Source organism: Brachypodium distachyon, chromosome 2 (assembly GCF_000005505.3).
Source record: "Brachypodium distachyon strain Bd21 chromosome 2, Brachypodium_distachyon_v3.0, whole genome shotgun sequence".
Classification (NCBI taxonomy): domain Eukaryota; kingdom Viridiplantae; phylum Streptophyta; class Magnoliopsida; order Poales; family Poaceae; genus Brachypodium; species Brachypodium distachyon.
In genome coordinates, this window is record NC_016132.3 from 32,244,841 (window position 1) to 32,299,509 (window position 54,669).

Here is a 54,669-nt window from a genome sequence, read left to right on the forward strand (position 1 = left end):
TACTCTATTTTTTATCTCTATTTATTTTCTCTAAATATTTCTGACAAGTCAAACAGGATTTTAAAATCATTAAAATGGGCATAAGTCAATACTACTAGGTTGTAGTGTTATTGATAGTGAAATTCTCCCGATCACGAGAAATTTTCGAAATTCTTATTGTTTTGATTTCAATAATTACCATTGTGTGCCTCTGTGACAAGAGATCGAGTCAATGAAAATCTCAAAACTCCATCCCTAGCTAATCGAGCACCAAATGGTGGCGTATGCGAGTGTAAAATGCTTTTACAATTAATGTAATCCGTGTGTCCAAAAGATAATATGATACTCGCTCCGTCCAACAAAAGATGTCTCAAGTTTGTTAAAATTTGGATGTATCTAGACATAACTTAGCGTATATATGCATTCAAATTTAATCAAAATTTGAGACATCCTCCGCCAACTCGAAATGTGCATTTTCCAATCCCTTGTACTAATTTATTTTCATACACATTCCCTTCTAATTTATTTTCATATACAATGCTACAGCAGTTACAAGCATCCTCCTGCCAATAACTCTCACCAGTCACTAATAATTCCCAACCACACACGCCCTACATGTTAAAGCTACGAAGTACGAACACACACACGCAAAAGAAAATGAAAAAAAGAAAAGAAATTAACAACCATACTTCCTACGAGCCGAACCCAAATTAATACTGCTGCGCTTCCAGGTCCCTCTCGCCGTCGCCGCTCACCACCGGCGGTGGGGCGAGCGGCCGCGACGTGCTGCCCTCATGCTCCTTCTTGGCGCACTCCCCTCCGGCGGGCCTGACGACGAGCACCTCGGCGCGGCAGACCGGGCACGTGGAGTGCTCCCTGAGCCAGACGTCGACGCAGCCCCGGTGGAAGACGTGCATGCACCTGGGCAGCCGCCGCGCCGCCTCCCCTTCCGCCATCACGGCCAGGCACACCGCGCACTCCGCCTCTTCCTCCTCGCCGCTAACCCCGTCCTCCTTCAGATACACGAACTCGGGCAGCGCCGCGATGGCGTCCGCGTCGAGCCCCGCGGCCCGCTTCTTGGCGAGCCCTCCCGGCGCGGGAGCCGACGCCGCCTCGAGCTCCTCCTCCTGCTGGCGCGCGGAGCGGTGCACGAGGTACCAGCGGATGACGCAGAGGATGACGAGGATGGCGAGGAGGGAGCCGAAGCTGATGCCGAGGACGACGATGTAGGAGGTGGTGGTGCAGCACGCGCGGGCGGCGGCGCGGCGCGAGGCATACGCCGGCGCGCCCCCTGCTGCCGAGACCAGCGCGAAGCAGGACTGGTCGGCCGGGAGGCAGCCGGCCGTGGCCTCCTCGCGGCTGTCCGTGGTGGACATGGCGCCGGTGCCCGGAGGCGCGGCGCCCGAAGACGACAGCGGCGGCGACGGTCCTGACGGCATGTCTTGTCGGGGAGCCGAGGTGAGGTAGATTGGGCGGTGCGTGGATGGAAGGGGGAGAGAGCGTTTTGATTTTGAAGGGGCTGGTTGGTTGCATGGTGTGTTGGGGAGTGTGGAGCGAGCGAAGCGCGGGGGGGACGGACGGGGTTCTTGGGGTGGGGAGTTGACACTTGACCGCCACGACGAACCGCGTTTGACAAGAATAGGTTGGTGAATCACCATGCCACGTGTTGCCTACCAGAAATACAAGTGTCGTCGTATTCTCTTTGCATCAGTAGATTCAAATTACATAACCAAGAAAACTTTAGCAACTACTACATCCAATCCAAAATAAGTGTCGTAGTTTTGACCTGGGCTTAGTTCAAAACTAGTTCAAACTTGAAACACTTATTTTGGATCAGAGAGAGTAATAAGATTTCATATAAGAAACTGTCTACCTACTAATAACATCGAAATCCGATCATCCAATAACCCATCCATGGTACGTGGAGACTATCGATTAGAAAGAAGAGCTATCAAAGTAATGAAGGGATGGACGAAGCTGAACTCGGATACAAGTTTCGACCCTATCGATTAGAAATAAGTGCTAACAAAGTAGCTAAGGGCTGGAAGAAGAACTACGACCGTCTGGTGTGTGATCCGCAATTGCAAGGAAGAGGTCCTGTTGTCACTTGTTTGCGTGGCAGGAGCTTGATCGATGCCCGTCGGAAGCGGAGACTGGCATGAAGACTAGACTGCAGGTTGCTTTGGACATGGACGCATATATGTCATGGGTGGTTGAGTCCAGTTGTGTTGGACTTACTCGGGACTGAAGAATTCATATCGGGATAGATCAAGTATGGACATTTTCTGCAACATGTGTGATTATTATTTGTTGACGACATTTTGATTGACTTTCTTTAGGGAGTATGGGATGTTAGAGCATCTCCAATAGGAATACTTTAGCCGGTACTTCATGCTCCAGTTCACCCCTTTTGCTGAGATGGAGGAGAGAGGTAGAAAATGATGTGATATGCTGTATGCTGCAGAAGTAACGGTAGCAGCATTGGTACCAAGAAAAGAGCTAGAGCAAATAGAGTATGACAAGTAGGACCTCAACATACAAAAACTCTTCCAGAATATTATATTAGGAGAGAGAAAGAAGATATAGCAAAAATAGAGATGAGGTGGATAGCATAGTACAGGTACTAAAAATCAACCGTTGAGGATGCCCTTATAGTAACATAGTTCAAGACTTTGCACAAATTTCTAAGATAAGTGTTGAGGCAGCGGTGTTGCACCTTGTGTCACCCGGAGCATTGATGCTTATTGTTAACGATCATAGTTAACTACGATTCATTCTGTCAATAAAATCCCTAATTCAATAAAAAAACTTTACAAACAGACTTCATGTGTTGCACGTAAAAAAGTGTGTTACGAAGAGTGAGAATATTAAGAATTTACTCCATCTAGTCTTAAATATAAAATCGGTCAAAATTAAACTTTTTTGGACATTGGACAAAATTAGAACCTCTTATATATGAAAACAGGTAGTTGATAGAAATATGAATGTTTGCGAAAAAACAAAGATAGCAATATGAATGGAATTTTAATATTGGAACCAAAATTCGTCGCAAAACTTCATTTGTGCCGGACGAACTCTCTGCCCCGTCTGTCCCGCCTGCGGCCGCTTCCCCTCGCATCTCCCTCCCTCCCGGATCTCGCGCGCGGCCCTCAGCCCCATCCCTCCAGAAGCTTCTATAATCCTGTTTCAGCCCGGATGAGCGGCGGCTCCGGCCCCCTCCCCTACTCGATGCGCGATGTCGATGGCGGCGCCTACGACAACGCCAAGTCCCGCCACCGATCTCGCCTCAAGGTTCTCGCGATCCAGGCCCCCATCTCCTTTTGCCACAGGTCCGCATGGCATTTACTGCGGTCATCTCGGACCCGTGCGTTGCGGCGGCTAGATTCCATTAGGTGTTTCAATCGGTTTATGTTTGTTCGTGGAGCTGAGAGTGCGGAAATTTGGTTACTTTACTGGGTTCGTGACCTGGGATCTGTGGGCTTACCTAGTGCCGAGTTCGTTTTGGTTGGCATGGTGGTCTATCCCTTAGGTTTGGAATGGATTGAACGTACTGACGGGCTGTTTGGATCTCTGTAGCGTGGGGTCTTGAGCTGCTGCTCTTGGTTTCTAGATCTGTTTGAGGTTCCTAAGGTAATTATTTGGCGGTTTTGTGGTCATTAACAGTGAAGAATTCAAATTGTTCGTATAGTACTGGCAGAAATAATCGTGGTATGTTGTCCTAATAATCTCCATTGGTTGTCGCTCGAATCGCATGGTTCCCATGGATCAAAACTTCTGTGCCTTACCTTTACTGGAGTGAGATAATGTCAGTTAATTGAATGCTATAACCATGTCATACCAAAGCTTGCTGTTCTTATGAATCAGCCAATCTGGTCATTAAACTTTGAACTAGTTCTATAAAATCCGCAACGTCTGAAAACATGTGCTGATATACCGTAATAAATATTACTTTGAACGCTGGTTGAAATTTCTTAGATACACTGGACTGAAGCCTACACATTTTTGGTTTGGTTGTCTTAAATAAGACTTTCTATGGTGTGTTAACCTCGTTTTATACACTGCATCTTCCAGAAAATGTTGTAATTTAACAGCCAACAACTATATGTTCATTCTTTCTGATGATTGGATCATATATGTAGCTATTTTTAAGCTAATCCACAATACTTTCCATTTCTTGGAATATGAAATGTATATGCTTTGTTGTTATGGGCTTATTAGTTCTTTCCTCTAAGGTTTCTTATTTCTGTTCTCCTGTGCAGATGGTTACTCAGGCTCTTATTACTAAGAGTAGCAAGTACCAATGTGGAAAGTTCACCCTTGGGAAGTTCTTGAGCCTTTTAATGGTTTCTGGCTTAATATACTTGGTTGTGCACAAAAGTTCAGAGGGTTTTGTATCCGGTGAGCTCCATGACAAAGAAGTTGGGAGTAAACATGCCAGTAAAAGTTCTCCCAATATTCGTACATTTTGGAGAAAACCACCAAGGCTACCTCCGCGTCTTCCTCCTAATGAAATATATAAAAATAGTTCAGTACTTAACCAGTCTCCTTCGTCTGAATGGACATCCAGGCAGAAGAAAGTCAAAGAAGCATTCAAACATGCATGGTCCGGGTACCAAAATTATGCAATGGGTTATGATGAGCTTATGCCTTTGAGTCGCAGAGGTATAGATGGATTAGGAGGTCTAGGTGCTACTGTTGTGGATTCTTTAGACACTGCAATAATAATGGGCGCTGATGATGTTGTGTCTGAAGCATCAAAATGGATTGAAGATAATCTAATGAAAAAGATCAGCGAGAAGGGACAGGTCAATTTATTTGAAACTACTATCCGTGTCTTGGGGGGACTTCTTAGTGCGTATCATTTGAGTGGTGGAGACCAAGCAGGAGGAGGTGATTCCGGTATACCAGTAACACCTAACAAGACTAATACAGACCGTATTTTGGAAATCTCAAAGGACTTAGCAGACAGATTATTAGTAGCTTTTACATCAAGCCCAACAGCTATACCTTTTAGTGATGTTGTTCTTCGTGATCGCTCTGCACATGCGGCTCCTGATGGCTTAAGCAGTACCTCTGAGGCTACAACACTGCAAATGGAGTTCAGTTACCTTAGCAGAATATCCGGAGATTCAAAGTATGACATGGAGACAATGAAGGTGCTAGAGCATATGCGAAAACTGCCAACAGTGGAGGGTCTTGTGCCCATTTACATCAAGTATGCATTGCTTCAAGCCTATATTTGCAACTATGTTAATTTTTCTGTCATCATATTTGGTTGCATTTTTCTTGTAAATAAGAAAAATTAGATTGTGGAAGAAATTATTACGTTCTCATTATTCCCTTATTTTATGCAGTCCCCATTCTGGTCAATTTAGTGGAGAAAATATTCGACTAGGATCTCGTGGTGACAGTTACTATGAGTACCTATTAAAAGTTTGGGTTCAGCATGAACATTATCGTAACACTAGTTTGAAGTACCTATTTGAAATGTATACGGAAGCGATGAGAGGGGTCAAGCATCTTCTTGTTCAAAAAACTACTCCAAATGGATTGGTTTTTGTTGGGGAGCTTCCCCATGGGCGGAATGGTGCTTTTAGCCCTAAAATGGACCACCTGGTATGCGACTCTAAGCGTCTATCTTTTCTCCCACTGATGAGATCCTCATCTTCTTGCTTTCCTTTCTTTTCCTAGCAACCTCTTGGAACCCACTTGTAATGTGCACTATCCAGTCCTCCTAGAGAGGTTCATGATTTCATGTCTTTATTCTGTAGGTTTGTTTCCTTCCTGGTACCCTTGCTCTGGGTGCAACAAAGGGTATCACCAAGAAGAAGGCTGCCGAAAGTAATCTTCTAACTAACGAAGACATTGAAAATCTACAGCTTGCTGAAGATCTGGCTAAAACTTGTGTTCAAATGTACTTTGTGACATCTACTGGACTTGCTCCTGAAATTGCTTATTTTCACACCGAGGTAAGCAGTTCAGTGGGCTATGAATTATCCTGAAGTATCCAGTAACCTTTTATCTTTCGTATGTTTTAACATCTATTTTGAGTTTGGATGTTACAGGGGAATCCTGAAGGTGGGCCTGATGGTGGGAACAGAAGTTCTCAATATATTAGTGACATCACAATCAAGCCACTTGATCGTCACAATCTTTTACGCCCAGAGACTGTGGAATCGTTATTTGTTTTATATAGAATCACAGAGGATCCAAAGTAAGTTTTTTGTGGTCTTTTATAATCTTCAGGCTGACGTCTTTTAAGTTGCATCATTCCAGTTTTTTCTTATTATTTTTTCCTGTTTTCCTGCACAGGTATAGGGAGTGGGGTTGGCAAATTTTTCAGGCCTTTGAGAAGTATACAAAAGTTGATTCTGGTGGTTATACATCATTGGATGATGTCACAAGCTTACCTCCTCCTAGGAGAGACAAGATGGAAACTTTCTTCCTTGGTGAAACATTGAAGTACTTGTATTTGCTGTTTGGTGAAAGCAATATTCTTCCACTAGATAAGTATGTATTCAATACAGAGGCTCATCCACTTCCGGTCATTCGGTCTTCAATACAGGTCTCAAATACCGTATAGCTTCCAACACTGGTGTACTTAGTGTACTATTATTATAAAAGTCAACTAACAGAAATGTGAGAAATGCGAGAAATACGTTTGCGGCCAGCCAGGCTGGAACAGTGAGAGACAATTATATACCAGTAGCCTTCTGGATGCTTGTGCTGCACATGCTTGAAGCGGCGTCAAGATCATTCTTGGAAGCAAGCTCACAGATGTGTCATCTTAATAGTTGGATCTGGAGATATGTACTTGTATTTGTTGGAAGGTCGTGAATCTTCTCTAAACTGTGCAATCCAAAACTTACAATTTTGAAATTAATTAGTGGTAACAGCAAGGTTTTATCTCCGGCACCAAGCTTGTATCTTCATTATATATACAATCATGTGTCATCCATTCCACCCTCTTATTCAATACCTCCCCAAGTTGGTCTGCGCTTACCTGGTGAGTGCAACTATGATTTTTAAGTGTCTTATCATCTCCAGTTGTTGCTCATACACAGTTCTTTTTTCCATTAATTAGCATCTGCAGCTTGCTCTGTATTATGGAGGGTATGTTAAAAAAAATGCTTGGTTCTCTCCGAATACACTAATATCTTCAAATTGGATCAATTTGGTTAACCAACATCCTATTACATTAGCAGACACCATGGATTTTTGTATAACTTTATGATACCTTAGTTTATCTGCACTGCATCTTGATACCGCTGACCATTTCTAGTTTTGGAATAGCCAAGACCAGTATTTTCTGCTTACTGCACCAGCATTATTTAGGGAGTTAGAGTTAGCAGTATTTTTAGAACTATCTGAAATTCCCGTAGAACCTGCAGAGTTTCATTTAAATATGATTATCTGTTGAATGATAGTGCCGCTTCACTTCGCTTTTATAGGTTCAATTCTGAATTAACTGTGAGCCACTTAGTGAAGTGTGCATTAAGCTCAGTCACAAATATGCCTTTGGCTCAGTTCTAATGCCGCATTTGGCTTATTTCGTAAAAGTCTTCCGTATTTCCCCCGAGCTGTAGCTATCCTTTCACATAGTATTGCATCAGGTGATTTGTTATTTAACATACTGTCTGCATAAGGGCATTGGAGTGCCCCACAAATAGACCACAAATACCTGATACTGATTGGCCTATGCATTCTTTGTAGTCTGTAACTTGTAAATGTTGTATTTGCTGTCCAAGTTTCTGCTCCACATGGCCTAGATGTTTTTATATACTCCCCCCTAACTGAAATAAGTGACTTGGATTTGTATAAGAAATAAGAATATATACAAATCCACGTCAGTTATTTCAGGACGGAGGGAGTAGAAATGAACTTTCTTATGAGGTTGTGACAGATGAAATTAGAGTGTTCGGAACAATGCAGTTTGTTCATCGTGTGTACTTAAACATGACTTGGATTTGTATAAGAATTAAGAATATATACAAATCCACGTCAGTTATTTCAGGACGGAGGGAGTAGAAATGAACTTTCTTATGAGGTTGTGACAGATGAAATTAGAGTGTTCGGAACAATGCAGTTTGTTCATCGTGTGTACTAACAGAACAGTAACTACATCCTCTAGAAACTCTTTGATGTATACATAAGTAACTCTTTGATTCGGCATTCTTGCACTTTCAGTGCCTTTGTGAACACATGAATCACTGCTATTTTTCTTGCCTATGCATTCTGGAAGTTCTTCAGTTGTCAGATTGCAGAATATTTTTTATGCTCTCCCGAACTGCTTTATTTCTGTGTAAAATGTGTTGATGATTGCACCGGTGTACTGTACTTTTTCATTCTTGCACCTTCATTAAGATTTATGCAAATTGATGGGTTCATCAAACTGATTTTCTTGTCATTATATAATTTGATGTCTTTAATTTGTATAATTGAGTTTTCTGGTTCTGCAGTGTTCATATCTTGGACTATTGCCATTAATCCATTATTCTATAACCTCTTGTCCGTCACATGTGTCATTTTCCATCTCTTTTTCCCGAGAGAACTCCCTAGACACAGTGGTTGTGAAGTAGTCAAAATTTTATAACCACACGTAAAAGTAAAGGACGCGATGACTACGGTCTAGGGCGTGGCCTTCAACAAACTATGCAGCGGTGAGAACAGCTCGACTCCATATCAGTTGGGCTCGGTTTAGATCTTAATCCATAGTTCCTTACGTCGACTCAATTTCAGGGTCCAATTGGACCGGAAAATATTGTTTGAACTGCCTATCCTGTAGATGCATCGTATGGATGCGCTTTGCATGTAAGCGAGCACGAAGAAACATGACAATGTGTGGTTGCAACAAATCATGTCAAAAGTGTGCTACAATTGCTTCGTAACATTTGACTCGGTGTGCGTTTATAAATCAGTCCATATATTGTTTCTGCCAAGTATGCTAGCCTGGTGCATGTACTACAACATTTGCTCAAAATTTCAGTTTGAAGCATGAGAGCTTGCTTGTTCCGTTTTATGCTGTGCAAAATGTCACAAGAAGAAGAAAATGAACCCCTGCGGTAGATGAGCCCGGGAGAACCAACCCGGGAGAACGGACGCGCGGCAGGCGCCTCCTTCCCGGCTTGGGCAACGCGTCAGCGGCCACGCGTCCCAAGAACAGGAGGACCCCGCTCCAGCTCCTGACGTGGTACGGGACACGAATGCAAGGCGATGATGAGCCAAGGGACCACAGTGTGGCGCGATGCCGCAATCGCAGCCCACCGGCGAGGCTTCCCAGACACGATCGCGAAAGAGGCGCCCCGTCGGAGCCGCGCCACGCGGCGAGCTGAGCGGCGCGGCGCGACGTGGGCCGTGGGCCTCCCATCCTGCCGCCGCCGCGGCCGGCGGCCTCCTGTCGAGGGGCTATCGAGGATATCGTAAAAAACGGGACTGCAGCACGTACCGTTGCCCTTTGCCCCTTTCTAGAAAGGAAAAATGGAAGGAAAGGGACCCCGGGGTGACGAGCGAACGTGCTCGTAATAACGAGCGCATCTCCAGCGGCCAGCACCGGCATGGCCGGGCGGGTTCATCTCATTGCGATATTTATTAAGATGCCACGCATGCATGCCTGTACAGGATATTTTCGTTTTGTCAGTTGGGGGCATCGATGGAGCACTAGTAGGACTAGTACTGAGAATCTGCCGTGTAAGGCATCACCGGTTGTTGTCTCGATGATCCAGAGCCTCTCCTCAACGTGTTTCCCAGCTTCGAAAAATTGCCTCCGTTTCGTATCAATCTAATACCAATATAACAGTCCACACGAGTGAACCAAGGAGTTAAGTGTGTCTAGATTTATCTAGGACAGCCCTGCGAAGATCTTATTTTGACGCTGCTGTCATGATAGATAGAGCGCCTTCAATTCGCCTTTTGCAGGATACCGCTACAGTGCACTGTATCCTCGCAAAGACAGCTAACTGTCAGGCCTTCATTACAGCATGTCATGCACTGCTGATACACGCACCTCTGCACCTCTGCACTGACCTCTCTTCCCCCACCACGCCGCCACGCCTATATAAAGAGACGCCACGCCTTCCCTCTTCAACCCACCCGGCCTCTCAAACCAATTCCTCTGCTCCTCTCCTCTGTTTCTTTCTTCGATACACGCTAGAGCCTATAACACTCTGTTCTGTTCATCTGTTTTTATAAACCATGGTGGTTCTTGCCCAGGGCGAGCTGGAGCAGATCGCGCTCCCGGCGGTGCAGAAGGCGGCGCCGCCTCTGGCCGACGTCCCGGAGATCGACCTTGCCGCGGCGGGGGCCGGCGGCTCCGCGGCAGGACGGGCTGCCGCGGCGAAAGCCGTGGCGGCGGCGTGCGAGGAGCACGGGTTCTTCAAGGTGACGGGCCACGGCGTGGCATCCGGCCTCCTGGCGCGCGTCGAGGCCGCGGCCGCGGACTTCTTCGCGCTCCCGCAGCGGGAGAAGGAGGCGGCGATGGCGATGGCGATGGCGCCGGCGGCCGCGGCCGCGGGCAGCAGCCCGTTCGGGTACGCGAGCAAGCGGATCGGCAGCAACGGCGACCTCGGCTGGGTCGAGTACCTCCTGCTGGGCGTCACCGCCGCCGGCGCGCCATTGCCGGTGCCGTCTTCGGCGTCGCTCTGCGCTTTCCGGTCAGTGCACCCTCCTCTGCTCTGCTCTACGTTGTGAATCGCTATTACTACGCGTTTATGACGCGTAATGGTCATTAATATACGTGGAATCCCTTTCGAACACAAGAGGTGCTGCGATTACTACGCGTTTAGTTTCCTTGTTGCTGGTGATTTACATGTTTCGAAGGTCGGTGAAAGAGACATGTCCAGACCTTCCTCGTAAAAATGGAGACTTGGAAATGTGGCATCAGTCTCGGCCTCGGTCTACGCTCGAGCCTTAATCAGATCTTGACCAAACGGCTAAACTATTACTCAGGTCCGTCCCTGAGAATTTGAGGCCCCGTACAAAATACAAAACTAGGCCCTAAATAATCTAGTCTGATGGCCATAGATCACTGTTTTTGTCCGTGTCAAATTGACGATCCCAATAGACGAATCAATCGGACAGAAAACGGCGCGTCGCGCGGAGTAAGTAGCAGTAGCTAAATATGCGTTGATTCAACCTAATGGGCTATTGTGGATTTATGGGCCTAGGCTGTTATGTTCTTTATCCTAGCTGGCCTGACCGGAAATCAGATCACTATTGTGGTTTTCTTTCCTTTTATCTCCGTGCGCTCATATTAAGTACGTGACTAGTACTGAGTTAAGTAAAATTTGAGACCCTAATTTTTCCGGGGCCCTGTGCGGTCGTCCAGACTGCCCTTGCTAATATACGGGCCTGCTATTACTACAACTATTATTACCGCCAAAAAAACCGGCTTAACATAGGGCCTGCTATTACTACAACTATTATTACCGCCAAAAAAACAGGCTTAACATAGGGAGTTTTCATTCTTCCTTTCTGTTTCGTCTTTAAATAATAATAGAGGGAAAACGCATGATGGATTGGTCCCGGCCCTCTTTGCCTTAAGACAGGCTCAATAAAACAACTGTCTGACCAAACAAAGCATACAGGTCATAGCGCAAGACTGTCTGACCAAACAAAGACTACGAGTCATTGTGCGAGCTGGAATGTAGGCACTAAATCTCTCATCCGTCACCTTTTCGCCTTTTCGTCTGATGGATCTTTCTTAGATCTACAGCACATTCCCTCACATGAGTATAATCATAAGTACTCCTATATTTGACTATTCGGCGCATTTTTATCACACGGTGTATCTCTACGAGTAAACACGGCTGGTGAAAAGACGCGCCGCAAGTAGCACGTGCAATATCTGTAGCACCAGCAACAGTAGAGAGAATCTGAATCTCTCCCACACTCGCCCGTCTGGTCACCCTCATTCTGCTTTCAAACTATAGCCAGATCTACCTTTGTGTATCTTTCTAAAAGCCCTAAAAAATGCAATATTCAAGCCAGGCAATGAAAATGTTTGTATAAGTTCAAGCACCAATAGAAGGAAAAGAGTTTTGAAGAGATGTGCAGCAAAAACCGATCGATCCACATGGATCTTCGATTCTGATGCTCATCCATGCCTCTCATCATACTACTCACTGTTCTTATCCACGTTTCTCTTTTGGCAAAAGGTTTGGTTTTCGCCAAAGGTATTGAAAAAAGCGGAAATAATATAAAAACTTTGCCGTCCGTCACGTGTGGTTTCCGCGACGTTGGATCAAGTCTTTCTTTTTCTTCCAAGTTGGCGCACGTGTGCAGCCAGGAGCGCCCCCCCCATGCATGTTTGATGGCCTACAGGGAGCTGGCCTCGACGAATAATGACCACCTTTTCGCCCATGACCACCTGTGCTCGACTCGACATGGCAGAGAAACGTCGGGAACAAGTGCCAGCGACCTCAGTTAACTGTTGTTAGTCAGTCAGTGTTGACAAATTAAGAAGAAATTTTTGTGTGGCCGCCGCTGCCTGCAGGGAACTTCTGGACGAGTACACGGTGGCCGTGCGGAGGATGACCTGCGAGGTGCTGGAGCTGATGGCGGAAGCGCTGGGCATGGAGAAGGACGAGTTCACGAGGCTGGTCCTGGAGGAGGACAGCGACTCCATGCTAAGGGTGAACCACTACCCGCCGGCGCCGCGGCCCGAGCTGAAGCAGCAGCTTCAGCACGGTGGCAATGGCAGGGTGACCGGGTTCGGCGAGCACACGGACCCCCAGATCATCTCCGTGCTCCGCTCCAACGCCACCTCCGGCCTCGAGATCGCGCTGCGGGACGGCACCTGGGTCTCCGTCCCGCCCGACCACACCTCCTTCTTCGTCAACGTCGGCGACGCCTTGCAGGTACTACTGCTCCGTCCCGAATTAGATAACGTGGATTTGTTCCACGTCAGTTAATTTAGAATGGAGGAACTACAAAATTAACCACATTGTTTATTTTCTTTCTTTCGAGTCACCACAAGAGTTGTTGTTTGAAGTTTGAACACAATGTCGTCTGAGCCGGGGGTCCATGCATTGAGTAATTATATTGTGTGGACGTCAGTGTGTCATTTGCATGCCCCGCTTAGCCAGCCTTTTGGGAACCAAGCTGCCCTGCAAGCTGTTAGTGGATTGTCAAACATGCAAATCTGTCGGGGTCATTGCTCAGGATCTTTTTTTCAAAATAAAGCCGTGTAAAAGTTTAAACACGTGAAGGACATATAGTACCAATGGTGACGGGCGGCACGGAAAGATGGCACTGGTAATCGTGCGGTCATTTCTTTGTCCTGTGGCCAGGTGATTTGAGGTACAACAACCTTTTCTCTGAAAAACAGAGAGTGAAACAAAGCGAGTAGTAGATCGCGTATGCCAATGCCAATGCCTTGTTCTTTTCCTTTTTCATTCTCACAGTTTCAATGTTGTTGCAATACAATCTCCCTTCTCGATCTGAAGTTGGTTGCTGAATATAATGCTAACCTATCCTTGATGTAATTTGTGGTGGGATGCAGGTTCTGACGAATGGGAGGTTCAGGAGCGTGAGGCACCGGGTGATGGTGAACAGCGTGCGTTCGCGCGTGTCGGTGATCTTCTTCGGCGGGCCGGCGCCGGGGAAGACGCTGGCGCCGCTGCCGCGGATGGTCGGGGAAGGCGGGAGCAGCCGCTACAGGGAGTTCACGTGGCGGGAGTACAAGGCCTCGGCCTACAGGACCAAGCTCGCGGAGAACAGGCTCTGCCACTTCGAGACCACCAGCTAGGCACGCCATTGCTTAATTTCACCTTTTTTCCTTCTTTTCTTGCCATTCCTAAGTACTCTGTGTGCGTTTTTTTTTCTTCTTCTTTCTTTTTGCTAGTGTGTTCGCGTGATAGGTGGTATATAGATGTTGAGTAAGGTTTTTGTGCTGCTTAATTAGCAGTTTGTAGGTCCGCTTGGAACGCCTAAATTTCGCGGGAAGCTGTTTAGCTCTCATGGAAATCGGAAATGTTTTATCTGTTCATTGTGTGTGAACTAAATGTCTGTTTAATGTGGTCATGATTGCAGCGGCAAAATAGGACACGAAAACAGAGGTAATGAACTATTGTCTACTTTTAGGTTGGTTGAGAATTTCTTAGCACAATATAAGTCGAACTTAGGTTGGCCAGACAACTTCTCCTCCTTAATCGATAATGCATCCGGGTTGTATTCAACAAAAAATCGACCTTATGTTGCTTGAGAATTTCTTCGGCAAAGTTTAAACCAACCGCTTCGCTGAGATTTTCAACCCGTTGTAGTTCTTGAATGTATGCGCCGCTACAAAAAAAATTCACTTGACCATAATTAGTCGGGTTCCAGTGTCAAGAGAGGGAACGAAAAAGAAAAAAACTGTTCGGTTATGTCAGCTCCCACACGATCTACAGGCGACTGCGGCTGCTGCATCCAGCTCCTCCTCTCCCGGCACTGCCATCGGTCTGTCCAGCCTCCGTTAGCTCGCGGATCTCACGCTCGCCCGTGGAAGGACCTCTTGTCTTTTGTTTTAGAATTGTTCGATGTCTTTTTTAAGATGGTGAAGTGATGGCGACATCTTGCAACCAGAATAATGTCCTTCCCACCCTGTTCTTGTTCCGGTGGTGTGTCTATCTCCGACGGAGGGCGAATCCCTTGTAATCCGGCTGGCTTTTCGGGTTTTCAATGAATCTTTTGAATGTCGGTCGGTTTCATGTTTGTTCGTGTCGTTTCAGGTTTGGTTCTTCTGATCTATGGTTCTCATTTTTGGTCATGGTTTCTGTTCCGGTGCTGATTTTTTGGGGCCTTAACAAAAACGGTGGCCCGTATTCGGCTCGTTCTAGTACTTGTTGCTGTCGCTAGGTAGTCGAAGCACCTATTCATATTGTTATTACTTTTTCGGCTCCTTGCACTGCTGTCAATGATTAATAATAGATCGGTGATCCTCTTTGTAAAAAAAAAAACCAGTAGAACATGCCTAGGTTTGACATAAGTTCAAATCTACCACAACAAGTTTTCAATGCATGATTCTCGTGGCCACCGAATTTGCAGAGTGCAGAAATCAACTGCCACGCCCAATAGATCACATATTGTTGTTGTCGTTCGTCTCTGATTCCCATCGAAGCAGGCGGATCTGCTTCGTTCCTACATTGTCTCTTTTTTTTGCGAAGCGATCCTACAATTGTCAATCACCCTCTCAGTTTCAGTGTCTGAGAGCTAGGCCATTGGAATGGCCCGATGAATATGTGAAACCTTTTTCCGCTCGTCTTAACAAGAATATCACAAACATGGTTTTTACAACCTTCGTTGGAACTCCGTTAACACAGATGGGTTGGGTGCTAAGGTATACACATGGATATAGCTAATCCATTTGAACTTTGTCAAACAATCGCTACTGTAGCTTAGGTTGACGTCATCCTATGATGTTCGGATTTGCCCCAAGCGTGACACATGCTCACGAGATTGTTTGGCTGAGAACCTAAGATTGGAAGATGTCCAGTCTAATCATCCAGCAATGGTGGTTCAGTGAAACGGTGAGAGGGGAGATGTACCGTTTCAGCAACCAATGCATCAGCGTCAGCTGAAAATTACTACTCCGATCCATGCTACTTATCGCAACTTATTTTAAATACGCATGTCACGAGTAATATGGATTGGAGAGAGTATTATACACCGTAAAAGGTAAAAGAGATTTTGAGATTTTGTAAGAGCAACTCCAGCCCCCCCCCCCCCTAAGGCCCCCTAAACGAGCTTGGGGAGCGCCGGCGCGAAAATTCTGACCCAGCCGGCCTCCCCAATTTGTTTTTTCATCCGGCGCGGCCCAAAAAGTTAGCCGGCGCCCCCAGGCCGAACCCAGCCCACGGGGGGGGGGGGGGGGGGGAGCGGGGGTGCCGGCGCAACGCGTTATTGAGGCAGGCCCGCGATGTCAGCGACCAATTAATCGCCCCACTGGTTTCTCACCGGTCCCTCCTCGGCTCCCGAGTGGATTTTAATGGCGGTAACCTGCCGGTTGCCACGCGGCCGCGCCCCCGTCCATTATCGCCGTGTTCACACGTCCGCCGGTTCGCATTCCGGCGAGATAAAAAGGAACAACCACCGGGGGTACTCGGCATTCCTCCTCTCCTCCCTCTCGCCCTAAACCCTCCCGACCGCCATGGCTTTCGGCGACGAGACATGGCGCCGGGCAACGCTCACGCTCGAGGAGGCCGAGGCCCTCCACGAGCACGAGTACCCGACGCCGCCCGACTATCGGCTGTCGGCGCACTGGACCCTCAGCATCGGCGGCATCCAGACGCCCCTGGTGCCAACAGCCTGTGCCCGGACAGCCGCCGTCAACGCCCACTAGTGGCATGGGCTGGCGGCGGAGGAGCGCGAGGACACTGGGTGGAACCGTGCCACTAGGGCGAACTAGGTGCCCTGCTTCGCCGACCGCCACGCCATCGACATCGCCCGCTACAAGGGCCAAGGTGAGCGCCCGTCGCCGGGCTGCTTCAACATCGACGGCCGGCGCCGGTTCGGGCGCGGCGCTCCATGGCGGCGGTGCTCGCCCCCATCGCCGCCGGCGATCACCCACGGCTGGAGACACCCCCGCCGGCACCGGTACGGCGGACCAACCCACTCCCCCGGCTCCGGGTCGTCCCGCAGTGCCTCCTCGCCGGCGCTGCGCATCAAGGAGGAGCCGAGGTCGTCTTCCCGCCGACGGGGGCCGGAGCCGCCTCGCGGCCATCTCCGCCTTGTCCGGCCAAAGCTAGAGCCAGAGTGGGCGCCGGCGCCAGATTACGTGTGGTTGGCGCTCGAATGGCGCTAGGATGGCAACCCCGAGGACTTCCCGGGGCAGCACGAGGCCAAGGAGGCAAAATGCCTCAGCCTCGCCATGACGGACGCCGAGGCCGAGGTGTGGAGCGCCAAGGAGGTGGCGAGGGAGGAGGCCGAGAAGAAGAAGGCGGGAAAGAGGCTGGCGCCGGAGGTGAAGGTGGAGCCGACATCGACTCCGACGAGGCCTAACTCGTCTACTTTAGCGACCTCGACGACTAGGCGGCCGTTTTTTGTATTTTAGAATTATGTAATGAAAAAATTTATGTTTAATTGAATTTCATGTACTTCATTTAAATTTCGCCGAATTTAGCTAAATTTTGCCGAAATTCAATTTTTAGGGGAGTTGGTATTGGGGTGCGCTGCTGGATCATGACGGAACCCTAAAAAAAATTCCGCCGTCGAAACCGCTCTCGGCGAGGTCGATTCTTGCTGGGCCCGGTCTAGCCAGCTGTGCTCCACCTCAGCTCTTACGAGCGCGCCTCTTTCTTTCGCTGCCCTGCCGTGCTTTTCTGTGACACGTTGGATTCGCTGCCAGCTGTGAAACTGCAATTTCCGTTGTTCATAAACAGCGGAGCCGTTGCATGAATGCGTCTTATTCTTTCCTTTTCCATTCTTCTCGTTCTCTCCCAATCCATGTCACAAAGCCCTCACCCAAAATCCAACCCCAGAAGCTAAACCCCGCTGCGTGCTCCCGTCTCCATGGGCTCCTCCGGCGCCGATCCGACGACAAGACGCCGCCTCGACAAAGGCCCCGTGGTCGAGGGCAACCCACCGCGCCTCCTCTTCGCCGTCGGGGCATACCCGTGGAAGTTCCCGGCGGAGGATGCCCCCGCCTTCATCTTCTCCATCGACGACGCCCTCGCGCGGCACGCCGACGTCCTCGAGTCCCTCGAGATCTCCCTCGTGTTCCGCTGCCCTTCCCAGCTGTACATCCCCAGCCTCGGCAAGTACGTCACGGAGCACCCCCACGCCGCGCTCATCAGGGGCGAGCAAGTCCGCGCCTGGCTGCGTCACGGCATGGCCCGCGTTCTGAGATCCTTCGTGCTCGAGGTGCCGCCATGCCCACCGCCGGCGACAACCAACAGGCGGGAGAAGAAGTCGACGGGGAATCGGAATGCGGGTGCCGCAGCAGCGAGGGAGGACCGCGAAGCTCTTGCGCTGCCGAGCACGGCTCTGGCCGACACCATGGCGCTGACCTTGGGCGATGCCGCCCTCTCGCTCCCCGTGCCCTCCGAGGCCGAGTTCCTCGCGCTCAGGGACTTGCTTCTCAGCAACGCGCGGATCAACGAAGGGCGACGCCTCGGCGAGCTCCTGTCGTCGCCGTCCTGCCCTCTGCTGAGGAGGCTTCGGCTCGAGCACCTTGTGGGCATGGAGGAGCTGGAACTGCAAGCCGAAAAGCTCGAAGAACTCACGATCATGGGCGCGCGCAACCTGTATTGGCTGGAGGTGGACGCGCCCTACCTGCGCAGGCTCTGCGTCACCGAGTGCTTGGAGCTAGAATCCAACAGAGGGCACATGGCGATCACCGCGAACGTGCTGGAGGCGCTCACGTGCTCCAACATTTGCAAGATGCAGGAGCTGCAATTCGACGCGCCGTCAGTTCGGGTGATCGAGAAGCTTCCTCTGTGGACGCACGGGCACGCCGACCATGTGGCCCGCAACGCCGCCGCCATCTCGATCCTGAACCACTGCCCCGCCGCACGCCGGCTCAGCCTGCACCTACATGTCCCGGATGTAAGCTTCGTTTCCATACTCTATTGTGTTTATGTCTGAAACATCTAAATGTTCAATGCTGCATTCGAGAAGAAAAAATGTGCTGCAGTTCTAGATTATTAATCATCTTATTTTGTTCCTAGTTAACTTGCTTACCGAATATTGAAAAGTTTATCCTGGTAAATAACCCTATATTGTTCTGGCTTCTAACAAACTAGCTCGTTGTCTAGTACAATTTGCCATTCTGACTTTCTGTAACAAACGACTTGTCTATGATCACTGCTTTTTTCTGTGACAACCTGCTCTTTTGTTAATACTACTATGTGGTCGAATTGAAGCCAAAAAATACAGTTACTGATTGTCTTGTATTGTGGTATATTAGTGTTGTTCATTTCTTTATGTGACTTTGTTTCCCTACGATTTGCCGAGGACATGTAATATTGATTTTGATGCAATTTATCAATGTAGGTAGTTGTTCTAATGTGCTCATTTGACTTGGAAATTTGTTTTAAGAAATACAACCTGCAATCTGGGACCAACAATTCAACTGAGACAGTGACCCAGTAAAATTTCTGTTTGTAGATTTTTATCAGATGCAATGCGCATGATCGTATGTTTCACGCGTACGCTTACACCGCTAGGACATGCGTGCACGTGCACACTTACTAGTATATATACAGTTCCCTAATACTGTTTTTCGGAAAGTTTCGGTTGGCTGGAGCTTGCTCACCGGCCCTTCTATCTAGCAATTTCATAACCTGTGCACATTTTCCCTTCTGTCTTCTGTTTTTCTTTATGTACTGATAATTCGCTGTGCTGAGTATTGTAATATCACTGATGCAGTATATGAGAGAGCTCATCGCGGATGTTACGGGTTTAGTGATGGTTGATTTCCAGAGCATATTAGTGGATGATATACCAGAACTACGTAATATTACTTCTCTGACGGTCACTATCTCAACATGGAAGGGGCACTCGTATGCGGCTGGTTTGGCAAAGCTCATCGCACAATGCATCAACCTTGAACGCCTAAGTATTCACGTCAGGAGAGGGTCCCTGCAGGTAAATTCCTTTAGTACTCAAGATCAATTAAATATGTAAGCCCTTCCATAATGCAACAGTGGGATTTATAATTTAGCCTGTGGGTATGCAAATTTTCAAGAGTTCAGAGAGTTGAAATAGTGTTGGTACAAAATTTACTTTCCGTATTTTACTTTTCTCATGCCTAAATTACTTCCCATTTGGTTAACAGAATCCATCACTTGCATGCTTGGATCAAAATTGTGTCTGTAACGGCGAAGATGGTTGGAAGAACCAGCAGATCTCACTGCAGCGCCTTCAATCTCTGGACTTCACGGGGGGCCAGGGACTGAAGTACGAAAAACGCCTCGGTCAGATGATATTTGACGCCGCTGGAGTTCTCGATAAAGTAAGGTTGCCTTAGAGAAGGAATGGATGAATGCTCCTTTCTACTCCATTGAAGGTTGGATCACTTGTGGTGGTGGCTGTCTATAGGTGGATGCTGAAATACCCAGATGCACGAGCCCATCTCAGTTCTGATATGCAAGCTTGACTTTTTTAGATAGTTTGCAAGCTTGAATGGCCTCTGTTTTCTTTCGGAGACACCAAATCGGTCGAGGCTGAGAAAACTTGCTGAGTACATTTCATCGCTAATAGCTCGTCTTGTCTCGTTTCCAATCCATCAATGCTGTAGCCTGAAACCTAACTGTAGCTGCAATCATTCTACCAAATGTTGTACAAGCTCCTTGATCTTCTGAACTGTAGAAATATTTTGTTTTCGTTGGCTATGATACATCTGATATGTGCAAGTGTCATGCTTCTGTTTGATCTATTTCCAGTTTGCAGACAGTGCATTATGAGAACAAACAGTTCTGTAAATTAGTCCAAGTGTTGACACAGATCACAGAATGCTGAGTGGATTCACCTTGATCGGACCTGGACTACCTGAAATACCGTCCTATCCGAGCACTTATAAGAGCTGTAAGAAGCATCTCCGAATAATAACTATACATCTATTTCTCTTAAAAGAAGCAAACAATAGCCAAATTATAAATACCATGCCCTCGTGAATGCAATGCATTAGTAACAACCCATTAGACTCATTCCCTACCTTCTTTGAGATCAAGGTTGGCTCGTTGATTGAAGGAAACATTCAGAGTTTACAAGTTCATGGATACAACCGGGGATACATTGCCGGTAGACTGAAAAAGGCTGCGACTTCCCTCGATCCAGCCAGTAAATGAGTAACGTTATTAGCACTATGGCCAACATGAACAAAGGAAAAAGAAGTAAAACTACTGGCGAAATGTGATAGAAGGGACAATGCAGCCTGTAGGAGATCTGTCCTTCCCCATAGAATTCACCTATAGGATCAATGAGAAACAATCAGAACGAAATATCAAGTTGTGGAACCTTCTTCCCGAGCTTGCGCGACAGCACATCCAAGCGCGAGTGCTTCATCAATCTTCGGCGTAGCGACTCCATTAAGGAACCGACAACAGGCCGTCAGAATGTATCCCTATGCTCACCGAATCACTATGCCACATGCCGAGCTAGAAGAAGAGGATAAGACCGCAGCAATGACATCAACGCAGACCAAACCAGTGGATGGTGGAGTCCACTTACTTCTAGACCAGCTTTGGAACTGCCGGCTGGATCGGCTTCAAACAATGCAAAATGATTATGTCCACATACGTCTGAATCTTCTTAATAGTTGCACTTGGGCATGCCATTGCTTCAGAATTTCTGGCACCGTTGCGGGCTTCCCAAATGTGCTAGCAAATAACAGCTTGAGTTTTACTGCATCTGTCCAGGAGCTCAAACAACCATTGTTTGATATGTATCATGTGTTACCAAGGCAACGGATGGCCATTCTGTTAGCCTGCAAATAGCATCCCAGCCAACCATCGAATCCTATTTTTAGACTGTCTAAATCTCCATGGTAGCCACTTCCCTTGAGAAGGAGGAAAATAGGAGATTGACCATAATAACCAAATACTCTCTGTCCCCCATCATTCTCCCTTCCTTCCTCTCTTGGTTGGAATTCAAAACACCATCCGTGTCTTGGCTTCCTTCAAAAATGCTTCCACACCTTCATTTCTTCGTTCCGCAACCATCAACATGGATCATGGAGGAAGCCACACAGAGAACAAAGCATGTTGCAGCATGTCTTCGAACGGCTGTCATGCCAAGATGCATGAAGGGATGGAAAAGGGCACCGTCCTGATGAACCGGTATGAGCTTGGCCGCACCCTGGGACATGGAACATTTGCAAAAGTGCATCATGCAAGGAGCCTCATGTCCAACCACAGTGTCGCCATCAAAGTCATTGATAAGGAGAAAGTGATGCGTGTTGGCATGATTGACCAGATCAAGCGGGAGATCTCCATCATGCGGCTCGTCCGCCACCCCAATATTGTCCAGCTGCATGAGGTCATGGCCAGCAAGACCAAGATATACTTTGTCATGGAGCACGTTCGTGGCGGCGAGCTCTTCAGCAAGGTTGCCAAAGGCCGGCTCAAGGAGGAGGTGGCAAGGAAGTACTTCCAACAGTTGATAGGGGCGATCGATTTTTGCCACAGCCGTGGTGTGTACCACCGAGACCTCAAGCTGGAGAACCTCCTCTTAGATGACACTGACAACCTCAAGGTTTCTGACTTTGGGCTTAGTGCCCTCAGGGAGTCTCAGAGGCCAGATGGGCTGTTGCACACGACATGCGGCACGCCTTCATATGTCGCGCCAGAGATCATCAACAACAAGGGCTATGATGGTGTAAAGGCAGATGTATGGTCTTGCGGAATTATACTGTTTGTCCTGCTCGCAGGCTACCTTCCATTCCATGATTCTAACATAATGGAGATGTACAGGAAGATAGGCAAAGGTGAATTCAAGAGCCCTCACTGGTTCAGCTGTGATGTCCGCAGGCTTCTGGCTAAACTCCTTGATCCAAACCCAGATACACGCATCACCATTGAGAAGCTTGTCGAGCATCCCTGGTTCATGAAGGAGTATAAACCAGCAGTAATGCTGGCACAGCCACACATCTCAAAAAGCTTGAAAGATGTGCAAGTTGCTTTTAGTGCGGACCATGAAAGTAACAAATGTGAAGAGGCAGAACAATCAGCAAATGCCATGAAGCCGGCAAGCTTGAATGCATTTGACATCATCTCTCTCTCCAATGGATTTGACCTCTCAGGCCTGATCGATATGGAGCAAAAACAGAAAGTGCACGAGCTGTTCATGACACAAAAACCAGCATCAGAGATAGTGTCAAAGCTGGAGGAGATAGCTGAGACAGAACACTTCAATGTGAAGAAGCAAGATGGGATGGTGAAGCTGCAGGGGTCCAAGGAAGGGAGGAAGGGGCAGCTCACAATTGATGCGGAAATATTTGAGGTTGCATCATCATGCTATGTAGTCGAGGTGAAGAAGGCAGCAGGGGACACTTTAGAGTACCAGACATTTTGCAACAAGGACCTAAGGCCTTCCCTGAAGGACATCTGCTGGACCTCACCATCAGAAGATGAACTCCCATCGGTGTCCGAGTAGGTACTTCCAAGTCAGTCCTCTAAGTTGATTGCAAGAAAAGTAGAATAGTTTCCACCGCATCAGATATGCAGTTACTATCTGGTGCTTTCATGTATAAAATATGCATATAAAGCTTAGGACTTTTGCTTGTTTCAAGATGTATCTATATGATTCTTAATTTCTGTTTATCTGTTGTCGACTAGTTGCCGTTGTTGGACATAGGTGCAGAACCCTTTTCCTTTTGCTAATAATTAGATCCTGCTCAGGGACATAGCTGCTTCATTGGGGATGGTGTCACTTGACACCAGTGGATTTAGCTAATTCTTCATTAAATTAGTGATAATTATTGTCAAACTGTGAGGACTGAACCCAATACAATGGAGATGACCCCAAAACAATTTTATCTGGCTTCGTCCCTGATCCCGCTTGACGATCTAATGATTTGTTGTACTTCTTCAAACAACAACACGAATAATGTCATATGTTAGTAATATAGGAAGAGCCTGCGTAGGATAAAGCTAGCATACTAGCACATCTATATTGCAAAAGAAATGTTTTACTGAAACAGCCTTATGTGCTAAGGTAGCCTATAAGACCCTTTTCGCATTCAAGGTGCCTTTTGTGAGAGCTTCAGAATTTAGTTTAAATTCGAACCAAGTACCGACTCACCAGAAAATACCCCTCTTCCAAATAGGGCCTAAGTATGTAGAGTAAAATTATAAAACAGCATTTTCACTGTATGAAATTGGCATGGACATTAAAGCACAAAGCTGATTCGTTGTCATATCATTTCTATAGTGTTATTAAATTTTATCATTGTGATGTAAGATAGCATTTCACTGTCAAAACTGTCATTGCACATCAAAGCTCAAATCTGATTCGGTGTAATGTCATTTTTGTAGTGTTATTAAATTTTATCACGGTGATGCATGCAAGACAGCATTTAGAGTAATTCTTATCAGTAAAACGTTTCCTGAAAACAGTGATATATAGTTACAACTTACACCTAAGTGGCACTTTATCAGCATAAAGATGCCGCAGACTGAATTGAACTGAACTGTATCATAGGAATATGATCAACTTAGTTGCAATCTGTATCGGTTCGCAAACTAGCACGATGCAAGAAGGCAAGAAGCCATACAACAATTAGCACCTAAATATTTGAAAGTGCAGTAAAATTACCTGGAGACAATCAGACAAGTATAGGGGCAGGTACCACAAAGACTCGATGTCATAAGTGATGCCGATCGACCCAATGAGCATCAGTCAACCACCCAAGTCAATAAGGCAACCTAGTTGATCATAGAAGGCGAATTTTTAACACACAGCCTACGGTTACATATATGCCTATTCCTCTGCAACTCGTGCTCCCAGATAGCAAAAGAATCTACTAGAAAAGTAGAAAGAGCAAGAAGTCACGGATGGAACCAAAAGGTGCAGCATCACATCAGTGGATCGATGAGCCCACCAGGCCACTACGTTCTTGAGTCCAATTCCCTTCCGGTGACGACACCCGCAAGCACGCCAAAGGCACAAGAACCATTCGAAGAACACAATCGCCGGCGAAGACAGATCTAGAATTGTAGAGCATGTGGGCACGGCTAAATAGATACCTTCTGTGAACGTGCCCAAGAGGTGAGATGCGGAGTCGGCAGAAGATGCGTCGCTGGCTGGCAGCGGCAATGGGGGAACTCGCCGGCGGGTGCTCGGGTAAAGGAGGCGAGGAGGGTCCTACGCATGACGGCGGGGGTACATGTAGGCACTTGTTCGTTTCACGAATGGCAGAAAACTGATATGAGTAAAACAATCCATGAAAATTTAGAAGCACATAAAGGACTCAAGCGTTTTAGATATGTGATTTTTTTTCTTCCAAAACTTCTGATACGAGTATTTTTTTTTAAAAGTCATACAAATGCACATTTGAAAACTAGTACTCCCTTGCTTTTGATTGGCGCCGGCAGTTTTGCAAAAAAAACCCTGTTAATTTTTGAAATCAACCGGCAGTTCATGTTTTATCAGAACTTTTGTGAAAAATCCTTGTTGTTTTTTAAAATAAACCTGCAGTCTACGTTCAATTGAAGATGTGTCATGCAGGTTGATTTCGGAAGTTAACAAGAGTTAACAAGGTTTCATGACGAAATTGTCGGCGCCAATCAATTGGAAATAGATTGAGTACCAGGACAACCACCCCAAAAGAGAGGGTTAACTTTACAATTCAAGTTTTTAAAGTTAACAATCATTATTGGTGAAATATGCATGCACATCAATCTCTTTATGCGTTGGTTGGTTATATGCATTGAGTGGTGTTGAAGCCAGGATAAGAGCATCTCTAGTACCGACCCTTAAACTGCTTTTTTATGATTTCGGCCTGAAAAAATGACACAAATAAAATTCCTTTAATTTGCGAAAACCTTACCATAAAATATCTTTCCACCGTTGTATCTTCTCAGTTTTCGTGTGGGTATTTCCGATAAAAACCGTTGGCAGAACCCGTGGACGGCGCCTCCTCCTTTTGATCTCAAAATCACCACGGCCCCCTCATCTGGACGCAGTTGTCGTCAGCCTCCGCCCGCCCGCCGTGCCGCCTCTTCTTCGTCTTCACAGCTGCCCCTCCACTTGTCGGTGATCTGCGCTCCCTCTGTCATCATCTCCCTTTCTGCCTAGCGCCTCCTCTCCTCCAGCAAGGCGGCTCCGGCGGCAACTTGGGTGCGACGGAAAGATCGAACACTGCCCAAGAATCGACGCGTAGTTGAAGACGTCAAGTGGGAACCCGTGAACAACAAAGGTCTGTTGACGGTCGTTTTTGGCAGCATTTTGAAATTCTCTGAGGGAAATAATTGTATGGATACTTCGTATTTGTTTGTCAGTGCACTATCTATGACAAGTGCTTCATGTTTCTGTTCACTGTGAAATGCTTGATTTGGAAGTTTGAAAAGCCTGGCTAACTTTAATTGTTCAAACTTCTGTAAAAATTAAAATGCTAAACTTAAACTCAGCTTTCAGATTTTGACTAGAGAAGGATGCTTATTTGCCAGACCACAAGTTGCTCTGCTGAACTAACCAGGATAGTATTTTGGTGTTGAATGGTCGACCGTTAACCATAACGGAAAATCTATTTTTCAGCCGGCTGGAAAACTTCCTTACGCGCGGATGCGCTCCGCTACGTCCGATCTGCAGTGAACGAACAACCTTCTACTTCGTCCCCTTTCCTCTGATGCATACGGACACTCTGAGGGGATCTTGCTCACAGTTGTTTCTTCCTCTCCCCCGTTCTTACCACCACCATCCCCCCACGTCTCCCCCGAGCCCGAGGCCGTCGCCGCGCGCCGACCGCTGTTCGCGAGCCGCGCACCTTGCAGGCTGCAGATCGCGTCGCCTTGCGCTCGTCGACAATGCCGGCGATGATGGGCTCGATGTGGCCATGGCCCCTCCTCATGCGGCGCTTGCCGTCGCTGAGCCTCTGAACTAGCCGCGGGTAGGGCAGAAGAAGAGGTCGATGAGGCAAAATCAGCCCACCAACTCAAGCGCCTCGTCCAACTCGCGGAGATACTCCTCCTGCCTCGCGAAATTGACCCATAACTAGCTAGCTGCTGCTCTTGCTTGTTGTGTGTTGCCGCCGCTGATATGCGCCTGTGCTGCCCGCTAGTTGTTGCTTGCTTGTGTGTGCCGCCGGCTGCCGCTGTGGCTAGCTGCTGCGAGGCCAAATGTTCTATGGTGAGCCTAAATTCGTTTTGACGGAGTGCTACTAGAGAAATCTAAAGGGGGATTCAAAATGTGTTCTAAGCACTTGAGGAAATGGTGGCTCAGATTTATTCTTGTAGTTGCAGTGAGTGGTTGATCCGTGGCATCTCCTCTTCATTGCCTTACTCATCAACCATGCACTTCCAGTCTCTGTGATGAATATTCAATGAGATACATGTTGTTTGATGCATGGACTTATGCTACTCTATTTTGAGATGAATACTTATAGTTACCGCCATGACATTGACGTAGTTACCCAACAGTTTAGGTTATACTCATTACCATGTCACTGATGTAGTTATCCCGGTGTCCAAGTCACAGTGACCACCACCATGGCATTGATGGAATTACCCACCTGCTCGGGCTATAATTACCACATGCATCCTAGTACTCACAGTAGTACTGAAACATTTATTCAACTTCCATGTTAAAATTCTAACCGTGGGACCGGTGTATTTACCGACCTATCCATGTTAAGGTTATCACCATGACGCCGATGTAGTTACTCGATCGGTTGTCAATGTTTGAGTTCGCCGTGGCACCGGTGTAGTTCATCATGGCACCGATGCAGTTACCCGACTGTTAATGTGAAAGTTATCATTATGGCACCAATGCAGTTATCCGGTTGTTCATGTCAAAGTTATGTTCATGGCACAAATGTATTTACCCTTTTGTTCATGTCAAAGTTATCATCATGGCATCAATGTAGTTATCCGGTTGTTCATCTTAAAGTTGTCATCATGGCACCGATGTAGTTATCCAGTTGTTCATGTTAAGTTATCATCATGACGCCACTGTAGTTATCTAGATCTTCATATTAAAGTTATCATCATGTCACCGATGTAGTTTTCTGGTTGTTTATGTTTGAGTTCGTCGTGGCACCGGTGTAGTTCACCATGGCACCAATGCAGTTACCCGGCTGTTAATGTTAAAGTTATCATGATGGCTCCAATGTAGTTATCCGGTTGTTCATGTTAAAATTATCATCATTGCACCATGTAGTTATACAATTATTTATGTTAAATTATCATCATGACGCCAATGTAGTTACCCGACTGTCCAAGTCACCGTTCACCATGTCAATATCGATATAGTTACCCCGTTGTTCGAGATAAAATCTAGTTGAAGCTGATGTAGTTTCTCGACATAGTATTTGCCCACAAATACATAAGTTTTATCTTAGTGTTGAAGCTGATACTACTTGTGAATACTCTAACCCATTAACTCTACATCTTACTGCTTGGTAACCTTTTCAAGTGAGTGGTAGGTTTGTAGTTGGTAACTATTTTTTTGAATAGTACGGTAACTCATGTATCAACTGTCTGATAACTTTTAAGCTTAAGAAAATGTCGTCAATACATAACCAATTGAGATTTATTGATTTCTAATCTTGATGTTGATAACTACTTGTGCATAGTATGATAATTCATACTGTTACTAATTGTAACTTGATTTTGAAAAAGGATATCAGAAACTAATAAAGTGAGATTGGTTTCCAAGCTGATAACTCTATTGCGAATAGTCCGGTAACTCACATAGCATTGGTGGTTAGCTTAGGAACCAAAACATGTCTAGTTAGATGCAGCGTCGAAACAATCATGAATGGCGCGGTAATTCACATAGTATTGGTTGGTAACTTTTAATATTGAAAAAAAAAGCCAAAACATGTTTAGATAGATCTAGCATTGATCGTGAATACGCTGATAACTCAGCTATTGCTGGTTGATAAGTTTGGAGCTCTAGAAAAAACATTAAAAGCAAACCCTAGTGTAGGTTGAAATTTGGTAACTTATCGTGAATAGGTCTGGTAACTCACATGCTTATTGTTGATAACTTTGAGCTGAAAAAAGTCAACGAAACATATCCAACCGGGATCTTGTTTTGAAGCCCTCGCCGACACGAAGTCAACTATGAAAACGGATTATTGATTGGGTACACGGTTTGAGCTACACAACCTTTTAAATTTTCTAGATAATTTTGAATGCACGTGTTGATGCTGCAGCCCCCTCTCACTTCTATGTGCATGCACGAATGCAGTCAGCTCTTTGTTTAAACGGTGGGAAAAAGAGAAACAGGAGGTGCGCGGGTGCCACCGCTCGGACTGACCGAGAAAGGATCGCACGCGCGGAAAGTGTACGCTGGCCCATAGTCCGGTCCTAACCATAAAAGTGTTGTAATTTATATTATTGTCGTTAAAACTCATTTGCAAATGACCAAATTTACGTTTTCGGTAAAACTCATTTGCAAATGACTAAATTTACGTTTTCATGCCAAAACCCATTTGCAAATGACTAAATTTACGTTTTCATGCCGTGCCGGACTAATTAGTTTATGGATATAGTCCGCCCGTCACAACTCAGATACCATAAAACAGTTTTTAGATAGTATTGAGTTTTACAGGATCTTCTGTTTTGCGGTACCCAACTAAAGCTGACAGAAGAATTTCAGCCTAACTGGATTCTGTCATCATGAACTTTTTGAGAACCCGATTGAACCAAACCGAACAAACTGTATCCCCCGAACGCTTAACATGTCGGAGCATGGGACGATGCTCATTAAAATCCTCATTCTGACTTCACACCTAGAACATCGAATCTTATCAACGAACAAATAGATCACTGAAGAACCTTCGGTTACCAATACAATATCACGAGAAAAGGATTTCAAAGATCTGTGTATAGTCCGGTCCCATTCAATTCAATGGCACAAGCAGGTAGTATCCCCTCTCATGGCTGTGAAACAGCCACCAAAAGTATGCCCACCCCAAAAAATTGCCCAATTACAACAAATAATGTGATTATTGTAACAACGTCAAGAGTACCACAGCAAATGTAAGCTACGGTAAAATTGATTAAAACTCTGACTACCAAAACCATCCACCAGAGTGAAGAGATGATGCTGGAATGTTATTAAATGTGTCGAGCAAGGATATCCAATTAGGGCTCTTATATGCCGATCTTCTTCTCAAACTTCTGGATTTGATTCAAGAAGATCCACGTCATCTGCACAAAGTATCACTGGATGAGTAATGCTGCATGTTTACAGTTAAAAACGAAAGGTGGAAACTGCCTTTCAAGTTGCTCTCTTGTTACCATGACATGGGGAGCGATCCTGACACAATATACAGGAAAGCCGGTGTAGAACTTGAATGGGCCACCGCTCTTGAAGGTTTGCAGGGCACAGTCCAAAGATCCAGTGTACGGGTACTTTCCATTGGCATCAGGCTGCATCTTCTGAATTTGTGTTTTTACATAATCAAAGGGCAAACTGCATGCCGCAGCAAAGAATCCTGAAATAGCACTGGCTCCTGCAAACCAAGTTGAAAAATTTATAAAGGAACCGAATAGTCCATTATGCTAACAAACGATTTGTAGCATCAAATGCTTATTACTTTCTACAGACTGGAGATAAAACTAATGTAACTGGAATTGAATGATGAATAATGGCTCAACTATCAAAAGTTCAAAACTATAGTACAGGGTTAAAAGATTATTCGCATTGGTACGGTGATAGTTAAGGAGTTGTATTTAAATGGTTCAATATTTATAGAGGGTTGTCACAATAAATAAGATATTTATAGAGGGTAGAAAATAGATGCTTGTAAATTGAAGTTTTTCCACACGAAAATGGTAAAGAATTTCTTACCAACGACAGTCTGAATTTCTCCAGCGCCCAATTTGTCTCTGAATAGCTCAACACTCTGATCGTACGAAGCAAGCATGCCCATATTCAGTGACATAGCTCTCACCACAGTTGGGCCTGCACCCTTCCAAAGTGCAAGGACACCCTCATCAGCGGTAATACGGTAGAGTGCATGGAAAGCATTCTTGTAGTGACGCCGCTGTGCTGCTGGTAGGGTTGAATCAGCTTGCATCCTAATGAGTGCCAAATCAGCCGGACTACCCACACACGCCCCAATAGCTCCAGCAGTCAGACCAATAAAAGCTTTCTGAACTAGTGGCAATGGCTTCCCATCATTTGCTTCAACTGCTTTGTTTGTCAGAACCCTGAGAAAACATATTACCACATAGCAAACTGCAAGTCAGGATAAATTAACCAAAATAAATTCAATGATAAACTTAACAAATCCAAGTTCACAATGGTAAAGCTCCTTCATTTAAATGGAAATATTAATCACAGTAATGGCAACAACCAAGTAGGAGTATAGTAGTTAACTCCAATCTAAAGGATATATGGGTCCCATTATATACTAAAAAACATTGCAAGTTTACAACAGCATTGCATTTGATCATCTAAAAAAATGGTTTAGGAAAGTATGTCAAGAAAGAGAGAACCATAATATCTAATTGTGACACTAAAATGGGCAAGTCACATGGAAGTATGCTCCGCTCATTGAGCAGAGCGGTATCAGTAAGTATATTTATGTCAGATACTAATCAGCAACAGCTAGTAAGCAGTGGCCAATTTATCCTTGTCAATTAAGCAAGGAGTGTGTTTGGTAAACATAAAATGCTGTTTTTGCTTCCATGTAATAATAGCCAATGGCAAGCAGCAACTGTAGAATTATTTGTATTTTTAAGTAACACTTTGAGTTGCTAGCCTATACTTTAGATGAAGGGCACTAGCTTCATACAACTGAAAATCAGTAGGTCTGATAATCTGGTTACATGTACTTCTTAAAAAAGAACAGAAAGAAAATCTATTAGACAACTTGATCTTGGTTGAAAGATTATTGTGCAAGCAATATAACAAGAGCAGTGATATTTATAACACTTTGTTAATAAAACAAGCACACTATACAAACCTGAAGGATCCAAGACGAGCAGTTGTATATGTCGCCTGCCTTAGCAAACCGGCGGACAAACCCTGTCGAAGCAACATACCAATCCAAGATCGTCAACTGACCATGGTTTGTGTAACAAGCACAAAATAATGTGTTGTCCTAGGTGGAGTTCTACTACATCTGTTTGAGACTGAGGTATTCAGATGAAACTAAGATCCCAGCAGCAATAATGATAACATCATTCACTAGAAAACAAGAATCTAAATACCTGAATGATAAATCTAAAATGGACCAATTCTTGTACATGGTAAATGTACAAAGACTAACAGAAAACCACACACATCGGGATGTCGCAACAACTGAGGGAACGAACCTTGTAAAAGGAACCAATGCCCTCATTGGCAAGCATCTTCTTGGTGACCTGACCTGCAGATCCCTCACCCAACTGGATCTTCACCTGAAACCAGAACAACAGGAAGAACTTAAGGCTAAGGCTGGATATGAAGCCTGAGTATCTAGTATGAGCATCTCTCCGACAAGGCACCATCAAAAGATTTACAGCGACAGCTATCACACAATTTCAAAGTTTTGATAAGAATTGGCATTTTTGCTAACTCCTAGTTGCCTGAGATTTTTTAGAAACTCAGTCAGGTAATTTTTTTTTTTAGTTTGTAGGTTATACTCAGAGTGACTTGGTGACAAGGATGATTGGATGTTGATCCAATGGCTTAGAAATATGACTGAAGCTTAAAATTTCAGGCGAATTACGAATAGACAAATAGTCCAATTTGGAGTGCATAAACCCCACTCCAGTATAGCATCTAACATGGTTTCATTATGGTAATCGTTAGGCACTTGGCTATAACAGACTATGACAAATATTCCAATTGTGGTGCATCTTCTGCACTCGCCAGTAAATCCCAACTGAACTACACGAGAATATTGCTCAACACTGCCCAAACATCGTGGCATAGAAATAGAATAGTGTAAATGCTTGAACGTTCCAACAGAAAATGCTACCATAACTACCAGATCAACAGCTACTACCAACTCAACTTTCAATAAAAAAAAAATTCAGTCAAGACAGACAGAAAACATACAGATCATCCAGTAGAGAACATAATAGCACACTGCAGCTTGTAGTGCAATTTCTACCGACATCGACCGAATTCTATGATAAATAACCACAACACATTTCACGGGGAAAAGAGCCTAACGCCTCCACGTGCAGGCATCCATGTGCAGGGACACTCCAATTCCCGCAGATCTAAGAACAGACACTCAGATCACCGTTAGTACAGCAAGCTCCCCTCCCGTAAGGCCGAGAGCTCATCCGGGGCCGCACTCGCTTCACCAGATCTAACCCACACATGCCCACGTATCAACACGATCCCTCACACGGAGTAACGCGCATCCACCGTTACCAACCCGCAGATCTAAGCCTGCAGCGGGCCACCCTAACTGAACAAACCCTCACCACCCCGCGAGTGAGCCCGAAGCCGCAAAAGCAGAGCGCATCGCAGCAAGTACTGGTACGTCCATTCGTACCTTGATCATGTCGATGGGCTGGATGACGCAGGTGGCGAGCATCCCGGAGGCGCCGCCATTGACGAAGGGCTTGATCGTCTTCCAGACGCCGGCGGGCGCCACCGCCTGCTGCTGCTTCGCGTCCGCCATCTCGTCCTCCTCCTCGGCGAGATCTGGCCTGGCCGGGAAGCGGGCTGGCGAGGGCGAGGGCGAGGGCGATGTGAGCGAGGTGGCCGGTGGAGGAGGAGAGGAGGAGGAGGCCTAGATCGCTTGGTGCCGTTGCGCTTTTATTATTGGGGAAGGCGACGCGAGCAGATAATAATACCGCTACTCTTTTTTCTTGAGAAAGAGGCGATACGTGAAATTGTGTAAAGCTGCGCCTCGTTGTGGGAAGGACCGTCACGGGCAGCTGTGTGCATGGGCGGGGTGTATGGGCGCAGGGGAGGCTGACATCACTGCAAGTGGGCACACTTGGTGTGAGGTGGATCAGTGTTTGGCGTATGGGGCGGGTTCTTGGAGGACTGGGATCTTGTTGACAGTGGGCCCCAGGAGCAGGACCAACTCGGTGGGTGGCGGGCGGAGCCTGTCCAAGGTAGGTCATCGTGGCGCCGGAGTTCCCGTCCTCCCCGTGCTCTGGCCCTGCGCCTTGTAAAAAACGCCTCTGTGCTCTCAGAACAGTAAAATACATTCGAGGTAGAATTTATTTTTAATGGTAGTCAAAATGCACGTTTGGGTTCTACATAATTTTTTTCCCTCAAAAAAGTTGTTCACCGTAAGTGCTGCGTGTGCCTCCTAATCTGACAGGGTGATGTGTCGTTTGCCCAACTTCACGTGGGCCTAGACCTACCTGTCGAGTAAATGGTTTGAAAATTACTAAACCATATGTTCAGACCAAAGTGATCTTACAGTGAGCCAAAACGATGACAAATTTATTTGATTTCAAATGAAAGAAACTGTGCAGGTCCTTTTTTGGCAAATGGCAATGTTACCCGACATGTGGGCTCAGGCCTACGTGGTGCTGGTCAAATGGTCACGTCACCTGGTCAAACTAGGGACACACACCAAGGACCCGTGGTGAATAACTTAACGTAGTATTAGGACACAAACGTGTATTTTCAAAGTTTAGAGACTAACCTGACACCTTTAAAACAAATAGAACCGCGAACTAAGTGTAGCTCAGGTGGCCACCCAAATTCAAGTTTCAGACTTGGCATGGCTGCTCGCATTTTCCTATATTTATTTGAGGTTTAACCGGCATTGTGTTTTCAGTGAGATTGGCGTACCCGTCAGCTATGAGGGGTCTGTGATAATTTCGTCAATATCAAGATGATGTGTCGGACCAGTCTCTCTGAGGTGATCATAGGGGTAGGGTGTGCGTGCGTATGTTCAGAGGATGAGTGTTAGTGGGTGTTTGTGAGCGTCTACGTATGTACTGTTTTTTTTTTAAAAACCACTAGTGTATTTTACTCCTCCAAGAATCACACCTCGTGGATGAGCGAAGCTTTCTTTTCTTTTTTTTCCTAAAAAAAAGAATCACACCTCGTGCATGAGTGAAGCTTTTTTTTCTTTTTCTTACAACAAAAGTACCTCTTTATTACTTGGAAAAATAGACATCATCTATTGAGAAGAGGCACTATCTGTTCCACGAAATGGGAAAAAAAAGTTATCAAACAGAACTGTACAACTTCTGTTAAGTCTAGCACACTTATTATGGATAGGAGGAGTATCTTTTAAAAAAACTTGTTTGCTCCACTAATTTTTGTTAATTTTATCATTTGGCCAACCAACTTCATCACACTTTTGGGTGTAACTTTTACACCTATTCAGAAATAAGTTCAGAGCAGTATAATTCAGCAGCTAGGGACAAAGCCAAAAGTTTGCACATTCAATGTAAAATTAAGTGCCACCATTGCGTCCATAAGGCCACTCTCAATGCATCGTTTCTTAGGTGTTGTCTCTTATCCCACAATAAATGCTAAGAACCCATATCTTCAGTGCATTGTCTCTTAAGGTGGTATCCAAAGTAACAATTATTTAATAGTTTTGCGAGAAAGAATTAATGATTTTGTGTTGATTTGCGTCTAGTATAAGAGACAGTTTCATCATTAAGAGGGTGGCATGTCAGCAAAATGCATAAGATGATATAGTAAGAGACTAGCATTTAAGTGGCCTAATAATACGTACAGCACCAAAAAATGATTTACCAAAAAAAATTAAATGCCAACATTTTAGTGTATTTTAGGCCTCTCCAAGTGGGAGTATCTTGACACACTATCTTAGACAATTTGCTGACATGTCATACTAATTAATGAAAAAAGAAAGGTGAGTTGTCTCTTGCTGGAGATACATCTCTTGCACGTAAAAATAGGCAAAAACACTAATTCCTCCGATCACATGCATGCATGCCTTGTAAATTAATTATGTAATCTTTCTTAGAGACAACAATTTAGATAGAATGCATTGTATTTGTCTCTTATGAATTATGGCCACCTAAAATATTGTACTACTCACTCCGTCCCATATTAAGTGACAAAATATTACATGTATCTAGACGTTTTTCAGTATAGATATATTCATATTTGAGCAAATTTGAGTCACTTAATATAGGACGGAGAGAGTAAAAAACTATGCATTGGGAGAGGTCTTGCCTTCCCCATTGGTCACCTTCCGGTCACTCATGCCGGCGAACTCAACGGAACGTAGGCCAGACTTTGCTTTACCAGTTGTTATAGTCACATGAGTTTGTTGCCAACCGTTTTTGTGATTGACGTGCAAGCAAATGGAAGGCAAGGGATGCCTATTAATAAAGAGCATAAAAGCAAACTGATACTCCGTACATCGGTAAAGGTAATTGATGCGTTCTTGACTCTTGCTTTCTTTCTTCCTTTGAGATTTTTGTTCTCTTCCACGGGCCCATACTTTTCGCAGAAGACAAGGAAACAAGTTATATACACAAGTTAGGATGGCATCCGTGGAAGAGTGAAAGAAAACATTACCCCTTATTGGTTTCGAAGAATGATGACAACATGGTTGAGGACTAATGAATTACACGGAGTGTTTCAGCTTTTAGTTCCTCAGAAGAGTTGGTTTAACCAGCATCGACAACTCCTAAAAATTGAAGTACATGTACTGGCTTGAAGTATGAAGGACTCTGTGAAGAACGGTGAAGAACATGAAGCGTAGCTTTCTTCATAGGTCTTTCCGTAGCTTTTTCTTCACTTGAGTATAGGAACGCCGTACTATTAAGCGTGGTTTGAAGTGTGGAGCTGGTTCAGAGGAAACCTATTCTCCATGTTCAGCTTAGGCGAAAACCATTTTATGTGTGAGTGTTTTTTGTCGGAGTGAAGAATGAAGTATTTCAGACTTCACAGAAACTTCCGCGTGAAGTCTTCACTCTGATTTCAAATGTGTTTGAAAATCTGTCGCTTTTGTTCTTGACCACCTAATCTAACCGTTGTGAGACAAAGAGATAAAAGTGTGAGCTGGAATCTCAGGGATCACTTTATCCAACGGGTCACAACGGCTAGATCAGCCGTGGCCAAGGCTATATAAGACAACCCACCCTGAACGATTTCGGTGGTGATCCCCAGTGAGTTGCTTTGAAGAACACCAGGTAAAACCCTTAGAGCTGAACTGAGCGTGAAGAACGGGATCCCCTCTCTAGCCGAGCACTTGAAGCTTGTTACTCTTGGTGATTGGCATCACCTAAACGGCTAGGAGTCAGTGTTGAAGAGCAATCGAAACTTGTGATTTGCCATCAACCCGTCTGTGAAGGTCCGGAGATCACCTCAAGATCTACCACGAGTAACTGGGCGAGACTTAAGTCTTAGCTCACATGGATCTTTTTGGTCCTACGACATAAATGAGTATAGGAGGTAACTCATATGGATTTGTGATTTTTGATGATTATTCACGTTTCACTTGGATGTTCTTTTTGGATGATAAGAGCACAGTAGTTGAGATCTTCAAGAAGTTTGCACGAAGAGCCCATAACGAGTTTGAAGTATGCATCAAGGGCGTGCGTAGTGACAATGGAACAGAATCAAGAATCTGATGATGGAAGAATTCCTCGATGAGTTCGGCGTGAAGCATGAGTTCTCTGCACCTCATGTTCCTTAACAAAATGGGGTGGTGGAGAGGAAGAACCGTACGTTGATTGAAATGGCTCGGACTATGCCGAACGAGTACAAGACTCCTGACCGTTTCTGGGCTGAAGCCATCAACACCGCTTGCCATGCTTGAAATCGCTTGTATCTTCATCGACTCCTGAATAAAACTCCATACGAGCTCATCTCCAACCGCAAGCCTGATGTGTCATACTTCAGGGTCTTCGGAAGCAAATGCTACATCCTCAACAAGAAAAATAGACGAGCTAAGTTTGATTCTAAATGTGACGAAGGTTTCTTCTTGGGTTATCCCTCGAATGCACATGCTTATCGAGTCTTCAACAACACCACAAAAGTTGTTGAAATTGCTAAGGATGTGCAGTTCGATGAAAATAACGGCTCCCAGGAAAAGCAGTTGCCAATGTCTGTAGATATTGAAGAAATTTCATGAAATATCCAAAAGATAGCCATTGGTGATATTCGTCCAGAAGAAGTCAAGCAAAGTGAATCCGGAATCAATAATGAAGAAGACGCTTCACAAGCTGAAGAACCTAACTGAACCGGAACTTCCACCCCAACTGAAGAACAAACTTCTGCTTCAAATGAAGCACAACCTAGCACTGCTGGTGGTGAAGTACATCATCCGAAGATCTGCAAAAGAATTCAGAAGGATCATCCTGTCGATCAAATCCTTGGAGACATCAGAAGAGGTACTCAAACTCGCTCACGTGTTTCAAATTTTTGTGAGCACTTCTCTTTTATGTCTTCAGTTGAGCCGAAGACGATGAATGAAGCATTATCGGATCCAGATTGGGTAATGGCTATGCATGAAGAACTGAACAATTTCAAGAGAAATCAAGTTTGGACCCTTGTTGAAAGGCCAAGGCAAAATGTCAACGGCACCAAGTGGGTCTTCAGAAATAAGCAAGAAGAAGACGGAATCGTCATGAGGAACAAAGCACGATTGATTGCACAGGACTTCACTCAGGTTGAAGGTTTGGATTTCGGTGAAACCTATGCCCCTGTTGCACGTCTTGAATCCATTAGAATTCTTCTTGCATATGCTAATCATCATGACATAACTTTATATCAAATGATGTGAAAAGTGCATTCTTAAATGGTGAAATTGAAGAACTTGTTTATGTTAAACAACCTCCTGGTTTTGAAGATCCAGAACATCCTAATCATGTCTATAAACTTGATAAGGCACTCTACGGCTTGAAGAAAGCACCTCGAGCCTGGTATGAATGCCTCAGAAAGTTCTTAGTCAAAAAGGGTTTCAAAATTGGTAAAATTGATCTAACACTTTTTACAAAGAAAATGAATGATGATCTCTTTGTGTGTCACATATATGTGGACGATATTGTGTTTGGTTTCACTAACTCTGATTTGAGCGAAGAATTTGGAAAGATGATGACGGAGAAGTTTGAGATGTCTATGATGGGAGAATTGAAATTTTTCCTCAGTCTTCAAATCAAGCAAATGAAGAATGGAATGTTCATCTCTCAAACAAAGTACATCAGGGACATGCTGAAGAAATTTGGGATGGAATCTTGTGGCGATCTAGACCCGTAAGGATCCAGAATCTCTGTGTATTCTGTACTAGTCACTGGATCAATAGCTAGTACACACAGTTCAAGACGAAATACCAAAAAAACATGTCTTTTTATTAACGATAAACAATAATCCAGAGTACATATTTTATAATACATAGTGGAAAAATAAAATTGAACACCAATGAGTCCTTCAACGCCACAGGCTTGTTGAGTATAGACCCGCGACCCTGCGTAACCTTTCTTCATACGTCAACATCTGCACATGATAGGTGCAGGTCAGTACATTGAATGTACTTGCAAGTAGATACCTGTGTGGTTAGGAGAAATGCAAGTACATGCTTAAGGATAAGTCCTAAATAGGCTTCTATGGTTTCTTTTGCAAAAACCAGTTTTGGATGTTGAAATACTCATAGTACTTTTCATTGGAAAACTCTAACTCTAGAATTTTGTAGAAAATAGTTTTTGAAAACTAACATGTCAAGTGGAAATCTGCACCACAAGACCTAACTCTGTGATCTACCATCAGTGCTTCGATGACTCACAAAGCTTTCCCTTACGATGCATTCTGAGTCAAACTGACACTCATATAGTAACCCTCTGACTCATTCTGTGGATACTTCCATCGAGTAGAAACTCATTCTGTGGATACCATCGAGTAAAAACAGTTTTTGAGTTTTGAAAACAAAACTTAGAAGATCTCCTTTTGACCAGACTTAGTAGCTCAAAATTCAACCGTAACCAAGGGCATGGCTAATCGATTAGGTTGACACTCTGCAGAGGTTTGTACACTTTACCCACCAGACACAATCAGTCCAAAGTGTTGCCTAACGACAAGCGTGCGCAACAGGTAAAGATTGTGACGAAGTCTTTCACTAGAAGCCCCTATTCTTAATCCTGACACCGCCCGTTCCAAAAAGCACATTGGCCCCTCTCCGGATGATGATACCCAAGTAAGGGTTTCCTGCTAGTTACTCGACTAAGCCAGAACCATAATAGCAGGTGGTTGTACAGGTAAGCTTTTGGGTTCCATTGGAAAAGACTTGAACGTTTTGATACTGCATGGCGGTCCCCACCGAAAATCCTGAGCATCTGCAGAGCCAAACTGGATGCTGCCCTTGTGGACAACCAAAAATGGTCTCAGACATACCACTCCGTCCAGCGGAAAACATTTTTGGGTTTTATTTCAAAAGTATTTTTGCAAAACATATACCGGCTCAAACTGAGCATTTAATACTTTGAAAATAGTTTTGGGTCCCTCCCGAAACAATAATGTAGCAAGCACTTTGTAAAAACATACAAGTAATAACTTAGGGTAATTGGTGGCATGGCAAACAACCTGTAGGCATACTACATAGGTCATAACTGATAATTTGCAAACGCATTTTGAAAATGCTTTATAGAGAATAAGACCTACACATGCATTCTTACAATTTGTAGAACAAAGTAGCATATGCAAAATATAGGATTTTATATGATCAAAGGTATCACTTGCCTTGGCCTGTGTTGATACAAACTTCTTCTTCACGACACTCAGTACAATCGCACTACGAATCATCTATCGTGAAGAACAAATAACAACAATAACCACATCGTTCGATAACTCCAAATAAATCCAAATGAAGAACGAAAAGTGATAATCAACGATCATCTTTATTGCTAAAGCATAGGATAGGGTTTCGGGAAAGATGGGAATAGTTTGATAGGAATTATAACTAAGGAATAAATACTAAGCCCTTAATATCCGACATGTTTTATTTATGAAAACATGAACAATGCACATCTCACGATTCAACTAAATTATGGCAAGACATGCAACATTATGACAAAGCTATCATGCAAACTACGAACTTAGGTGAACATGATAGATAATAGAAATCATCAAGTTAATTGTTGTTCTAGCATGCTATGCTGCTGTTATTTAGTTAAAATAATTAATTTCAATGCATCAAGTTCATCTATGCAATGCAAACACAACTATACATTTAATCTATCAATGCAAATTGATTAAGCTACATGAGAGTAAATTTTATTAGTTGTTGCTTATTTACATGCAAAGGCTAACTATGACATAAACCTCATGATGCAATTTATGGTTATCAAAATATATTTATACAAATACTTTAGTGATACCCAAACCTAGAAAAGATAGATAAAGAACCTAGAGTTTATGATAATCAAGATTAGAAAAGAATCTCTAAGTTGTTGGGACAAAATAGAGAAAGGAAAACTAATCTAAATGAGTTGAAGACATGGACATGTTTGGTCAGATCAAAACATGTGATAGATGCAAAGGAAACTTGGATTAGAAATCAATACAAAAGGCTAGGATTGAATTGGAGTTGAAACGGTTAAGTTTTGGCTGTTAACAGATGCAAATTTCAATGGATCACGGGATACCGTATATGGACATGAAAAGGTGCACAAAGGGGTTCAGAATGTAGGGTTGGATGGATTATTGTCAAAACAGAAAGAATCATCTAATTTTGAGCAATGGATCAAAAGATAGGGACTTCGGAATACAGCTAATCAATGTTGCAACACAGATAGCATGTAACAGTGTTAACAGATAACAACTTCGGTTGAGGATGCACTAGTGTACAGAACTTGTGCAAGAAGTGCACTCATGTGTAGAACATGATGTAGTAGATAATCTGCAGAAGGTTTGAGACCAAACGGATCTATGGAATATTCTACAAGAATTTTGAAACATGGCTAATCCAGAAGCAGGATGTTGTGAATAGCAACTTCAGATAAAGATTAACTACTGAAGATAATCCAGACGGGGCATGAAAACTGATCTAATCTGAAGAGCACGACGTGATCTAAGCATAGCAGAAGAAATCGGCTAAATAGGTTGTACAGTTAATAATCTACAAGCTATAGAAGTAGGCTAATCAAAACAGACTGCAGCTCGAAAAACAGAACAAGAGAGCTCATCGGAGAAGATGAAGTTCACTGGAGTTGATGAGATTCGGCGAAAACGATGTTCCCTAAGGCCTAGATGTGGTGTATGGTGTTACAGGGTTCTGGAGGGATCTAGTGGAGTTGGTGGCTCGGGTTAATTTGGGGCGAGGTGGTAGGAATTGCTCGCCGGAGTTCGCATGGAATTGGCGACGAAAACCAAAAATTGGATGCGGGATTGACAGCGGCTTCGAGCTAGGTTTCGAGGGATAGGTTGGGGCTCTCGAGGGCGTCAGGTTGGAGGCTTATATAGGACGCGGGGCGCTCGGGATAAGGCCGGCGGCGGGTGAGATTTGAACGGGATCGGTTTCGCTTAAAATTCGGATGAGATAGAGTCCGGGATGGTTTCAATCTTGTTGGGATAGATTCCGTGCCGTGTGGGGCATGAACTAGAGCAGAAAATGCGGAGGAAAACGGTTCAGATTATGGACTCCGAGGTGGTGGCGACCATGGATTTCGGTAGGAGCTTGGGCTTGGGCTGGGGGAGGTTGGGCGCGGGGCAAGAGATGGCTGCGGGCGGCGGGGATCGGCAGAGGCGTCCAGGGGAGCGGCTGCGCGGCAGGGGAGGCCGGAGAGCAGCAGTGGCCGGGGCGGGCGGCCATGGCGCTGCAGCCAGGAAGCAGACTCGGGCTGGGCAGCCACGTGAGGAAGAAAGAAGAAAGGAGAAAAAAGAAAACGGAAAGGAAAAGAAAAGAAAGATAAAAGAAATGGGCCGTTAGATGAGAGATGGATGGCTGAGATTAGAAAATACTCTTCAGTACACTTAAGTGGATACATGTGTCAGTAGAATACATCTCCTCGCAGAGAAAACGTACTTCGCGGAAGAAATAGAAATAGAAATAAAAGAAATAGCTTTTCTGGGTCTCTAAATCGTCAGAAATTCACATAAGGCAAAAAAAATACCAAACGGATTCGGAAAAATTCCTGAAAATTCCAGGAATGCTAATTAACTGTTTAGAACGCAAGAAAAGTAATTTCTCATGGAATAAAATATTTCAATAGGTTTTATAGCACATGAACCTCAAATAAATTCCAAATAAATCCAGAAAAAAAAATATCTACGTTCCAATAAATTGGCAAACGGGATTCTAACACCAAATGAAGCTTATGTGTACCAAACTATATGTTCACCAACTTTATAACCTGGAAAGTCACATTATTCCTGCTCATTAACAAATAAGCATGTGTTGGAAAAATCATATAATTTGTTTTTAACGCCAAACCAAGAACATGCGTACTTTTGAAAATGTTTTCTCAACTATAGGATTAGGAAAGTACTCTTGAATAAATGTCGGAAAATCATCTTCACGCAAGGATGTCATGTTACCCTCTTCTCTTTATTTGATCATTTCATTTGGAAATGAAAAGAGTATACGAAAATAATACTCTATCATAGGTGAACAATTAAATATGTTTTCAAACTATATACTTCAGAAAGTCATATTATTCCCTCTCTTTATCATTTAATAAATGTTGGGAAACTTCTGAATTGAGTCGAAAATTCAAATGTTGCTCTCGAATGGTCATGGCATCCAAATTGGAAATTTGGGATACCATAAATCCTTTATATGATCCCCAAAAAGGAATAGAATTCATTTCGGTTCTTGAAATCCCATACAATAACATAAGATGCAAAAATGGATCCAAATTAAATACTTTTGAATTTGTAAAAATCTTTCAACCATGTGATATAATTTGGATAGTCATATTAACCCACTCTTTGTTTTTAAATTCAAACATGGTGAAAAAAATTTCAAACAAGTCCTAAATTTTTTAAATTCTTCAGAAATTCTCAACCAAAATATGTTCAAGTGAAACAAAGTAGATAAAATAAATAATGTTAATTAACAATCCAAAATGGGAAATTTTTGGGATGTTATAAATCTGCCAAGGAAATTGAAACTCCAATGCCCACGAATGGTCATCTTGACCTCAACACAACTGGTAAACCTGTAGATCAAAAGGTGTTTCATTTCATGATTGGGTCTTTACTTTATTTTTGTGCATCCAGGCCAGATCCCCGAGACTGTCATCTTATGGCTATGAAAAGAATCCTCCGATACTTAGTTCACACCCCATTCTTCGGTCTCTGGTATCCCAAAGGAGTTTCTTTTGATCTTGTTGGCTATTCTGACTCGGATTATGCTGGTTGCAAGGTCGATAGAAAATCCACTTCCGGCACTTGCCAATTTCTCGGAAGGTCCTTAGTGAGTTGGTCTTCAAAGAAGCAGAATTCTGTTGCTTTGTTGACGGCTGAAGCAGAGTATGTTTCAGCAGGCAGCTGTTGTGCCCAATTTCTTTGGATGAGACAAACTCTCAAAGACTTCGGTATCTCAGTGGATGTCATTCCTCTTCTGTGTGACAATGAGAGCGCCATAAAGATTGCCAACAATCCCGTCCAACATTCTCGCACGAAGCACATTGATATTCGACAACATTTCCTCAGAGATCATGTGTCCAAAGGAGAAATATGCCTAAATCATGTAGGACAGACAAACAACTTGCAAATATCTTCACCAAACCACTTGACAAAATCAGATTCTGTGAGCTGAGGAGTGAATTAAATATCTTGGATTTCCAGAATATCTCTTGAAGACTTGCATACTTGTGAATACTCTTGCATTCATGTTTACTTCACCTGCATTGTCTTCAGTTTTTCTATTCCTCAACTTGTGTTATCCGTTATTCATTTTTTGTTTGTCCTCGGTAGGTTTAGAAGCCAGTCGTTTGCTTCTTTCTTCAAATTCATCTGTGCAGTTGTTCTTCACTGCTTTTGCCTCTTACTGACAGATGAAAATGAAACTTAAGGACACCTTAGAACCCATCTATCTTATCTATTTCTTGTCTGTACACAAAATCTGTTCATCGTAATTCAGGTATCATCGAAATCCTTGTCGGTGATGTAAGAATTTTCATTATTAAAAAAAATGAGTTTTGTCTTCAATAAAACCGTCAGTCTTCAAAGGTCCGAAGAATACAATTTTGACGGAATCTCCGTTTTAGCCGTAGTCTTCACGAATCTTTCCGAACGGTAAAATCTTATCCCTAAGGAAATTTAAACCGTACGGGAAAACCCTAACGGAAATTTTGGGATAAAAAGATACCGGTAAGATCCTCCTTTTTTCACCTCCCTATATAAGGACAGCTTACCCCTCCTCGAAAAATTCACTTCCACCAAATCCACCGCTCTCTCGCGCCCAGAAAGCTCTCGCGATTCCTCCTCCTCGCCGCGAACGACCGGACGTATTCCTCAAGCTCCAGATCTTCAGCGCCGCCGCTGATCTACGTCGATTCAAGTCGGGAATTGCAGGCAAGCGTCGTTTTTCCCTTCTTAGATCGATTCCGCGTAGCAAACTCATCTTAATATCCCCGTTTGCTGCAGTAGATTGACTGCTCTCGCCGAGTTAGGGCTTTGCGGTTAGGGTTTTGGTGATTCCTCTGTTCTTCACTGAGCTCATCTTAGGTACACTTCAAGTCTACATTTAATTCCTAGAATTAGATGAATCCTCACTATTCTGTATGTTGCTATGTTTGCGTAGATTGATTTACTCTGAATTTCCGAATCTCTCTCATAGAATTTTAGTTTAAATCTGTTTAGCTGTCTTTGTTGAAGAACTGAGCGGTCATTCTTCACAAACGTAGTCAATTTGCTTCAGCTAAAAACTCTTGCCAAAATTATTTCGTTTATGAGAATTTGTGTACTTCTTGCCTATTCTTCGTACCCTCTATTTCACAGGTGTCACCATGTCTGACTCAACCCGTTCCAGCAATGACTCAGAGAGAGAAGGGCAGTATCTGTTTGACTCAACGCCTGAACTCTCACTGCCTTCTTGTCCCAATGTCAATATTGAGGACTTAGATGAGGATATTGAAGAACCCGTGCCTCTGAAAGCGACACCCTCTCCAGGAGTTCGTCTGAAGTATGCTATCAACTCCCCACGGCCTGGTGAAGTATTGCCCAGTCGTGGAAAGGAAGTGGCGTCGAAGCCCAAGGCCGAGAAGAAAGAGAAGGTCAAGAAATTTAAGGATGTGCCTGCTCCCACTGCTGAAGAAATCTTCGTTTTTTATTTTTCAGAAGACGATGTGGAAGGGGAGACCAGGATGAAGAGAAAACACCGTCTCCATCATATCATCCGCAAGCACTCCCATCTGCTCGCAGCTGAGATTTGGAGAAGAACCAAGGAAGTGGAGAATGCCAACATGTATTTTCCTGCTCCTAAGCTGGGAAATTTCAACATTGCCCGCAAGGAAGGAGGACCTCACCGTGAGGAATTCAACAGGAGAGCTCTGAAGATCATCTGAGACATTAACTATGTTGACATCTCCAAGAAGCCTAAGTCCAAGAAAGTTTCAGATGCTGAAGACAGTGACGTTTTCCTGTCTGAACCCGTTGTTGAGCTGCGTGGTCCTACCAGAGCATCTAGGCTCAGAGGTTCTTCACTGCCTCCTCCTATGCCTCTCAACAAGCCTAGTGAAGACACTAAGGGCAAGGCAAAGATGCCTGAGAAGAGGAAGGGCTCTGAAGACACAGAGAAACAATTCAAGAAGGATCTAAAGAAAGCTAAGAGAGCCTCAGCTGTTTGACCTGGTTCTTCATCGAAAAATGTTGCGGATGTTGCCGCAATAGCTTCTGGAGAGATTCCCTATCCTCGTCAAGTCGTTCAAATCGACCCAGTTTTTCTTGCTGCCTTCAATGAAGGATCGCTCCCAGAGACCCTCATGAGCCATGTTGAAGGTTTGATCATTGCCAAGGCTCAGGCTGAAGAATAGGAGCAGAACCGCAGCTTGCGTGTTGCCAGAAGGTTGTATGAAGAAGACCGTGCAGAGAAAGAACGTGCTGAGAAGGAACGTATTGAGAAGGAGAAGGCAGAAGCCGCTTTGAAAAGAAAAGAAGAGAAGAAAGCTGCTGAACTGCAGAAAAGGAAAGCTGAGGAGAAGAAAAGGGCTGACCTCATCGCCCTGAAGAAAGAAAAGGAAATTGCCTTGAAAACTCAAGATGAGCTTGAGAAGAAGAAGAAGAAGGCTCTGCTCGCTGAGCAGATGAAGCAAGCAGCCGAAAGTATGAAGGCTGATAAGGCTAAGAGTGATGCCAGGAAGAAAGCCGCCGAGAAATCTCCTGAAGTACAGGACGGAAATGAAGAAGTTGACCGAGAAAAGACTGAATATGAGAAGACGAGAGATGCCGCTTGTGAGATCCGTCGTGAGATTGGTCTCAAGGCCAGGAATGACCCAGCTGCCCCTCTGACATTGAAGAAAGTCAGGATTTACCACCGGCTGTTCTAACCAAGAAAATCACAATGACTCGCCAGGCGTCAGAGATCGCTGAAGTGAAAAACACTGCTAAGGAGTTTGGTCTGAGGATCAAAGTCTCTGCTGGAAGAAATCCCTCCACTTCATCATCTGTGGCAGATCCACAGAAGAAGAAAGCTATTGACACCCTTGTGCCAGATACATCCAATGTCAAGCTTACTTCACTCCTTGAGGAACAGGAACAAGCCGCTTCATCACCAACAGTACTGTTTGAGCAAACCGCTCAGCAGGAAGAAGGAAATGAGGTACTGGGGAAGCATAAGGAAGACCTCACTCGTCCTGAAGAACCCCCTACCAGCAGCTCGTTGCCTCGCACTGAATCTATAGATGCCTCTGCTGAAGAATGAAGGACTTGTGACTTCGAAGCGGAAGCCACTCGTGACTTAAACGTCAATGACGCAGAGACTGATGCAGATGCCCCAGTGCCTACACCGGAAGTCCATGTGAAGAAAGCCGTTAAGAAAAAGAGTGTTGCACCGTCCGACCCGTCCGAACCGTCTGACCCAAGCTCCTCGAGTGATGAGGAGGAAGAAGAAAAGAAGGAAGAAGAGAAGGAAGAGAAGGAGAAAGAACCCGTGCAAGAGTCTGATGATTTGATGGATATTGATCGTCTGCCGAAAGATCTGTTGAAGACTGCGTCGAAGAAGAAACGATCCGGAATTGCTAAGGATCGTGAAGACAGGAGACTTTCGCGAATGCTTGTGACATCTCAAGCCATGTCTGAGGACAACAGGGAGCTACTGTCTCCAAAGCCCAAGATGCCAATATCCTCTGACCGTGAGAAGGAGTACTTCAAGGCCCTGAAGAACGCTGAGTTCGCCTCGTGAGACTGAACAACAGGCTGAAGTACAAAGAGGAGAGATCAGCTGAAGACCGCAGGTTTTGGTCTTTTGAGCAGCAGGATTACTATGCGCAGATTCTTCTGCCCAGGACACACTTTGTGAAGATGAAGTATCTCAATGATGATTGGTTCGCCTACAATCGTCAAAGTGGTGTCATGCCTGCAGCCAATGCGCTCAATGATCTGCATCTGCTGAAGTTTGTTGAGACCTACCAGCACTGGAATGGTGAGCTGATTCTTCAGTTCTATGCTACTTTTGGCAGAAAGTTCTGCAAATTTGAAGACAACTCAAAAGGCTACAACATCTATTGGATGACTGATGGTGATAGGCACAGTTGCACCTCCCGGCACTTCAAGGAGTTTCTTGATCTCGCTGAGTTCGATGGCCAGCCCAAGATCCATGAAGAACAGGCTGCCTCAGATGAAGAAATTGCTATTCTTTATGAAGAAGGATTCTCTGGCGCCTATGGAGTACTCTCTGGGTTGAAGCCTGAAGTGAAGATCCTAAATGACATTCTCCGCTTCACTCTCTCTCCCAAGCAAGGCAGCTCCAGTGAAATTGCCGGTCTTCACCGCAATCTGCTGCTTGCAGTCTACAAGGGTGAGAAGAAGGATTTTAGAGATTATATTCTTCAAACCATAACCCATGCCTCAGCCGATCGTGTGCGTGCCCTGCCTTATGCACCTCAGATCATGAAGATTATCTTGCAGTTGTCAGAGAAGCGTTTTGAGTTGGAGCATCAGCACAAGTACTTCTCGCTGAAGCCTCAAGACCTAGGGCCGTCTGTGCTTCCTCCTACCTCAGTATCTGATCACCCGTCCAAGGAGTCTTCATAGCCCATTCCATCGGAACCGCAGCTGAAGCAAGCACTTCGTCCATCTGATTCTCAGTATGAGACCAGCTCTGGCACGGATGGTTCTTTGAAGAATCTGGTAGTGAAGCTCTCCCGCAAGATTGACGATCAGCAGGATCTCCTTGAGAAGCAGGCCGCTCTTTTGAGGAATCAGCAAGTACTGCTCAAGAAGCTGATGTCCCGCGAAGAGAAGACCAGTGGAATGATTCAAGACTTCCTCGCCAAGCACTACCCCGACCTTTTGAAGCCTGAAGACAGCGAAGCTACTCCGAGCCAATAGTCTTCAACCTTTTTGGCGTCTTGATGCGAAAGGGGGAGAAGGAGTCAGGGGGAGGGTTTTGCTTTATTTGACTTAGGGGGAGTTTGCTTTTCATCTGGTCCTTCATCGTTTTAAACTTCGGTCCTATCCGTTTGTGGTTAAAACTTTTGGTCGTGTTGAAGTATACTTAATATTGCCTCTTGCACGAGGATTCTGCAATGCCTGTAATAAATTTAATCTTCATGCATTTTCGTTGCTCATGCATGCATGATTACTTCAATACTTGTTGGTGCTGCATCTGTTTACTTCAATTTATGAGCATGTATGAATTCTAATTATTTCTTCTCTAATCTTGTACACGATCCACACCCTTGCTTCTGAAGAATATGAAGATTTCCTCACAATCCTAAAGATCTTTGCACTTGCATTCAAACGCAATCTTAAATAGTGCATATCTTCAGGGGGAGTCTTCATATAACTCAGAAGCTAAAACATTTACACTTATTTTTCCCATCTTTGAAGCTTTAACCAGTATTGTCATCAAACACCAAAAAGGGGGAGATTGAAAGGGAAAATCTTGCCCCTGTATCGGTTTTGATGAATGATGACAACATGGTTGAGGAACTAATGAATTATATGGAGTGTTTCAGGTTATAGTTCCTCAGAAGAGTTGGTTTAACCAGCATCGACGAGTCCTAAAAATTGAAGTACAGGTACTGGATTGAAGTATGAAGAACTCTGTGAAGAACGGTGAAGAACATGAAGCGTAGCTTTCTTCATAGGACTTTCGGCTTTTTCTTCACTTGAGTATAGGAACGCCGTACTATTAAGTGGGGTTTGAAGTGTGGAGCTGGTTCAGGTGAAACCTATTCTCCATATTCAACTTAGGCGAAAACCATTTTATGTGTGAGTGTTTTTCGTCGGAGTGAAGAATGAAGCATTTCAGGCTTCAGAGAAACTTCCGTGTGAAGTCTTCACTCTGATTTCAAATGTGTTTGAAAATCTGTCGCTTTTGTTCTTGACCACCTAATCTAACCGTTGTGAGACAAAGAGATAAAGTGTGAGCTGGAGTCTCAGGAATCACTTTATCCAACGGGTCACAATGGCTAGATCAGCCGTGGCCAAGGCTATATAAGACGACCCACCCTGAACGGTTTCGGTGGTGATCCCCAGTGAGTTGTTTTGAAGAACACCAGATAAAATCCTTAGAGCTGAACTGAGCGTGAAGAATGGGATCCCCTCCCTAGCCGAGCACTTGAAGCTTGTTACTCTTAGTGATTGGCATCACCTAGACGGCTAGGAGTCAGTGTTGAAGAGCAATCGAAGCTTGTGATTTGCCATCAACCAGTCTGTGAAGGTCCGGAGATTACCTCAAGATCTACCACGAGTAACTGGGCGAGACTTAGGTCTTAGCTCAGGAGGATTGGGTGGACTTGTGTGTCCACGAGTCTTGTGTGACTCAGCCCCCTCAACGGAGACGTAGGATTGTGCCAACAATCTGAACTTCGGAAAACAAATCCCCGTGTCTTCAGTCCTGGTGATTTCTTTCCTCAACCTATTACTCTCTGTTGAAGTATAACCGATCCATTTGTGTTCTGTCTTCATTGCTACTGCTATAAACTTGTTCATCTTTCTTCTTTCTACTGCTACTCTAAAATTGCTAAGTGTAATCCATGTTGTTGAAGTACTGTGACTGTCTTCAGTCTTGAGTCTTCATATTTTAAAGAAAGAATTAAAACCGGTCACATTCACCCCCCCTCTGTGACGTACTCGATCTTTCAAAGAGGTTGTCGATACAGGAACTCCTTTCCAAATTCCAATGTTCTTCTTCAAGTCCGGCCATATCTCATGATCCGTTCGTGTACACCTTGCGTCGGCGTGCTGCACGAGGCCGAGGAGCTGCGGCCTCTCCTCAAGGCAAATGGTGACGGGGCGCCGCTGTGGCATGGGAGAATCAAGGCTAGGAAGGGTTGGGTCAGGAGCACTCCGTCGTGGGGACTGAGAGCGAGGACAAGCAGGGAAACACCGTTATGGGAACGAGAGCGAGCCGATAGCATCATACGGTGATAGGAATGAAGGCATAAATCCTAACAAAATCGGTCTATTTTGGTTGACCTAACTGACAGGGTCACGGGGATCGTCGAGATGGAGATCGGGGAAAGCATGCTCGATGCGTCCCCCTTCCAAGGGGGTAGGACCCCCCAACCGCCGATACGGAGGTCGGGGAGAGCATGTCTACCGGCGCCGACCTCCTCATCTAGTGATGGAGGACGGGGCACCATCGGGTGCATTTGAAAAGGTAGTTTCGGTTTGCCGACGCGGACCTTCTGCTGGACCAGCACAGTGACTTCTCCTTCTCCGACCTGACTTCCCCTCCTTCTCCAATGACTCCCCTGCCATCTTCTCGTTTATCGAACTACGCAAAGAAGGTCGACATTCCAGTCGAGAGGGTAGGTTGAAAAGTATTTATGTAATTGCATGCTCGAGTCTCAACACCATATAGATTCAGCAAATTTTTGGTCTTTACTTTCCACAAAACATGTATCTCTTCGCCTGCAAAGTTTTTTCGATTTTTCAGTTTTCTTCTCGCCCTAAAAATGCAGAGAGATTTCCTTGTATAATGAAAGAAATTATCGTTGATCATATCCTGCGAAGATTGTGATGCATCAACATCTTCTTTAGATGGTGGAAAGATCAGATCAACATGGTAAAAAATCTTAATTACCTTTAACTAAATATATATTATGAGAAGACTAGACTACGGAAAGATCGAGTACATCACAGAGGGGGGGTTAATGTGACCAGTTTTAATTCTTTCTTTAAAATGAAGACTGAAGACAGTCACAGTACTTCAACAATAGAAATCACTTACCAAATTTAGAGTAGCAGCGGAAAGAAGAAAGATGAACAAGTTTATAACAGGAGCAATGAAGACAAAACACAAATGGATCGGTTATACTTCAACAGAGAGTAAAAGTTGAGGAATGAAATCACCAGGACTGAGACACCAGGATTTGTTTTCCGAAGTTCAGATTGTTGGCACAATCCTACGTCTCCGTTGAGTGGGCTGAGTCACACAAGACTCGCGGACACACAAGTCCACCCAATCCTCCTGAGCTAAGACCTAAGTCTCGCCCAGTTACTTGTGGTAGATCTTGAGGTGATCTCCGGACCTTCACAGACTGGTTGATGGCAAATCACAAGCTTCGATTGCTCTTCAACACTGACTCCTAGTCGTCTAGGTGATGCCAACACCAAGAGTAACAAGCTTCAAGTGCTCGGCTAGAGAGGTAATCCCATTCTTCACGCTCAGTTCAGCTCTAAGGGTTTTATCAGGTGTTCTTCAAAACAACTCACTGGGGATCACCACCGAACTCCTTCAAAGTGGGTCGTCTTATATAGCCTTGGCAACGGCTGATCTAGCCGCTGTGACCCGTTGGATAAAGTGATCGCTGAGACTCCAGCTCACACTTTATCACTTTGTCTCACAACGGTTAGATTAGGTGGTCAAGCACGAAAGCGATAGATTTTCAAACACATTTGAAATCAGAGTGAAGACTTCACGCGGAAGTTTCTGTGAAGCCTGAAATGCTTCAATCTTCACTCCGACGAAAAACACTGACACAGAAAATAGTTTTCGCCTAAGCTGAACATGAAGAATAGGTTTCACCTGAACTAGCTCCACACTTCAAACCCCCCTTAATAGTACGGCGTTCCTATACTCAAGTGAAGAAAAAGCTACGGAAAGATCTATGAAGAATGCTACGCTTCATGTTCTTGACCGTTCTTCATTGAGTTTTTCATACTTCAAGCCAGTACCTGTCCTTCAATTTTTAGGGGTCATCGATGCTGGTTAAACCAACTCTTCTGAGGAACTAAAACCTGAAACACTCCGTGTAATTCATTAGTTTCTCGACCATGTTGTCATCATTCATCAAAACTCATACAGGGGCAAGGTTTCCCTTCAGAACTTCATTGATAGGCAAGTCATTTTCCTTAGAAATAGCAACTTTGCCAAGACCAATTACCTTCCCCTTACCATTGTCACCAAAAGTGATGTTCTCATGATGTTGAGGACCAAGTTCTAAAGAGCTAAATATTTTCTTCTCACCGGTCATGTGATTCGTACATCTGTAGTCCATGACCCACTCCCTTTCTCTGGATGCATATGCTTACGAAGAAAGTTAGGCTCGTTTAGGCACCCATGTCTTCATGGGTTCCTGCACGTTAGTAGAACTTGAAGAACACAAGGCATCACGGAAAATGCAATGACAAATTTTGGCACCCAAATTTGAAGTTTTGCATGTTCTGCACGCTTTATGGTTCCAGTGAAATTAGCTCTCACTTTATTATCCTTACCCATCTTCAGAATGTAAGATTCATTAACATGCAATATCGGGTAAGCACGTGAAGTATTGGAACGCTTTGAAACATCCTTGCGAGGAATCAGATTTCCCACAAATGGAGGAACCTCAGTATACTTCCCTCTTCCCTGGACAAACTTTGTAAGGGGATATTGCTCAGGGAGCCAAGCATCACCGTTGACATTGTACTTCCTCTCAAAACCGATACCATCCTTGCGTCGGCGAGGAATTTGAAGACCAAGAATCTGGTTGAAGGTTTTAGTCCCTTGGTGACACTTGAGGATACCAGCCTCAATCTGCTTCTTCAGCTTAGCATTTTCTTCAGCCAGTGAGAGATCACTAGGTGAAGGGTTAGGGACAGCAGTGCAAGATTCACCAATAGTAAAGCTAGAAGCAATATCAGGTGAATCAATTGAATCAGGGAAATCAGTTTGAGTCACAGCATGTGAAGTAGTGATTTGAGCAATGTTGTTCAATGAAGAATTGCATTTAGGACATACTTCAGAGGAATCACCGTTTTGAGGTAAGTTGACTAGCTTAGCATTGAGATCAAGATTCTCAGATTTGAGGTCCTCATGAGAATTGTTCAGATTATCATGCTCGAGTTTGATCGAAGCATAGTTAAGACTAATCTCAGCATGAGTTTTCTTCAGACCCTTATGAGCCTCTTCCATGGCCCGAAACTTAGACTTGTGTCTTTTGAGTTCATTAGCCATGTTAGTGTTCTTCTTGATCTAAGTGATAAGCAGGTGTTCTTGCTTCTCAACGATGAACTGAAGTCTTTCATATGTCATGGGTTCAGATTCTTCATTATCAGTTTCATCATTATCGCTAGAATTTACTTCTTCACTAGGAGATGATACCTTAGAGGATTTTGCCATGAAGCATGATGGTGAGGTGCGATCGTCTCCGGAGGCATCTTCAGATGAATCTACAGAGTCAAACAGTGAAGTCTTCTCTCTGGCAGATGTAATAGCTATGGCCAATCCGGCGACGCCGTCTTCAGACTCAGAGTCAGATGATTCTTAAGATGATGAAGAATCTGAGTTTCATTCACCAACATGTGCTTTAGAGTAATACTTCCCTTCTTCTTGTGAGCAGCCTTCTTTTTCCAATCCTTCTTCTTGTGACAGTCATGGTTCTTCTTGTGAGAGTGTTTCTTGAATCCTTTCTTCTCCTTGTCTTCATCAGCTTTCTTGGGACATTTAGCAATGAAGTGACATTTCTTACCACAGTTGAAGCAAGCTCTCTTGGCCATATCAGATTTCTTCCGATGAGCCGATTTCCGAAACTTGGAGGAGCTGGATTTACCTTGATGCTTCAGTTTGTTTCCAAACTTACTTCCAAACTTCTTATTGAACCCCTTCACAAATAGAGCAAA

General features: G+C 44.6%; 6 protein-coding genes and 1 long non-coding RNA gene across 8 annotated transcripts; 4 read left to right on the plus strand and 3 right to left on the minus strand.

The window, feature by feature from the left end:
- Nucleotides 1–464: 464 nt before the first annotated feature.
- On the minus strand, nucleotides 465–1,480 carry LOC100831939 (RING-H2 finger protein ATL39). Its single transcript, XM_003566378.4, has one exon. The coding sequence runs from the start codon at nucleotides 1,416–1,418 to the stop codon at nucleotides 690–692; it is 729 nt and encodes a 242-aa protein (XP_003566426.1). The 5' UTR covers nucleotides 1,419–1,480; the 3' UTR covers nucleotides 465–689.
- Nucleotides 1,481–3,027: 1,547 nt separating this feature from the next.
- Nucleotides 3,028–6,955, plus strand: LOC100820902 (mannosyl-oligosaccharide 1,2-alpha-mannosidase MNS3). 2 transcript variants are annotated; one of them, XM_003568698.4, is made up of 6 exons: nucleotides 3,028–3,270; nucleotides 4,239–5,194; nucleotides 5,334–5,595; nucleotides 5,751–5,948; nucleotides 6,045–6,193; nucleotides 6,292–6,955. In XM_003568698.4, exons 1-6 carry the CDS (start codon nucleotides 3,175–3,177, stop codon nucleotides 6,560–6,562), a joined length of 1,932 nt encoding a protein of 643 aa, XP_003568746.1. In that variant the 5' UTR covers nucleotides 3,028–3,174; the 3' UTR covers nucleotides 6,563–6,955. The 2 variants fall into 2 exon arrangements, with proteins under 2 accessions (XP_003568746.1, XP_010231605.1); XM_010233303.3 differs by lacking the exon at nucleotides 3,028–3,270 and adding an exon at nucleotides 3,287–3,308.
- Nucleotides 6,956–9,855: 2,900 nt separating this feature from the next.
- LOC100821200 (gibberellin 2-beta-dioxygenase) lies at nucleotides 9,856–13,974 on the plus strand. Its single transcript, XM_003568699.4, has 3 exons — nucleotides 9,856–10,628; nucleotides 12,470–12,833; nucleotides 13,478–13,974. The coding sequence occupies exons 1-3, from the start codon at nucleotides 10,171–10,173 to the stop codon at nucleotides 13,721–13,723; spliced, it is 1,068 nt and encodes a 355-aa protein (XP_003568747.1). The 5' UTR covers nucleotides 9,856–10,170; the 3' UTR covers nucleotides 13,724–13,974.
- A 3,414-nt stretch (nucleotides 13,975–17,388) lies between these two features.
- On the plus strand, nucleotides 17,389–20,306 carry LOC106865939. The gene is made up of 3 exons (XM_014898012.2): nucleotides 17,389–18,498; nucleotides 19,321–19,539; nucleotides 19,730–20,306. Exons 1-3 carry the CDS (start codon nucleotides 17,464–17,466, stop codon nucleotides 19,919–19,921), a joined length of 1,446 nt encoding a protein of 481 aa, XP_014753498.1. The 5' UTR covers nucleotides 17,389–17,463; the 3' UTR covers nucleotides 19,922–20,306.
- A 303-nt stretch (nucleotides 20,307–20,609) lies between these two features.
- Nucleotides 20,610–24,773, minus strand: LOC112271187. Its single transcript, XR_002964171.1, has 2 exons — nucleotides 24,639–24,773; nucleotides 20,610–20,861 (listed from the first exon to the last, which is right to left on the minus strand). It is a non-coding gene; the product is annotated as an uncharacterized LOC112271187 (long non-coding RNA).
- LOC100832235 (CBL-interacting protein kinase 5) lies at nucleotides 21,427–23,065 on the plus strand. The gene has a single exon (XM_010233306.3). It carries the CDS (start codon nucleotides 21,619–21,621, stop codon nucleotides 23,044–23,046), a length of 1,428 nt encoding a protein of 475 aa, XP_010231608.1. The 5' UTR covers nucleotides 21,427–21,618; the 3' UTR covers nucleotides 23,047–23,065.
- A 4,589-nt stretch (nucleotides 24,774–29,362) lies between the features above and the next one.
- On the minus strand, nucleotides 29,363–33,335 carry LOC100821499 (mitochondrial dicarboxylate/tricarboxylate transporter DTC). The gene is made up of 6 exons (XM_003568700.4): nucleotides 33,059–33,335; nucleotides 31,884–31,967; nucleotides 31,532–31,593; nucleotides 30,412–30,773; nucleotides 29,859–30,073; nucleotides 29,363–29,768 (listed from the first exon to the last, which is right to left on the minus strand). The coding sequence occupies exons 1-6, from the start codon at nucleotides 33,185–33,187 to the stop codon at nucleotides 29,712–29,714; spliced, it is 909 nt and encodes a 302-aa protein (XP_003568748.1). The 5' UTR covers nucleotides 33,188–33,335; the 3' UTR covers nucleotides 29,363–29,711.
- Between the last annotated feature and the right edge of the window lie 21,334 nt (nucleotides 33,336–54,669).

Bases quoted from the DNA above. Each gene is read 5' to 3' on its own strand.
- LOC106865939 (XM_014898012.2), top strand. From the start codon at position 17,464: ATGGGCTCCTCCGGCGCCGATCCGACGACAAGACGCCGCCTCGACAAA. The intron at 18,499-19,320 runs GTAAGCTTCGTT...TCACTGATGCAG, and splicing joins TGCACCTACATGTCCCGGAT to TATATGAGAGAGCTCATCGC. The intron at 19,540-19,729 runs GTAAATTCCTTT...TTTGGTTAACAG, and splicing joins TCAGGAGAGGGTCCCTGCAG to AATCCATCACTTGCATGCTT.
- LOC100820902 (XM_003568698.4), top strand. From the start codon at position 3,175: ATGAGCGGCGGCTCCGGCCCCCTCCCCTACTCGATGCGCGATGTCGAT. The intron at 3,271-4,238 runs GTTCTCGCGATC...TCTCCTGTGCAG, and splicing joins GCCACCGATCTCGCCTCAAG to ATGGTTACTCAGGCTCTTAT. The intron at 5,949-6,044 runs GTAAGCAGTTCA...TGGATGTTACAG, and splicing joins TTGCTTATTTTCACACCGAG to GGGAATCCTGAAGGTGGGCC.
- LOC100821200 (XM_003568699.4), top strand. From the start codon at position 10,171: ATGGTGGTTCTTGCCCAGGGCGAGCTGGAGCAGATCGCGCTCCCGGCG. The intron at 10,629-12,469 runs GTCAGTGCACCC...CGCTGCCTGCAG, and splicing joins GCGTCGCTCTGCGCTTTCCG to GGAACTTCTGGACGAGTACA. The intron at 12,834-13,477 runs GTACTACTGCTC...GGTGGGATGCAG, and splicing joins ACGTCGGCGACGCCTTGCAG to GTTCTGACGAATGGGAGGTT.
- LOC100832235 (XM_010233306.3), top strand. From the start codon at position 21,619: ATGGATCATGGAGGAAGCCACACAGAGAACAAAGCATGTTGCAGCATG.
- LOC100831939 (XM_003566378.4), bottom strand. From the start codon at position 1,418: ATGCCGTCAGGACCGTCGCCGCCGCTGTCGTCTTCGGGCGCCGCGCCT.
- LOC100821499 (XM_003568700.4), bottom strand. From the start codon at position 33,187: ATGGCGGACGCGAAGCAGCAGCAGGCGGTGGCGCCCGCCGGCGTCTGG. The intron at 31,594-31,883 runs GTTCGTTCCCTC...TTGCTTCGACAG, and splicing joins GCATTGGTTCCTTTTACAAG to GGTTTGTCCGCCGGTTTGCT. The intron at 29,769-29,858 runs GTAACAAGAGAG...TACTTTGTGCAG, and splicing joins GGATCGCTCCCCATGTCATG to ATGACGTGGATCTTCTTGAA.